Source organism: Chiloscyllium punctatum, chromosome 13 (assembly GCF_047496795.1).
Source record: "Chiloscyllium punctatum isolate Juve2018m chromosome 13, sChiPun1.3, whole genome shotgun sequence".
Classification (NCBI taxonomy): domain Eukaryota; kingdom Metazoa; phylum Chordata; class Chondrichthyes; order Orectolobiformes; family Hemiscylliidae; genus Chiloscyllium; species Chiloscyllium punctatum.
This window is the reverse complement of record NC_092751.1, coordinates 27842901-27914989: the sequence shown is the minus strand read 5'-3', so window position 1 is coordinate 27914989 and position 72089 is coordinate 27842901. Positions and strand designations below refer to the sequence as shown.

Genomic DNA, 72089 nt, shown 5'->3' with positions numbered 1-72089 from the left:
AATTGTCATCGAGCAGAGGATGCTTTTCATACATTAATTTCTGGATTATGCGCCCACCACGATCCCTCTGGGACGCTCTTTTAGCGCTGACCACTGTAGTTTCCCGCAGTCTTCAGGTTTTTGTAGCATGTGCCTTCGAGGATGACGTCAAAAGATCTTCACTGTTATTGTGTGATACACTGTGGCACAGATGTGTCCCAGCTGTGTCAATATAACCATCGGTAACTTCCCCAATTCTGCTGTTTTAATTGCAATTTCAATCAGAATCACAAAACGTGTCACACTGCAGACTGAGGCCATGCAGCCCACCTTCGCTCTGCTGGCTCCACGCAATGAGGAAATGACTGTGTTTTGATTGATTGATTGTCACATGGACCTAAGTACAGTGGAAAGCGTTGTTTGCGATTGGTAAAGGCGGATCATTGTTAACAAGGACATGCAGATCACAGCGTGAGAAAAGCAACATTTGACCAGACTCCGGAATTCAGGTTACTACGTAAAGGACGGGCGCTCAGCAAAATCCACATTGGCAAGATCAGCGTTATTTCAAGTTCGGCAATTCATTCCTCAGAGCAGCAATGGCCGAGAAGAAGCGGTTCTTGAACTTGCTTGTGTATGTTTTCAAGCTTTGGAATCTTTATCTGAACTCGATTGCATCGAAATCATATCTTCTCAGTCGAAAATGAAATAGTGTACAAAATTCCAAGGCTTATCTGCAATGTGAACCCGAGAGCTCTCGCACGTATGTCACCTGTATGAGGCAATATCACACCCGAGACAAACGAGCCAGAACGGCGCCAGACGTGGTAACCAGAAATCAGGTGAGTTTTTGGTTAACTAAGGCTATTTCTGCTGTTTCGGAGTGAAAGAAGCACAAAGTTCTAATAGCAGCTCCTGTCCATTCTGACTCGCTTCTCCCAGGAGGCTGTGCTAGCTGCTTTCCCGGAACAGGGCGGTCTTCATTGATAACTGGACGAACTCCTCTTCCATTGTCATTGCAGTGTTGGTGGAGAGCAGCTTGAATGCGTTCTTCAGCTTGCTATCAAACAAGAGTTTGTGGAGCGGGGTAGGGGTCTGGCGGGAGTGGGAAGTATGGGAATTCTGGAAAGGTGTAGAAAAGGGAGATCATGCATGCACAAGAAATCATCTTCTTTTGGGAACCATTGTCCAAATATTGCCATCTGAGACAGTTAGAAAATGCAGAACTGCGAGGAAAGAGTGAATCTCTCCCCATTATTCGGGAACAGTGTCTGTGCTTCTCGAAGTCACAGGGAGGCTTCTGCTGTCTGAATCAGCATGGGATGTTAATGCAGCGAGCCCCGTCGCTCACGCAGCTGACGTGTATATATTTTTCCCGTTGTCTCCAGTTCACATCAAAGATTTCACAGCTCACATCGTCCTAGAGTGACAGGGAAGAGAAGGAAGCGATTCAGACCGTCATCTTAACACAACCTGGGGATAAATTGGATGTGGGAGAGCGAACAGTTCCAGCATTTATAATCTTGGTCCGTGTGGCAGCAGAAGCAGGAACCAGGAACTGTTTACCTTTCTTCTTAAAACAGGTAATTAAATTTTGAAGAGCATAGATATGTCTTCCTGGTGTTCATGAAATGGTCAAGACCAGAATACGTTTCCCTGAGTATGGTCTGACTTCTGGGTTATGGGCCCAGGGCACTCCCACTGTGATATTCTGTTCACAAGATCTGACCACATGGAAAGAAATGACACAGTGACAAGATCTATTGAATCGGATTCTGTGAAAACACAGAAGCCGATGGAAGGAAGAGCGCCATGAGAGCGAGAATATAACATCATATGTGAGGAAGTTGTTTTCCAGACTCGAGGAGAGTGCACAGTGCTGTTTCTAGGGGTCAATATCTGGATAAGTAGACTGAATCAGCAACGGCTGTTATTGTACTGCATCTTTTGTACAATGTTGCAAAAGTACGGGCCTTTTGTATCGAGGGGACAACTTCAAAATCCTCAATGATGCAAAACACACAAATGACGTGAACAACAAAGCAACGGCAGAAACTCGTGTTACGTCATGGGGTAAACGCCCCAGCTCAACCTTTGCTCAAGTTCGCTCTCTGTCAAATTCCTGAGCCAGAGATTCGAACAATGAATGATCTATGTTAAGAAACACTGCTCGAATCTCACAACTTCAATATTTAATACGCCCCTAGATGTATGTCTGACAACAGTAATTGCTCCCTCACTGTGTTACTTCAGCACACGTAGAGAAGAAACAAACATAAGAACAACAGTCATGAATGTGACGGAGATTTGACCCGATGCACACCTCTTCCCACCCTACTACTTCCACAACTCTTCCCAACCTACCTCTTGCAAAAATGCCATCCCGTATTCACAATTCCTCCACCTCCGCCGGACCTGTTCCCTGGAGGACCAGTTCCACCACAAAACACACTAGATGGCCTCCTTCTTTCGAGACCGCAATTTCACTTCCCACGTGGTTAAATTTGCCCTCCAACACATCTCGTCTGCATCCCGCACCTCCGCCCTCAGACACCACCCCTCCAACCATAACAAGGACAGAACGCCCCTGGTGCTCATCTTCCACCCTACAAACCTTCGCATAAACCAAATCATCCGCTGTCATTTCTGCCACCTCCAAACTGACCCCAACATCAGGGATATATTTCCCTCCCCACCCCATTCCGCCTTCCACAAAGACCATTCCCTCTGTGACTACCTGGTCAGGTCCACGCCCCCCTACAACCCACCCTCCAATCCTGGCACTTTCCCTGCCACCGCAGGAACTGGACACCTGCGCCCACACCTCCTCCCTCACCTCTCTCCAAGGCCCTAAAGGAGCCTTCCACATCCATCAAAGTTTTACTTGCACATCCACTAATATCATTTATTATATCCGTTGCTCCCGATATAGTCTCCTGTACATTGGGGTGACTGGGTGCCTCCGAGCAGAGCGCTTTAGGGAACATCTCCGAGACACCCAATCAACCACATCGCCCTGTGGTCCAACATTTCAACTCCTCCTCCCACTCTGCTGAGGACATGGAGGTCCTGGGCCTCCTTCACCACCGCTCCCTCACCACCAGACGCCTGGAGGAAGAACGCCTCATCTTCCGCTTCAGAATACTTCAACCCCAGGGCATCAATGTGGACTTCAACAGTTTCCTCTTTTCCCCGTCTCCCACCTCACCCTAGTTCTAAACTTCCTGCTCAGTAACTGTCACCATGACTTGTCCTACCTGCTTAGCTCCTTTTCCACCTATCCACTCCACCATCTCCTCCGTGACCTTTCACCTTAATCCCCTCCCCCAATCATGCATTGTACTCTATGCTACTTTCTACACACCCCCACCCTCCTCTAGCGTATCTCTCCACGCTTCAGGTTCACTGCGTTTATTCCTGATGAAGGATTGTGCCTGAAACCTCGATTTCGAACCTGCCTGAACTGCTGTGCTCTTCCAGCACCACTAATCCAGAATCTGGTTTCCAGCATCTGCAGTCATTGTTTTACCGCCTTGCAGTTAGTCCCCACACTGTGTCGCACAGAAGGGTCCTCCGGTGAAATGAACAGCCGTGAATTACATGTGGTTCAGTCTGTCGGCGACAGCATTTCGACACAGATACAGTTCCCTATTATTATAACAAGCAGCACTGATGATGAAAATCCTCCGAGAGAAGCAAGCAATACAGATTTGCCGTGGACTCGATGGGCTCAACGGCTTCTGTCGGCACGTGAATGACGTCACACGTCTCTGCCGTCCCTCTGTCTGTCTCTGTGACAGAGTGGCTGAGGGAGAAATAATGGCTCGTTTTTAATCCTCCCTTCCGCTTTGGACTGCCTGCAGCCCCGCAGCTCCTGGCTGTGGGGATGGTTCTCAGTGAGTGAGGGTTTCATTCGGAGTCGCTTCATCTGGGACACTTGGGACTCAGATGTTAACTGATGCCCGATTGCAGCAACGATGCCGACGCCTGTGAAACAAAAGCCTTTCTGCTGGATTGTTCTGCGAAGGTAGATTCTGAACATCAAATGGGCAGCACAAAAATGCACTTATTTGAATTTTACTGAGGGAAGAGCGTCCACAGCCCATTTCTCTCTTTCCCACCAGCTCAGCACCTTTCTCTCTCTCTCAAATAAATGATTTTTGGAGGAAGTTCGCAATCAAAGTTGCTAAGTTCCAGCGGCGCCCTTGCACCTGGCTGTGCCCGTGAGAGGAAGCTTCAGAGCATATCCGGACTTACATCCCCATATAATGCCTGCAAGTGGAGGGAAATGGCTGAATACTCTGCCAATAGAGACAGCTCAGTCCCCGAGGATGGAAAAAACAGCACCGTCCCGCGTGGGGACAGTCTGCAGATCAGACACCGTCCACTTTATCATTCAGATCATACCAGAGTGAGAGCGCTCGAGAAGGCCAATCAGTCACTCGTACCTGTGCCAACTCGGAAGTTGCAAAAGATTGGTGAAAGTGGAAAGTGGATTTGTTCACGTTTCAAGTGTTTCCGTGAAGCAGGAAGCAGAAGAAGATACACAGTGAAGCGATTGAGGTCTGACGACAGGAGCAGCAACTAAGTTGCACAGCGCAGAGGAGAGCTTTGAAGTATTGAATTCAGGTTGATGGGATGATCATGCTTTCACTCGGCCACGCTGCTACAGAAGAAACTATGTCAGTGTCTCTCAACATTGTGATATCACAGGCAAAATCGCCGTTATACTGCAGGAAATTCCTTTTTCCAATGTGAGGGCAGTCCATATGTAAAGGTGTAGCTTATATATCGAATAAATTCACATTTCTAATTCCACTGCACCTCAGTGTGTTGTACTGTCTCTTTTCCACTTTACCTGTCATTGTGCCTGCACTGAAGTTGATTTTCTCCTTTTGCACGTCTTTTGCAATCTGGGTGAGGTGGGGCAGTTGGACTGACCCATCTTCTGACAGAACTTTCCACTTCACTTCAGCGCGGCCTAACTTCGCTATCTGACACCTTTCCCGTTGTTTAGATGTTAAGCGCTCGTCTCAGATCCAGCCTGCCCTCACCCAAAATAAATGGAAAACTCAGTCACACTGTGGTCACTGCAATCGAGGGATGTATTCACTCTAAGGTCATTGATAATTCCAAGGATACAGTTATGACTGCAGATGCTGGAGATGGTAGTGTGATATTGGAAAAGCACAGCAGATCAGGTAGCATCCGAGGAGCAGGAGAATTCAGGTTTCAGGCCTAAGCCCTTCATCAGGAATAAAGGTTTTGAGTCGGTGCTGAGAGATAAATGGAAATGGTGTGGGATTGAGGGGAAATAGCTGGAAAGTAATAGATGGATGAATAGGAGGGACAAGAAAATAGGTCAGAAATGGCAGTGATGGAATGGGTCGAGAGGACGGTGGCGAGTTGAAGGCTTGTGCTTGGGGGAGGGGAGAAGAGGTAACTCTTCAAATTCACATTTATCCCGTGTGGTGTTAGGGTCCCAAGCTGGAATGTGTGGCGTTCCCTCCTCCAGGCGTTGTGTGGTAACGGTTTGGCAGTGAAGGAGGTCCAGGAACTGTATGTCTTTGATGGGGTAGGAGGGGGAGTTGAAGTGTTCAGCCACGGGACGGTGAAGTTTGTGGGTGCGGGTGTCCCAGAGATGTTCTCTGAAATGACCTGCAAGAAGATGTCCTGTCTCCCTGATGTAGAGGAGACCACACTAGGCGCAACGGATTCAGTAGATGACATTGGTAGCTGTACAGGTGAATTTCTAATGGATGTCGAATGATCTATTTGGGCCTTGGCTGAGGTGAGGGGAGTGGTGTGGGTGCTTGTTTCACCCTTCCTTTGGTGGCAGTGAAAGGTGCCAGGAGAGGGTAGTGGGCTGGTGTGGGGATGTGTGGACCTGAAGAGGGGGTCATGGAGGGAATGGTCTTTCGAGAATGTTGGCAGTGCTGGGCAGCGAAATATATCTCTGGTGATGGAGTCTGATTGAAGGTGGCATCAGTGGCAAAATATGATGCGTTTATGCGGAGTTTGATGGGGTGTAAGTTGAGCACCAGGTGGTTCTGTCCTTGTTGCGTTGAGAGGCGTGGCTTCAAGGGTGGTGTTGTGTGAAATGGAGGTGATGAACTCGAGGGTACTGTGAACCACGTGGTAAAGCAATTTTTGATCGTGGAAGAAGGAGACCTACTGGCTCTTTCTGAGGTGTAATTGGTCATCCTGGGAACAGATGCGCTGGAGGTGGAGGAATTGGGAATAAAGAATGGCGTTCTTACACGAGATAGGGTTGGAGGAGATGTAGTCTAGATACCTCTGGGAGTCGGTGGGCTTGTAGTACATGTCTGTAATTAGTCAGTCGCCAGAGTCGGTGATGGAGAGATCCAGGAAGGTGAGGGAAGTTGCCAAGATGATCCGGATAAATTTGAGGTCAGAGTGGAAGGTGTTGGTAAAGTTGGTGAGCTATTCAACCTCCTCGTTGGAGCACCAAGTGCCCCCAAACATTCATCAATCTAGCTGAGGAACAGGTGGAGGATGGTGCCTGTGCAACTGCGAAAGATGGACAGTTCCGCGTATCTGACACGCAGACAGACATAGCTAGGTCTTATGCGCGTGCCGATGGCTACCAGATTCGATGGAGGAAGTGGGAGAATTGGTAAGAGAAGTTGTTGATTGTGAGGACCAGTTCAGCCAGGTGGATGAGAATGTCGGTGGAAAGGTACTGGTTGGGATGGTGTGAGATTAAGAAAAGGAAGGCTTCCAGAATTCTGTCATGACATTTGGATTTGTATAGGGACTGGATGTCCATGGTGAAGATGACGCGTTGGGGGCCAGGGAAACGAAATTCTTGGAGGAGGTGAAGTGCATAGGGGTGTCACGAATGTAAGTGGGCATTTCCTGAACTAGGGAGAGAGGATTGTGGAGAGGTAGGAAGAGATGATTCGGATGGGACAGGCTCAGGATGAGACAATAGGTCGACTGGGGCAGTCAGGTTTGTGAATCTTAGGAAGAAGGTCGAATCGGGGAGTGCGCGGTTCACGGACAATGAGGTTGAAGGTTGTGGATGGGAGATGCCCAGAGGTGATGAGATTGTGGATAGTCTGGGAGATGATGGTTTGGTGAGGGGAGGAGAGTTTGTGATCGTGGTCTGTAGGAGGAGGTGCCTGCGAGTTGGCACCTGGCTTCAGCTTTGTTCCTCTGCTCGACTCACAAGCCTAATTCCTGATGAATGGCTTATACCTAAATCGTCCATTCTCCTGCACCTCAGATGTTGCCTAACCTGCTGTCCTTTTCCAGTACAACACTCTCCACTCATTCATTTTTACTGTCTCATTTCACACTACCAGGACCATGCTGTCTGTTTGATTCGAATGAGCACTGTTCTCATGAACTGCGACAAAATCTGCCAATCTGAAACAAAAACAGAAATTGCTGTAAAATCACAGGTGTGCTGGCAGCATCTGTGCAGATGAATCACAGTTTACGTTTCACATCCATTGGGTCCGTCTCTCCACAGATGCTGCCAGACGTCCTGAAATATTCCAGCAACGTCTGTTTTTGTTTGATTTTCAACATCAGCAATTTTTTAATTTTTGTTTTCTTATTTTCTGCCAATATGATTTGGCTGAAGATTACCTTAAATGTTTTAAATATGACTGTGATGGAACGGCCAGATTCCACCTGCCGGCTCCTTTTATTTGGTTCAAGTGACCAATGCCTTTCCACTTGGTCACCGCGCCATACAGCTGCACTGCATATAAATTGACAAGACTGTGGCATTATCTCGGATTGGTAATCAGGAGCGAGATTGATTGCAATTTTTGAAAACTTAAGATAAACTGATAAAATAGTGGATATTAAACGGGAAACTGAAAGTGAAAGAGAGAACAGTGCATGATAATTTTTTCACAAAACTGAAATGTCATGGCTCAAGATTCAGAAAGTGCTTTCATCCACAAATATACAACAATATGTAATGTAATGTTTGGGACAACCAATGCAAGCAGATTGCAAAATCTTCGTTTTCAAGTCTTGCTGCAACTGTGTTGGTTATAATGAACGCACACATGGGACTCAGTGCTGTTATGATCTCCTAAAATGGAAAAGGAAATCCTTGCCTTCGAGGATATGTGGGGAATGTTCTCTGATTCATCCCAGTAATGGCAGGACTGTCCTCTGGAAGCGTATGAGTAGAATCTTTCAATGTTCCAGGGAGTTTCGAATGAGTGGTGAAGGGAATGTCTCCATTCACAAATTAATCATTCAGTAGAATTCATACAGGGACCCATGAAATGATGAACAAATTGAACAAGAACATGGACATACGATACGCAATAGCTACGAATATTACTATGTGAAAACTGTTGATTTCAGATCCACGGTGGCCTTTGGTGTTGGCATTTACTGTCCAGAACCAGTCTGCACTGGATTGACGGGAGACTCACTATGAAGGATTTGAACTTCAGTCGCCTTTTAGAAATAGCTGAGACTGACTCCGGAAACGGGGATTTCGATATGTTGGCATTACAAACCTTTCAGACATTTCGTGGAAGAATAAAGGAAGTGATAGATAATTTTCGTCTCCATGGAGACGATGTTCATAAACTGGATAGATAGTAATTTACCTTATTGGAGTTTATAAATAGAGGTGTCATATTTAAAAAGCAAAAATGTCATAGTGTAACGGTAACATCGTTTGATCACACTCAGTGGGAACATTGTGTGTAATCCTTGTCCTCATTCTCCACCAAAAACATGTGAAGAAGTTAGAAAGAGCACAGACGCTGTTTCCTGGATAGAAAGATATTAGAAAGCCAAGTGACGTTGTTTACTGAGACATAAAAATATCAGAAAGGATACAAACGGGATGATAGAAAGAATGAAGGGGTTTATTCACGAGATTTGGAAATGCTGGAGCAGAAACACGCAAGTTTGATGTAAACAAATGAGAGTTTCAAATAACGCGAGGTTTGAATGAGTAAATTGGGGAAATTCCCTCTTTCCATTCAATCAATAACTTTCGTTAGAGCTTGAAAACCATTAGTGAATGATTAAGAAAAGTTTGGATGAGAGTTTCTTCCACTCAATAGAGTTATTTAAATCGTGAACGACTTTCCAAAAATAAAACGTAGAAGCTGATTTCACAGTGTTTTAAAAGATACACGAACAAACGTACAAGGAGAGAATTTACCATTGAGTGAAAGTCAGGGTGGTTGCGTAACAATTTCGAATTTGTTGACTTCAGACACAAAGACATTTCATGAACCCGGACAACTGAATAAGACTCAGTGTAACAAGTTCATGGATTGGTAAGTTGTGGCGTATTATTCAAGGTGAAACTCTGTAAATGGAGCTGATGTCGTAAAATAACGGCAGACGGAAGTGATATCCTAATGAGTAGAAATTGAATCGTCACTTGGAGACGCCACACCTACTTTAAAGACTTGACCACATTCACATGATGTTATTTATATTTCGTACATTCTTAACTCCACCCAAGAAATCCACCAAGAAGACTCTGTCCTTTTGTATTGTTAACCCTTGGTACTTCTCTGCAGCATGCCACTGAAGATAAAATATGCTCAGACCAAAGTTCAGTTCAATACAATATTCAAACGGTCTTATGTGATTTTTTTTTATTATTGCAATAACCTTTGTGAGTTTACAACAAACTGTGTAACATGAAACCAGTTCAACATCTATTATCCCGGAATTTAACGCAGTGCACATGGGAAACGTTATCCATCTGCTGAAAAATCAGCTTTGGCTCTCTCTCCACACATGTCTCTTCACGTTTTAGATACTTCCAGTATGTTTGTTGATCAATGAGTCATTATCCAGAAAAGGTTGTTTCCCAATCCACAAACACGGGTATTTTCCCATAAACTTAGCTTTGCTCAATATCACCTTCTGTCCGCAATCCTCAACACGACGACAAATTGAAACTGCTCCATGTGAGGCTCAAAATTGAAACTTCGGCACAGCACACCCCGCTATACTGGAACAGAGATACCGTGTACTGGTCACCTTCAGCACAGGAGCAACACATTAATGCTTACCTCCACATTCCTGGTTTTACCTGAACGTTTGGGAAACCGAGTTTCTCTGATTCCATGGCTAGTAACGGGGATTATATGATCATCTTCACCAGTGGTTCTGTCCTCGAGTGAGGAAAGTGGTGTGGTACGCATTGTAAAGATGTTGATTGATGAAATGTACAATTCCATCCTTTGCCTTCACTAACTCATGAGCTTTTTATTTTGTTTTGCATCTGTAGAAATCTTAAAATCTTCATCTTGAACGGTCTCAATGACAGATTTCCATTGTGTCTCTGGCATCAATTTTCAAAGTGTTAACGCCCTCTGAATTCTTCCATCGCATTCCGCTGTTTGGGAAGTGTTCCTGTTGTGTGAAATGCACTTTCCCTTGTGTCACGCGCTGCTCCCAGCATGTGCTCTGGCACTGCACTCATTTTCCTTCTAACACTTGCTCACTGTGTTGCTGTGATCATACAGTGACTTGGTATCACACGGCCCAGGAAAATGATACAGATCAAGTTTTTTGCATGGTTGAGTTCAGTTGTCAGTTTAGCCTTATTTTGGATTTTGAAATTGTCTGTTCTGTACACAAGTGCGTGTCAAAAACATCTGAGCGGAAACTAGGTCTTCCGAATAATGACATTGAGCACTGTGCATTCTCCTCCAGTCTGGAAAACAATTCCTGACAGGCAGTTAAATAGACAATAGACAGCAGGTGCAGGAGTAGGCCATTCTGCCCTTCGAGCCAGCACCACCATTCATTATGATCATGGCTGAACATCCTCAATCTGTACTCCTTCCCTGCCTTATCCCCATAACCCTTGATTCCACTATCCTTAAGAGCTCTATCCAACTCTTTATTGAAAGAACACCTCCTGCTGTCTCGGGTTCTTCATTCCGTTGACTTCAAATCTTCACAGAATTCAACAGACCTTGTTACATATTCATTTCCTCATTTTTGTTCAGATCACTGTGTGCATAGTGTGACAGTGGGAGTGCACTTGCCCCACAACCGAGGGGTCAGACCATCATCTTGGAACCGTACTGTGTTATTTCTCATTTCACCAACACCAGGGAGAAATATCTGCTGCTCTGCATAATTTATGCAATTCAATTATTGATAAGGTCATAGCCTACCCCGTTTATATTACGAGGTGGCCGAGAGGTTAAGGCGATGGACTGCTAATCCATTGTGCTCTGCACGCGTGGGTTTGAATCCCACTCTCGTCGCTGTCATCAATGGTGCTGCTTTTAGATGATTGAAACTGGGACTCCAATTGTCAGTTTACATGCGTTGACGCGATTACAAAATCTCAAAGAATAGTTTGTGCCTTTTAAATAATCTGCATTGAAATGGATGTTGCTTTGGGATAATGAAAAGAAACGCGATTTTCTTTTTCAAGTCAGTGCTGTGAACGTTTTTTCGTATGAAAGACATCCAGGAAAATCAAAAAAACGAGAGCTGCGAAGTGCATGTTTATGCAAAGGGATTCTTAATGAATATATTGTCAGATGAAATATGAAGGACCTTGAGTAGAAGTAATTCATCCTGGTGAGAAGAGCACAGCGAGACAGCACAAAATAATAGAGATTTTTCAAAAGGAGCAGGGCGTGGGTTTAGGGGCACTGAGAACTGGCTGCATATGCACAGTGGAGAATTGCCAATGTGGGTGCTGTGCATGGGCACGGAAAGACTGACACATTGGTCTCGCCCTCGCCCCTTGTTCTCGCCATTGATGAATGCTGGAAATAAGGCACAGATAAACACAAGATGTGGGAAACAAGCTCTCTCTCGTTATGCACACATTGGATGCATCACATTGAACCTTGAACAACTGGAGAAATCAGCATGTTACCTGTAGGGAGTGAAACTAAACTGTGGATCAGTAACCGCAGATTCATGCAACATAAACATGAAAAATGATGTAAAATGTAGGGTGTAGGTTTGCTTGCTGAGCTGTAGCTTTGATATTCAGACGTTTCATTACTTGGCTAGGTAACATCAACATCAGTGGCGACCTCCAAGTGAAGTGAAGCTGTCGTCTCCTGCTTTCCATTTATATCTTGGTTCCTGGGGTTTGTGGTGATGTCATTTCCTGTTTGTCTTCTGAGGGGTTGACAGATGGCATGTAGATCTATGTATTTATTTATGGCATTGTGGTTGGAGTGCAAGGCCTCTAGGAATTCTATGGGGTGTCTTTGCGTAGCCTGTCCCAGGATAGATGTGTTGTCCCAGTCGAAATGCTGGTATTTTTAATCCGTGTGTCGGGCAACGAGGGAGAAAAGGCCGTGTCTTTTTGTGGCTAGCTGGTGTTCGTATATCCTGGTGGCTAACTTTCTTCTTGTTGTCTTACGGAGTGTTTGTGGCAGTGCTTGCATGGAATTTTGTAGATGACGTTGTTTTTGTCCATGGGTTGTACTGGGTCTTTTAAGTTTGTTAGTTTTTGTTTGAGAGTCTTGGTCGGTTTGTGTGCTACTGAGATTCCGAGGGGTCTTCGTAGTCTGGCTGTCATTTCTGAAACTTCTTTGATGTATGGTAAGGTGGTTAGGGTTTCTGGCTGTGTTTGGTCTGCTTGTCGTGGTTTGTTCTTGAGGAATCTGCGAACTGTATTTTTTGAGTATCTGTTCTTCTCGAATACGTTGTATAGGTGGTTCACCTGTGTTTTCAGAAGTTTGTCTGTGTTGCAGTGTGTGGTGGCTCGTTGGAATAGTGTTCTTATACAGCTTCGTTTGTGTGTGCTGGGATGGTTGCTGGTGTAGTTAAGTATTTGCTCAGTGTTTGTCGGTTTTCTGTATATGCAGGTTTGTAGTTCCCCGTTGTCCTTTCTTTCTACTGTGACGTTCAGGAATGCGAGTTTGTTGTTGGTTTCTTCCTCCTTGGTGAACTTTATGCCTGTGAGGGTGTTGTTGATGATGTAAAATGTCTTTACTATCCTGTTTCGTTTTGTGATGACAAAGGTGTCATCTATGTAGCGGACCCAGAATTTTGGTTTGATTGTTGGTAGGGCTGTTTGTTCTAGTCTTTGCATTACCGCTTCTGCTATGAATCCTGATAGCGGATATTCCATGGGTGTGCCGTTGGTTTGTTTGTAGACTATGTTGTTGAAGGTGAAGTGGGTGGTGAGGCACAATCCAAGAACTTCATGATATTTCCGATGGTAATGTGATTGATGGTTGTTGGTGCGTCTGTGATGGTCTCTTCTAAAAGTGTGGTAAGTGTTTCCTTTGCCAGGTCGATGTTGATGAAGGTGAACAGTGCTGTTATGTCGAATGAGAGCATTGCTTCCTCTTCCTCCACTTTGGTGTTTTTGATGATTTTTAGGAATTCCTGGGTGGAGTGGATGGAGTGCTGTGAATCTTCTATGAGGTATTTCAGACTTGCGTGTAGTTCTTTGGCCAGTCTGTATGTTAGTATTCCGGGTAATGAGAATATGGGTCTGAGCGGGGCTCCTAGTTTGTGGATTTGTGGTCCTCTGGTTCGACTTGGGCAACACCTTGATCCTGGGACAGTCTAAGCAAAGACATGCCAGAGAATTCCAAAAGGCATGGCACTCCAACCACAATGCCATAAACAAACACATAGATCGAAATGCCATCTATCAACCCCGCTGAAAACGAACAGGAAATGACATCACCACAAACCCCAGGAACCCCTTCCAGGAGAAAGATATAAATAGAAAGCAAGAGACAACAGCTTCACTTGGAGGTCGCCACTGATGATGTTACCTAGCCAGGTAATGAAACGTCTGGATATCAAACCTACAGCTCAGCGAGCAAACCAACACCCTAAACCTCAACCTGAGCTACAAACCTTCACAAACCTTGCGATTTAAATTGTCTTTATACGGATATCATGAATAGACTTTTCGTTATCAGACCCGTCTGGTTGAAAGAAGAAGACACCACATTTCAAGATGGATGACAACGTTACCAATGTTGTTTTGAAATTGAGAACTATTTGATCATTTTACGCAGTGAACAAGTTCATTTTAAATAATGCAAACCACATTTTCTCACCTGGAATAAAAGTGTGATTTCAATATAAACATTGTCCTTGCATAGTCGCAGTTACTCAACATGAAAAATAGGATGTAATTTTTATGAAGCATACATCAATTAGCACCATTATCTTACTTCGGATTGACTGCAGTATGCACATGCTAAATAAGGTTTAAGGAAGAATGACTTTTGGAAATAATGATTCGGTGGTGACTAAAAATAATATTAGGTTCTCATGATGCGGATATTCCACCACTGGCTCCAGTGGTAGAAATGTTCAGTGGGCAGTATTTCTATGATGGTATAGAAGTATGTGAGGTGCCAGGGATTGGAGTTCCCACTTCATCTGGAGCAGCGTCTTTTGACGTGGACCAGGGAGCATTGTGACATCAGTCTGGGAGTTCCAACCACACATGGAGCAGCTTCTATTGACATCGAGCAGTAGGGAGCATTGAGACATCCGAATGCAAGATCTAACCTCATTTCGAGCAGCTTCAGTTGGCATGGAGCAGGAAGCTTTGCGAGATCCATCTGGGAGCTCCACTCTCACCTGGATCAGCTTTTAATGACATGTAGCAGCAGGGAGCATTGGGACATAAGAGTGGTAGATCCAACCTCAGCTGGACTGGTTATATTGATATGGAGGAGGGAACATTGGGACATCAGACTGGGAGCTCCACTCTCACCTGGATCAGCTTTTAATGACATGTAGCAGCAGGGAGCATTGGGACATCAGAGTGGTATGTCTAACCTGAACTGCACCACTTCTACTGACATGGAGCAGGGAGCATTGGGATATCAGACTGGGAGCTCCAACTTCAAGTAGAGCCGCTTCTATTGACATGGAGCAGCAAGGAGCATTGGAACCTCAGGTTGGGAGCTCCAACATCACCTGGAACAACTTGTATTTACATGGAAGAGGAGGGAGGATTGGGACATTAGGCTTTGGGAAAAGATATTCAACTATTTTAATCTAAAGTAAAATATGTTTCAACACCTCAGATGTTAATTGATATATGAAGAATCTTTCCCGGAAAAATAATTAATTCTTTAGATAGTAAAGACAAGTCCTGAAAATATTCAACTCAGGAAAACGCATTGGTACAGAGAGAAATGGGAGTGATGCTTCATGTCTTTGTCTTTTCTTTTCTGGCCGACTCTGCACTGGATTACATCACCGGAAGGACGTTTTCACCTATTTCCTGCAAATTCGGGCAGGTCATTAACGTTATCTAAAGATGAAAATTAATGGGAATATGCGATGTTATGATTACGCTGGAGTTTACCTCAAATTATGGTGAAAACGCAGCAAAGTCAGTTGCAATTTCCAAGATCAGCAGTGACCCCATTGATTGGCTGGTCAGATTGTGAATGGTCGTTTTTTTTTGAGGATAATTTGAAGTGAATCAATGATGGTGATTATCTTGGTTCTTTGTTCACCTTGTGACTGTTCCTGCTATTGCTCATGTCCTTGTTAACACCACAGCTCTGCAGCGTGTAAAATCTCAGCTGTGCATCTGGCCAGTGGTACAACCATTCGAAAAGCTGGCTACGGATCAGGCGGTTGTAACTTCAACTTTTACTTTGCACAAGCGCATTGTGGAGATTCATCACACATCCAACCTACTCATTTTTGTTATGCTGAGGTGGGTAATATTTGAAATTTTCATCTCCACGAAGGAAAATTCTTTCACTGTCTTCGACCAGTTAAAAATTACCAAGAGCTGTCAGAGTAAAAATCACACAGCACCAGATTGTATTGAACAGATGTATTTGGAAGCACCAGTGTTCCATGCACTGCTTCTTCATCAGGTGTTTGTCAACTGTTGTAATCTAACATGGCTTTGTGTGATTATTAAATTTATCCACCCCAGTCCAACACCAACACCTCCAAGTCATGTGTACCGTCGACACCACGTTTGGATAAAGTCCAGATGATCTTCCAAAAGATCGCGCATGTTGACACACACACCAAGTTTCTGCAAAAAAACACCCACCTGATGAAGGAGCGGCTCTCCTAAAGCTAGTGCTTCCAGATAAACCTGTTGGACTCTGCCCTGATGGTGTGTAATTTTTAACTTTGTCACCTCAACTCAAACACTGGCACTTCCATATCATAGACAACATCAGTCATGTCCCACCGTTGTCAGTGAAGGCAATCCTGGAATAGCCCAATACATTGCACATATGTACATTTCGTTTTCAGAAACCAAGACACTCAATCGCTGCAGCTCCTATGTATTAAAAGACAGAAAAGAAATGGCTGAGACTCAGTTTTGACAATATTTTGAAAGTCTTTGGGAAGTGGAACCAGAGGAGAATGAAGGATTAACTGTCTGACTGTGAAGAGAGAGGGAAGGTACTTTTCCCTTCTTTGATGAGCTGGGGTATTGACTGATCTAAGGCATGAAACAGATTCCTGGTAGAGCTGTGCTCTCTCCATCAGGAACAAGAAGTCCTGATTTCCTGAACGGTAATGAAACCCAGGCCACTCAGTTAAAGCGCTGAATGCTAACCACTAGACCACCAGGGATGAGGGCAGAAGCAGTTGCACCTTTTCTTCATAACACAGTTTTTGGAATTATGTCACTGCAGATATGTTTCCCCTAAAAAATGAGTGAATTACCGAGTTTTTAGAGCACGGAAATGGGTCCCTTCGTCTCATTTCCCAGCACTTGGTCTGTAAAACTGTAAGCTCTGACGTTTCACCTGAATGCTAATTTCTCTGGAACGTTTTAATCTCGTAAAACATAATAAATGGGATTAAAGTTTGAGATGGGAACTGAACCCCATTTTTACCCATAGACTGAAGCACGCAGACACATTTCCACAAGTGTGTCACAGGCTTCGGTAGAAAACAAGGAGAAAGTAAGATTTCACCGACTTGTCTAATGTTGCCCCATTTCAGAGTTCAACACCAATGTCTGGTTACAGCAAAGAAAGGAAGCATTCAGCCCCTCCCGTCCCAGTGTTCCATGCACATTGTTTTCCCATTACTCTGTAGTTTATAGTAACTCACCTCGTTCTTGCTGCCAAACTTGATCACTGCTCACGCCCACTATTTCCTGTCCAGCCGAACGGTTTGCCTCAAGTTCTTGGAATAAAAAACAGGAATGGCCTATTTCAAGCACTTTTCTAGTTTACAAGGACATTGATATCACCACTGAGCAAGCCCATTGCCAGCTCAGAGAGAAGGTCTCATCCTTTAGAAACTGAAATACAAAGATGATTGGACAGCCTCAGTATTGTAAACCAAACAACAAGACCGGAATAGGGCCGAGGAGATCACGCACAGAAGGATGGGAGAATAGAATGGCGAATCTCATGGTGTCCAGGGTGATGTTAACAGAAATCTTCCCTGGTCGTATAGTGATGAGGATTCAGTGATTTCACTGTCATGGCTTGTTAAAGGTTAACGTTTACAGTAATCAATATGAAATACTACTTAATATTTCGAAGTAGAATGATGTGCAGCAGACAGAATCGTTTCCCTTCATGAACGAATAAGAGAGTTCAGAAGAGCCAGGAGGAGATATGAGAGCCAGGAGGAGAAATTAGAGATTGCTAGCGGATAGGATCAGGGTTAACCCTAAGGCTTTCCATAGGTATGTCAGCAATAAAAGAATGCCGAGAGTTAAATTAGGGCCAATCAAGAATAATAGTGGTAACTTGTGTGTAGAGTCAGAGGAGACATGGGAAACACTAAATAAATATTTGTCGACAGTGTTCACTATAGAAAATAAAAATGTTTGCGAGAAAGATACAGAGATACTTGCATCTAGACTCGAAGAGATTGAGGTTCGCAAGGAAGAGGTATTAGAAATACTGCAGAGTGTGAAAATAAACAAGTCCTCTGGGCCGGATGGTATCTATCCTAGGATCCTCTGGGAAGCAAGGGAAGAGATTGCCGAGCCTGTGCCATTGATCTAGAAATCATCATTGTCTACAGGAATAGTGCCTGAGGACTGGAGGAGAGCAAATGTGGTTCCCTTGTCAAGAAGGGTAGTGGAGACAACCCTGGTAATTAAGGACCAGTGAGTCTCACTTCAGTTGTTGGTAAAGCGTTGGAAAAGGTTATAAGAGATAGGATTTATAATCATCTAGAAAAGAAAAATCTGATCAGGGACAGTCAGCACGGCTTTGCAAATGGTAGGTCGTGCCTAACGAATCTTATGAGTTTTTTGACAAAGTGACCAAGCAGCTGGATGAGAGTAAGCAGGTTGATGTGCTGTACATGGATTTCAGCAAGGTATTCGATAAGGTTCCCCACAGTAGGCTATTATACAAAATGCGGAGGAATGGAATTGTGGGAGACATAGCAGGTTGGATCAGTAATGGCTTGCTGAAAGAAAACAGAGTGTTGTTGTTGATGCAATATGTTCATCTTGGTGTCCAGTTACTAGCGGCATTCTGCAAGGGTCGATGTGGGGTCCAGGGCTATTCTTCATTTTTATAAATGACCTGGATGAGGGCTTAGAAGGGTGGGTTAGTAAATTTGCGGACAACATTACGGTCGGTGGAGTTGTGGACAGTGACGACGGATGTAGTAGGTTGCAGAGAGACATAGATAGGCTGCAGAGCTGGGCTGAGTGGTGGCAAATGGAGTTTAATGTGGACAAGTGTGAGGTGATATACTTTGGACGGAGTAATCGGAATGCAAAGTACTGGGCTAATGGTAAGATTCTTGGTAGTGCAGATGAGCAGAGAGATCTTGGTGTCCATGTACACAGATCCCTGAAAGTTGCCACCCAGATTGACAGGTTTGTTCAGAAGGAAAACAGTGTTTTGGCCTTTATTAATAGAGGGATTGAGTTCTGGAATCAGAAGGTTATGCTGCAGCTGTACAAAGATCCGGTACGGCCACATTTGAAGTATTGTCAACAGTTCTGGTCACCGCATTATAAGAAGGATGTTGATGCTTTGGAAAGGCTGCAGAGGGAATTTTCTAGCATGTTGCCTGATATGGAAGTAACGTATTACGAGGAAAGACTGAGGGCCTTGAGGCTGTCCTCGTTTGAGAGAAGACTGAAAGGTGACTTAATAGAGACATACAAGATAATCAGAGGTTTAGATAGGGTGGACAGGGAAAGTCTTTTTCCCAAGTTTGGGGACGGCAAACACGAGATTCACAACATTAAAGTGAGGGGGAAAAGGTATAAGACAGATGTCAGAGGTAGTTTCTTTACTCAGAGAGCAGTTAGGGCATGGAATGCTTTGCCTGTAACGGTGGTAGATTCGCCAAGATTAAGTGCATTTAAGTCGTCATTGGAGAGGCATATGGACGTATATGGAATAGTGTAGATGGGATGGGCTTCAGATTAGTATGACAGGGCTGCGCAACATCGAGGGCCGAAGGGCCTGTACTGCGCACTAATGTTCTATATGCTGCAGATCCACATCAGCAATGTCATCTGCAATTGCCTGACGTTCAATCAGTTTAAAACAAGAACCGAGGGGTCGTCAGGAAAACGGAAGGGGAATAGTGGTTTGTGAGAGTTAACTACATGCCTCGTGGAGCCAGGTTCAATGTAGATACTGACTATCGGCTTTCCTGTTTATCTTGGTATACTGATCACTACGGATCAATTACCCAATATTGTCTGCCCTTTGTGTGTTGTTCTTTGTACATTTCACCTCGGCTCAGTGCTCCGGGGGACCACGCCTTTTTTAAATTTGGCACATTTTTCTCAGGTCGGTTTTGCAGCTTCATATTAAGGCCAACAATTTTAGGAACTCATAGTCACCATTCAGACCACCAAGTCTGTTCCGCTATTGAATGGTTTCATATCTGGTCTGACAACCTTGAACTGCACTTTCTTGCCTTTCGCCATAACGCTTGATGTCTTTGCTGTTTGAAGATCTGCCGATCACAGCCTCATTACACCTAATGACACTTCCTCAACAGTCTTCTACAAGAAAGTTCACTGATCCAGAACTGTCTGAGAGAATAAATGCTTCTTCGTCTCTATTTTAATTGTGGGATCCGCATTCTAATACAAAGTTAAAAATCGCACAACACCAGGTCATAGTCCAACAGGTTTAATGGAAGCAATAACATTTGGAGAGGTGTTCCTTCATCAGGTGGCTGTGGAGTACACAGCAGTAAGGTACAGAATTTATAGCGAAAGGTTACAGTGTAATGTCACTGAAATTATACATTGGAAAAATACCTTGATTGCTTGTTAAGTCTTCCATCTGTTAGAATGACTATGTAAGGTTCATTTCTTTCTCATGTAAATCGAAAAACTTTCTTTTAACAGTTACATTCTCAGGTGGGCTTTACCAATTAGTGTCAGTACAGGTAATATGTTGAAGGTGTTAGTCCCGGTATGCTGCGTCTATGCCATAATGTTTAGACTGACGCTAATATTAAAAAAAACAACAAGCTGCAGGCAAGAAAGATTTAAGACATGGTACATTGGTGAAGCTGAGCAGAGGCTACGACAGCGGAATGGGCGCTGCACATCAATCAACAGACAGGTGTGCCCCTTCCCAGTTGGAGAACACTTCAGTGATCCAGGACATTCGACCTCGGATCTTCGGGTGACAATCCTCCAAGGCGGTCTTCGGAACAGGCAGCAGCTAAAAGTGCCCCCGCAGAGACTGATAGCTGAATTCGGTACCCATGGTCATTGGGTTCATGTCACAGTACAGGTGATCCCATTGCCCTATCTACAAACAGAGACCCTCCTACACACGAGTGCGCACGCGCGTGTGCACGCACATCACACACACACACACACACACACACACACACACACATACGTCTGTGGGGTGAATTTGTACTTGCAGAGTTACATTGTACTTTGCTCAAAAACTGCATGAATCCATGTAAGTCTCTGGTAACTCATTTTTATAAATTAGAATCATTCTAAACATTATGAAACAGACAGCAGCACATGGGGGCAGACACCAGTTGTTAAACTTCACCTGAGAATGAAAATTTAAAATAAAAAAGTTTTGCACTTTACATATGAAAGAAGTGAAGCTCACATGGTCATTCTAACAGATCGGAGACATAGCAAACAATCAAGGTATTTTTCAATGTACAATTTCAGTTACGACACTATCCGAGTGAATCTCTCTTGCAACGTTCCCAGTGCGATCTCATCCCTGGACAATTCTAGCACTGAGCCGAATGAACATATTTCTATTCTGTAATAGCATCGGGGGTAGCTCTGCAGCACTTATTGCCTTCCGGTTTGGAGTCACGTGGACGCTAGACCAGATAAGGACGGTAGTTTCCTTCCCTCAAGGACGTCAGTGAAACACATGGGTTTTTCAACAACGTATTCTTAATTCTTGGCATTTATTGCATTTACATACTATCATCATCGTGGTGTGGTGAGAATCCAACCCTTCTGCCCAGAATATTACCTGGCTTTGCTGTGTTAACAATCCAGCGATAATACCACTAGGCTATCGCAGAAAGCCCTCATGGGGGATCTTTTCCAATAGAGTCTCTTTTCCCCAATTATTCCTTATGCTCTTTTATTGAGCCTCACACTCCAATAATCTCTTGTCCATGTCAGTAAAAGCTGCTAAAAGAGAATTGATCTCATAGCCAAGGTATCCAAACGGATCGAATGATTTGAAGGTGCCAATGAAGAGATTGGGGCAACAGTGAGAGCAACGGCACAGACTGGATGGTATCAACGTGAAAGTGTATGTTAGATTGTGCAATGCCTCAGTCAAATGGGATGAGGGATGGAAAAGAGAGTTTGGGAGAGTGCGAGGGAGAGACATCTTCGAGAACTTTTGGGTTTAAATCCTGATACATGAAACGCAGAAATATCAGAGAGCAAAATTCGATGGAAAACAGATCATCACCTCGGAGAATATTGTCTTGTAAAAACGATTAATTTCTGACCGTGTTACACCAAAAGTAAAACTTTGAGAGAACTGACCGCCATGCTGTGGATTCGAGCTGAGGTCGCTGCAATCACAATGCAGAATGCGAACTACTAAACGGTTATAGCATTCCACAGACTACACTTATAAACTGCAACCAGTATGGTAGCAGAGGAAATGTCAGGAAGAATGTACAATATCAGGACTTAGCGACAGGCATGTGGGAACGCAGAATGAACCGAATCTTTAACTTTAGCGTCCCCAGAGACTGTGGAGATTCCATGAATGAGAGTACAGGAGAATGGGATTAACGAAACTCTCCAACTCTTGGCAGAGTGCAGAATATTGTTGAAACGTATGCTTCGATAGCATTATATTTGAATATCGGCTACTTCATCACTTTGCCCAAACAAGGGAGGACCAAATGCTGCATGCAATCACACATCATTCCAGTTCCAGACCCGGAATCAGAGAAACTGTGTGAAGCATGCACGAAGATCCAATTGGAAACTGGGATGGAATGACAGGAGAGAGGCGCATGTATTTCCAAGGTTGGGACAGCTTCTGGTCAAAAGCGGGGCGGAAGGTAATACTTGCCCCCATTTATAATATTATGACCATAAACAGTACATGTTGCTGAGACAGCCGATTGGCGCATCTAAAGTGTGTGGAGAGTTTAACTTTGGGATGGCAAGGTTTGAAATTTCATTTTCGTATTTGGATCATTGGTTTTGACATTGGCATCTGCTTTTGTTCGCATCAGCTCAGAATCAGCTTCTTGTTCCCAATAAATACTGCAACCTGGAGAAGGTGGTGTTGTGGTTATATAATAAACTAGGCATCCTTGGGGACTCACACACGGAACTGGTAATGTTAAAGTTCGATTAATAAAACCTGGAATGAAAGCCTGATCTCAGGAACAGAGAACATGCCTTTAATTTCCTGCAATCCCATTCATACATGTCGCTTATACAGGGTATGCTACCATCTTTACCCAATCCTGCCTACTTATGTCTCCAGGACCTGAACAAAATAGCTGACCCTTAATCCGAGAATGAAAACCGTGTGGGAAAGCAGGCCATTCAGCCCTTGCAGTCGACACTGTCACTCTGAAGCACATCCTCTCAGACCCACACTCCATACCTATTCCATTCCCCTTCATTTCCCATGACTGATCCCAGTAACCTTCACACCTACAGACTGTGGGAGGAAACTCACACAAGCAAAGAGAGAATGTGCAAACTGCACACAGTCACACGAGACTGGGATCGAATCCATGTCTCTCGAGCAGTGAGGCAGCAGCGAATCAGGATGAACAACAAATGCTGTCCTGACCAGCGACATCCACACCCTGTGGGTGTATCAGGAAGAATAAAAACACATTCACAACATGGACAACGGGACTTACGTCTGCGTTGACATGATTTCAACCAATCGTTCATCCTGGGTAGATACAAAGACACCGATATCACAGAGAAACCAGGGCAATGCGGGATTCAATTACCTGCTGAAGTGGAAACTCATCTACTCAGTCAAACTGGGGACAGAATATTCAACAGTCCCGTGTATGGGAAGGGCTCAATGAGCAGAAGAACCTCCAGATTTACCAGCAAGATTACATATTCCAGAAGGAGATCAATTAAACTGTCAACGCTGCTGTTAATCCCAACCAGCTGCCAGTTTCATAGCGTCAAAGTCATAGACTCACACAGCATGAAAACAGGCCTTTCACTCCGACAAGCTCATACTGAACATAATGCCAAACTGAACGAGTCGCATCTGATGGCTCTTGTAACTGCTGAGGGTTAATAATGCCCTTGTGATATTATTACTGCATTGTTAATATGAATGTCCAGATATAATTCTGTGGACACGGATTCAAACCCTGGCACGGCAGATGCTGGAATTTTATTTCAACAAATACCTAGAGTCTAATAATGATGTTGAATCAGTAGATCTGATTCACTCATGCCTGATAGGGAAGGAAACTGCCTTACCTATCTGGTCTGGCTGGTATGTGATTCCAGATCCATAATATCGTGGTTGATTCTGAACTTCCCTCTGGGCAATAGATTATGGTATTGGCATGAATGAATAGCTTTTGTTAATCCCACTGATACTTTCCAATTCATTTATCGATCCAAATATCCTGTAAATATTGTAAATGTACTTTCATTCATCACTGCCTCAGGAGGTGAATTGCACACATAAACCATCCTCTGTTAAAAAAAAGCCTCTCATGTCTTATTTTAAATCCCTCTTTTCACTTTAAACATTTGCCCTCTCATCTTGAAGTGCCCCTCGTCTTGAAGTGCCCCTCCTTGGAGAAAAGACAGTTACAGTTAACTCGAGCCGAACTCTCAATAATTTATAAATTTCTATCAGGTCGCCTTTCAAAGTCCAGTGCTCGAGTGAAAATATTCTCAGTCTGTCCAGCCTTTCGTTATAACACAAAACTTCCCCACTCGCCATACGCTGGTATACCTCTTCTAAACCTACTCCAGCTGAATAATTTCCTTGCTATTCCTGGGAGACAAGAACTGGACACAGTTTTCCAGAAGACGCATCACCCAATGTCCTATTCAACTTCAACATAACGTACCAACTCCTACGCTCAAAGGACAGAGCAACGAAGGCAAGATGACATTTTTTTAACTATTCTGTCTATATATGAAGCAAATTAAAAAGAATTATGTACTTGCATTCCTGGCCTCCGTGTTCCACAACACGATGCAATGGCGGTCATTAATTGTATAAGCACTACTAATATTTGATGTAGCAAAATGCAATACCTTCCATTTATCCTGATTGAACTTCATGAGACATTTTTCAGCCCAAATACGCAATGGATTAAGATCCTTCTGGAACCTTAGATCACCTTCTTTACAGTCTCCAATTCTGCTGTCCTCTGCAAGTTTATGAACCATGGCTTCCATGAGTTCTATTGTTTTCTCATACAGGTCAACGATTTTTACTTATTTGTCGTGGCATTCATTTAGCAGTTTGCAAATCAGGTAACAATTAGTTATGTCTTAAACCATGAGGAAGAAAGGCATAGACTGCAGGGAGATTGGAAACAATTGGCAAGAAAATGTGCTGAAGGGAATTCAATCCAGTGAAGTGGGTGAGAATGAATTTGAGGACTCACAATGAGAAAAGTGTGAATACTGAGTGGTTTAAAGTAATAAAAGAGAAATTAGAGTAGACATTCACGAATGTTTGAAGGTGATTGGACAAGGGATCAAGTGGTCTCGATGTTCTTGACCGCAGGTGGGAATATAAAAGCCGGGAAACGATGCTGGAACTTTAGCAACGGCCTATTCAAGATCAATAGACAGGGGAATCAGATGGACGGAAGTGTGTACTGCAGGTGCTGGAAATCAGAATCAAGATTAGAGTGGTGCTGAAGAAGCACAGCAGGTCAGGCAGCATCTGAGTTTCAGAAAAAAATAACGTTTCGGGCAAACGCCCTTCATCAGGAATAAAGCTGGGAGCCTCGTGGGTGGAGCGATAAACGGGAGGACTGGGTCTGGGAAGAATTTAGCTGAGAGTGCAAGAGGTGGATAGAGATGGGTTAAAGGAGATAGGTCGGAGAAGAGGGTGGAGTGGATAGGTGGAAAGGAAAATAGACAAGTGGGACAGGTCAGTAGGATGGTGCCGTTCGAAATTTGGAACTCGGATAAGATGGCCGTGGGGAGATGAGAAAACTGGTGAAGACCACGTTGATGCCCTGGGGTTGAGGGTCCCGAAGTGGAATATCTGGCGTCTGGTGGTGAGGGAATGGCGGTGGAGGAGACCCAGGAACTGCATGTCCTTGGGAGAGTCGGGGACGTGGTAATTGATGTGTTTGGTCAGGGGGCGTTGGAGTTGAATTTTGCGGGTTCCCTGGAAATGTTCTCTGAAGCGCTCTCCGAGAATGTGTCTGTTGGCCCCAATGTAGAGGAGACCGCATGGCGAGCAACAGATGCAATAAATGACATGTGTGGAAGTGCACACGGATATTTGATGGATGTGGAAGGCTCAGTGGAGCCTTGGAAGAGGGAAGCCCTTGTGAGAGGGAAGATGTGGGTGCAGGTTTTGCATTTCCTGTGGTGGCAGGGTAAGGTGCCGTGAGGGGAGGGTGGGTTTTTGGAGGGTGTGGACTTGACTAGGTAGTCGTGGAGGAAAGAGTCTTTGTGAAAAGTGGATAGGGGTGTTGAGGGAAATATAAATTTCCCTGTCACTGCAGGAATTGCAAAACCTGCACCCACATCTACCTCCTCACCTCTGTCCAAGGGTCTAATGGAGGCTTCCATATCCATCAAAGTTTCTACTGCACTTCCACACATGCCATTTCTTGTATACAGTCCTCCCGATGCGGTCTCCTCTAAGTTGGAGACAGGCGATGTGTTCTCACACAACACTTCAGAGAATATCTCCAGGATACCCGCAAGAATCAACCCCAGTGCCCCATGGCCAAACATTTCAACTCCTCCTCCCACTCCGCCGAGGACATGAAGGTCCCTGGCCTCCTGTATCGCCACTGCCTCACGACCCGATGCCTGGAGGAAGAAAGCCTCATCATCTGCCTCGGGACGCTTCAACACCATGGTATCAATTTGGACTTCACCCGTTTCCTCATTTCCCCTCCCCCTACCTTACCCCAGTTCCCACCTTCCGGCTCAACTCCATCCGCCTGACTTGCCCCACCTGTGCATCTTCATTCCCACCTATCCACTCCACCTACTTCTCTGACATTTCATATTCACCGCCCACCCGCATCCACTTACAGCACTCTCAGCTACCTTGTTCCCAGCCCCACCCCCTTCCCATTTCTCTCTCCATCCCATGTGCTCCCAGTCTCATTCGTGATGAAGGTTTTTGACTGAAACGTCCATTTTTCCTGCTCCTCAAATGGTGCCGGACCTGCTGTGCTTCTCCAACACCACTCCAATCTTGAGGGGAGTCAGTTGATTGAGTGGATTTTGAGATATTCTCTATTGCTGACCACAGGCTGTGGCTGATTGCAGAACTTTAGCAACCAACAGGTCAGGGAACAGCTAAAGGACTGAGCACAAGTCTGGTCACGGCATCAATCAACATTTTTCTTAAAATTGTAAGATAAAAGATGGAAGGCTGAAGTATGCAACTTTGCCCATCAAGGCCGTTTCACTGATGAGTTTCTCACTGATTCCTTTCCCAGTCAGGGTGCTATGGGCCTTGGAGGGGAACTTGAAAACGGTGGCGTTTTGTTGCATCTTCCAACCTTGTCCTTATAGTCAGTACAGCTGTTGAGCTTTGAAGGTTGTCAAAAATGCCCGAATGACTTACTCCAGTGCATCTTATAGATGGTGAACTTTGCTGCAATTGTGCCTTAGCGTTGAAGGGAATGAATATTGCAGGTGTTGAAGAGGGTACACTCAAGTGACTGCATTGTCGTGGACGGTGTCCAGTTCCTTCAGTGTTATTGAAGTTACACCCATCTAGGCAAATGGAGAGAGTTATATTCCACGTCTCATTTGTGCCTTGCAAACGATGTAGGATTCACAGAACAATGAGTTGAGTTTATAATCAAAAAATGTCTCAAGAACATGTTATTGTTGTCAAAGTGTTTATGTAGCCAGTTTCTATAAGTTTTATCCCCCGAAATAATAGCTCTGTGGACGATTACACGGGGTAATTTGTTTACAGTAAAGTTATTGAATGTCAATGAGATATGATTAAATTCTCATTTGTCAGAGTGATCATTACTCTATTTCGTCCTTGTGTGGACCAATCTGATTCCAGTCACTGTCTGATTTCAAGATCCAATTGCCGTCTGTGCTTGAAATTTCAACCGTTTCTTCGCATTAATGTCTCCTCCTGCCTTAATAACATGTAAGGACGCTAAAGGGGACAGCAGAGATTAATGAACATGTTGTCAACACTGGAGAAAATGGAGCTTCGTGGAATGATTAGTTAGGCTGGGATTTTTCTCCTTGAAACAAAGGAGGGGGAGGGGAGCTCTATAATCACATAGTAACATTTATAAACGTTCAAGATTCATGGGATCTTGACAGGGTAGATACGGGCAGGTGGTTCACCCTCTGGTATGAGGAGAGCACCAGAGGACATGAACTCAGAATTAGATATTGCCTATTCAGTTCAGAAATGAGGAGTAATTTCTTTACTCAGGATCCAGTGAATCGGTGGAACCCCTTGCCGAAATTGTTGTTGAGGCTGAGTTGTTGTGTATTTTCAAACTGTGCCAGACAGATGTTTAACCAGAAAGATGATGAAGCTTTGTCGTGGCAATGCTGGAGAATGGAGTTGAGGATTATCAGATCAGCCATGAGTTCGTTGAATGGTGGAGCAGACTCAATGGGCTGAATGGCCCACTTCCATTCCTACATCATTTGGTCCAACGCCCTATTTGATTGATACCTTGAGAATTCTGAGGGGATGGAATGAAGTAATAGAAAAGGTTTCTCAAACTGATCAGACAGATCAGGAACTAAGCTCATAATTTCATGACCAGGAAATGTGCCGTGAACTGGATACAACAAATGGCACTGGGCACGCCGAGGATGGGTATGTGCAGATAATAGACAATAGACAATAGACAATAGATGCAGGAGTAGGCCATTCAGCCCTTCGAGCCTGCACCGCCATTCAATATGATCATGGCTGATCATTCCCAATCAGTATCCTGTTCCAGCCTTATCTCCATAACCCTTGACTCCACTATCTTTAAGAGCTCTATCCAATTCTTTCTTAAATGAATCCAGAGACTGGGCCTCCACTGCCCTCTGGGGCAGAGCATTCCACACAGCCACCACTCTCTGGGTGAAGTAGTTTCTCCTCATCTCTGTCCTAAATGGTCTACCCCTTATTTTTAAGTTGTGTCCTCTGGTTCGGCACTCCCCCATCAGCGGATGTTGTGATTGCTAAAGAAAATTGTTGCCAACTTGGTGATCACGCTGGATGATTGATCGCGGTATGATTCACACAGCAAAAGGTTGTGAAATAATGAAAAATTCGTTTCATTGGAAAAGTTTTCTGCGGTTCCAATTCAATTGACTGTTAAGAATACTGATCAGAACTTTGTGTGGAGTGTTACATTAAAATTCACAATCCCACTGGATAAACTATTGCACCTGATCTCTCCTTATTTGTACCCCTTTCACTCGATGTAAATTCACAGAACGTCAAGATGGAATGAAAGGAGAAAAGAAACGTTTGCACTCCTTTTCATTGTCCCAATGTAACTTACAACAGAATCAAATTGCTTTATTTCGACTTTGATGAGGTATCGATTTATCACAAATCTCCGGTGCAATGAAGGGCAAGAGCAAGATTCTCCACGTTAAATGTTGCATTCAATTTTGCTCCGAATTTATTTCAGCTTAAAGAAAATACTGATGAGAAAAACAGAAGGTTGAACTACAAAACAAGATGGCAGTTTTGATGCTCAGTTACTTTGGCAGATTTCAATGGGTATCAAATGAACCCAACATCATGGCGATCGTCCTCCCATCTTTAAGGCATGGAATTAAAGCAGGAAATCGATCTCCAAGAGACGGGTCACTTCCTATTCATTATGGAATAGCTGTCCGAGACAATAGACAAAATCTGCTCAGTTCCATTTATAATGCTTCATTTGGAATATTAATAGAAATCTTTCAAAACTATGAGTTTTTTTTTGCTGAATCTTACTCAGCTGCAGACATTTCCGATATTCCTTTGCACCTGAAGTCGTCCAAATTAGATATTGTTTCCTCGCACCTTCTAGCCCCTACACCCTCCTTTACATTTTTACCTGGCCACAGGCTATCTCTCACCTGATGAAACTCACTGCTTCTGTGTCTCTAAATGTGCCTTTCCAAATATTTTGGAAACGGATTGTCTGAGTGACAGAAATTCTGCTCCCATTATGTCTTTGTCCTACATCGATGGTTTTGAAATCTTGACTTTCAGAAATTTATGAACTTGAAAGAGTGAATATACTCTGGAAAACTTCCATTCGGTTTTCCTTGATTTAGTTTCAAATTTTCCAAAGCACAAATAAATAAAATTCCATCCCAACTAAATACCGTCAGCATCGTCTCCAATGTCTAAGCAGTCCAGTAAATGTTGGCAGTGTCCTCTCTGATAGAATCACAGACTCCCCCTACAATGCAGAAAGTACAGTTCAGCCAATCGAGTCCATAGGGAAACTCTGAACAGCATCTCAAACAGACCTAGCTCCCGTCTCTATCCCAGCAGCCCTCTGGCTTGTGATTTCAAATAAACCTGCTGGAATAAAACCTGACATCGTGTGACTGCTGACCTTATCACCGCGTTACCCATGGCTAATTCACTTAACTTACTGAATTCACTCCCTGGACACATCAGCGCAATGTAACATGGCCAATCCACCTAACCTATAGACTTAAGAGCAGTGTGAACCACTGAGCAAATGTACCATCACATTGACCACGATCTGTATCATGTGTAACGGCTTTACACACTGGGAACTCCGCCTAGTGAAAGCAAGCTGCGACCACCAACCCGAATTCAATGCATCCAAACGCGGTTCTACGCTGTACAACCTCAGTAGTTCTGCTGGAAATGTCTCTGTGCTCAGATCTGAATAGGTTTATTCTGTTTTCTCCCTCAGATTCCTGCTTTAAATAAACATATCAGTCAGGAACAACTCTATGTAATGGTTTTCATTGCAACACAAACACAATGTGCAGTTTGCTGAAGTTACGTGTTTGCACTTTCACTGACACTCCATCTCCCCAGGAGCTGCAGCCCTTCCCCAGCTGATTCAGACTGCACTGTCCTTCCTGTGACATGTCCCATCGAGAATGGAAGGCCAGCCATGAATAACCTCCACTGGGGAACAGAGCGACAGGTTTAAAACTTGACGATGCCCCCAGGGGAGAAATGAGCCCTGTGACGGGCGGGGACACTAACCACGATACTGTGGAGGACAACAACATCAAAGGAGGCCCTTCGGCCTGTTGTGGCCTCACTTGTCAAACACAACTGCTTAACGACCTGAATCACGTTATCCATCGTTTAGCCCATAATCTTACATGTTTTGGCATCGCAAATTAACATCTCAATTTTTTTTAAGGTTAGAATGATTTCCGCCTCTCTGACCCTTTCCGCAAATCTACTCAAACCTTTCTGCCTTTTCCCGAAATCTCTTGGCCCCAGTGTTCGATCCCTTCATCAATAACAAAAGCTTCTTTCCGTCTATCCTATCCATATCCCTCAGTATTTAGTACATCTCAGTCATGTCTTCTCCAAACTCCTCTGCTCGGCGACAAACAACGCCAGTCTGTCCAATCTCTCCTCACAACTGAAACTCTTCAGCCCAGACAATATCCCAGTGAATCTCTACTGCAACGTTCCCAGTGCGATCACATCCATGCAGTACTCTGAATTGCAGAACTGCACACAGTAATCTAGCTAGGGCCGAATGAACTTTTTTTTTCTATTCTGTTACAGTATGAGGGCGTCGCTGGCTCAGCAGTATTGATTGGTATCCCTAATTGTACAGCGGGCAGTTGAGCCTCAACCATATTGTAGTGAGTCTGGAGTCACATGGAGGCCCGAGCAAGTCAGAATGACAGTTTCATTCCTTAAATGACGTCAGATGGTTTTGTTTTTTTTTTCAACAATTGAACATGGATATATAGGAGTTATAAGATTCGTAATTCCAGATATTTATTGAATCCCAATTCTGCCACCGAGCATTGTCGGAGTCAAACCCAGGTCCCAGGTGTCTGAATTAACAGTTCAGTGTTCAGTGGAAATAGCGCTTGGCCATTGAAAAAAGCAGTGAAACTGATCTTATCCAATGAAGTCACTTTTCCCCGATACTGTTCTGTGCCATTTTTCTGACCTTGACCTCCCCAATAATATTTGGTCCATATCAGTAAAAGCTGCGACATGAGCATTGATCTCACAACAGTGGTAACCATTTGGATCAAATGGTCTGCAGATCCCGATGGTCGGGTTGGGGCACGTTCACCCAGCAACAGTGACTGCAGCCACACAGACTGATCGGTATCAATCTGAGAGTCAGTGTTAGATTCTGCAATACCTTAGTGAAATAGGAAATGACTCCGCAAACACATGAGGAAAGAGCAGCGCTCCGAAAGCTAGTGCTTCCATTAAACCTGTAAGACAATAACCTGGTATTGGGTCATTTTTAACTTTGTACTCTATAGTCCAACACCAGCATCTCCAAATTAATGAAATGGGGGTATGGGATGGAAAGTTCGGTTAGTGATCGTAGGAGTGAAGAAATCTCTGAGAACGGGTGGATTTGAATTCTGACATATGAAACACAGAGATGTGAGCGAGCAGAGCTTGAAGGAAAAAAAATCACCTTGGAGAAAATCAAAACTTTAAAACAACTGTTTTATGTGTGCTTCACAGAAGACTGGGAGACATAGAGGAATTATTGCCGTGACTCGGATTCGAACCGAGGTTGCTGCGCCCACAACGCAGAGTACTAACCACTATACGATCACGGCAACCCACAGACGGACACACTAAACGCATGCAATAAGTACAGTGTCATAAGAAATGTTAGGCAGTGCACCAAATGCACAATATCAGTGCTCAGCGAACAGTTGCAGATATGTGGGAACTCAGAATGGGCTGGCGGTTTAACATCGGTTCCCCCAGTGGCTGTGGTGATTTCATCATTAATGTGTTGAAGGCTGAGATCAATAGATTTCTACAAAACATCAAAGATTCCGGGGACACCCGCACCAATCAACCACACCGCCCCGTGGCCCAACATTTCAACACCCCCTCCCACTCTGCCGAGGACATGGAGGTCCTAGGCCTCCTTTACCGCCGCTCCCTCACCACCAGACACCTGGAGGAAGAACGCCTCATCTTCCGCCTTGGTACACTTCCACCCCAGGGCATCAATGTGGACTTCAACATTTTCCTCATTTCCCCTTCCCCCACCTCACCCTAGTTCTAAACTTCCTGCTCAGCACTGTCCCCATGACTGGTCCGGACTTGTCCTCCCTGCCTATCTTCTATTGCACCTATCCATTCCACCCTCCCCCCAGACCAATCACCTTCATCCCCTCCCCCACTTAACTATTCTACTCTATGCTACTTTCTCCCCACCCCTACCCTCCTCTCACTTATCTCTCCACCCTTCAGGCTCTCTGCCTGAATTCTTGATGAAAAGCTTTTGCCCGAAACGTCGATTTTACTGCTCCTCGGATGCTGCCTGAACTGCTGTACTCTTCCAGCACCACTAATCCAGAATCTGTTTTCCAGCATCTGCAGTCATTGTTTTTACCAAATTTTTGTTGAAATGTATACTTCAATAGCAATGCAGTTTAACATCGTTTACTTCACGAGTTTCCCCACACAAGGCAGTAACCACTGCTGCCACATAGTCCCATTTCCCAGCCCCAGAATCAGAGGAACTGAGTGGCGCAGTCGCAAATAACCAACTTGATATCAAGATGGGAATGAGGTTGCAGAGATACTCGATTGCTCAAGTGACGCAACCGGAGAAAGCACGGTGTTTCTATGACGGTTTAGAGGCGTAAGCAATTTCAAGGTTCGGAGTGCTTCTGTGCAAAGGCGGGGCAGAATGGAAAATTTGTTCCCGTTTATAATAACAGCAATCTACATTGCATCTTGCTAAGACAGCTGAGTGACATAACTGGAGCGTGGGCAGCTGGTTTGAAGTTTAATTTTGCTTCATTATCACCCAGTTCCCTGGAATGAATTGCTTTCACCAGTTCTATTTCCAATTGTTTGATATCTCCCTGTAGTCTGCGGCTTTCTTCCTCATGGTTAATTGCATGACTAACTGTTGTATGATCTGCACACTGCTAAATCACGGCCACTACAAGTAAATAGGAATCATTGATCTATATGAGAAAACAGTGGAACACACAGCAGGCATGCTTCGCAGGTTTGCAGGCGACGCCAGAATTGTAGACAGTGAGAAAGATTATCTAAGTTTCAAAAGGATCTTAATCCAATGAGTCGTTGTACTGAAAAATGTAACATGGAGTTCAATATGGATAAATGGAAGATATTGCATTTGGTACAACAAAAAGAATATGGCTTTGCGTATGTTGGAGAGCATGGAAGCTCGGTGTGCAGGTACATAATTCCTTGTAATTTGCATTACCAACAGACAAGATGGTTCAAAGGCATTCAACATACTTCCGTTCATTGTTCAGACCTTTGTGTATAGTAGTTGGGACGTTATGTTGAAGTTTTGCAGGACATTGATGAGGCGTCTTCTGAAATATTATGTCGAGTTCTGGTCGCCCATTTGTAGAAATGATATTATTCAGCTATTGTAGGTTCACAAAAGTTATACACGCTTGTTGCCTGTGGAAGGTTTGAGTAATAATGAAAGGCTGGATAGGCTGATACTATTTTCAGATTCGAGATCGGGGTGCTGGAAAACCACATCAGGTAAGGCAGCATCCCAGGAGCAGGAAAATATTTGTTTTTCGCGCAATTGTCCTTCACCAGGCTCTTCCCCGAAACGTCGATTCTCCTGCTCCTCAAATGCTGCCTGATCTGCTGTGCTTTCCCAGCACAACATTCTCGACTCTGATCTCTCATCTGCAGTTCTCACTTTCTCCTAGTTGAGAGTGTTTTCACTCTTGGTTAGGGGTTTGAACGGCGACCTGACAGAAGTTTATGAATTATTGAGAGACAAGTTTAGAGTTAATGATGGCGTCCTTTTCGCAGGAGGGGAAAGTCAAGACGAGAGGGCATATGTTTAAGATGAAAAGAGAGATTTTTTTTAAAAAAAGGCATGTGCGGCATTTTTTGAGGGACGGTGTTTTACATGTGTAATTAACTTGCTGAGGAAGTGATTGATGAGGGAATGTTTGCAGCATTTAATGAACAATTGATTCCAAACATGAATGGGAAAGTGGGATTTTAAAAATAAATGTATTCATGCCGAGTACGTCAGTTATTTCCCAGAGCGCATTTAAGAGTCAACCACGGTATTATCCATCTGGAGTCTCCTGTGGGACAGAGCAGATGAATACGGCAGGTTGCTTCCCGAACTGGCATGAGTGAATCAGATGGGTTTTTACACACATCTTTTTCAGGTCATCACGAGACTCTTCAATTCCAGGTGCTTATTGAATTCAAACTCCACTATCTGCCATGCCAGGACCTGAACGCTTTGTCCCCAAAATATTATCTGGGCGTTGGATAAACAACACAGTAATAAAACTACAAGGGCATTATCACCACTCAGCGGGTACAGGAGGAGGCAGACGGGAATGGGTTACTTTGGCAGTATGTTCAGCATGGATCGGTTGCACTGACAGGCCTGTTTTCATGTTGTATGACTCTGACTGACGCTATGGAGCAGGCAGCTGGTTGGGATTAACAGCCGCATTGTCATCATAATCGAACACCTGATGGGATATGTAATCCTGCTGGAGTCTCCGGAGGTTGGTTTGCTCAGTCATCCCTTCCCACACACGGAACTGTTAAAGGGGCTCTCCCCAGTGTTACTGATTAAATGAGATTCCATTTCTATGGTTAATTAACTCCCTTCCAGCAGTTCCCACATTGCCCTGCTTTCTCTGTGGTATCAGTGTGCCTTGTTTCTACACAGGGTGAACGATCCTTTTAAATTGTGTCCACACAGATACAAATCCTGCTTTCCATGTTGTGAATGTGTTTTCATTCTTCCTCATTCACCCACGGGGTGTGAGTATCACTGGTGATGACAACATTTATTCTTTGCCCCTCGTTCGTTGCTGTCTGGCTACACCACAAACCCGGATGTGATCCCAGCCTTGGGTGTCTGTCTGTGGGCAATCTTCACATTCTCTTTGTGTTTGCGTTTTTATTTCTCCCTCTGACCAAAGATGTGCCAGTTACAGGGATCAACAATGGGAAATGCAGGCTTATGGGACAGGGAATACCGTGGGGTCTGGTGGAATGCGCTTCGGCTGTACCGTGTGGACTGGAAGGGCCGATTAGACTGCTTCGCCACACGGTGGAGATTCTTGAATTAAGGGTCAGCTCATGTTTTTCTGGTCCTGGAGTCTCTCGGAGGCAGGACTGGGTGAAGATGGTTGAATCCCCTGCATCGGGGACATGAATGAATGGGATTGCAGGAAATTAAAGTCATGATCTCTGTTCCTGAGGTCAGGCTTGTATTTCATGTTTTATTTGTCGAACGTAAACATCAAAATTTCCGGTGTCCCAACCCCCAACGATGACTAGTTTAAAATATCACCTTCTCCAGGTTGAAGTCTTGACTGTGTGGAAGAAACTGAGCTGATGCGAGGAGATGTAGCTGCCACCGCCAGTGTCGGAAACACAGATCCAAACAGCAAAATCATCTTTGCAGCAAAACCATTGCAAAGTTAAGGGTTCAACACGCTCCACTTGTGCCACTCAGCTGTTTTAGGAAGATGCACCGGAAATCGCTATGATAGTATAAACGGGGACAACCATTCCCTTGAGCAGGAGCACACTCAACCGAGGAATTTCTTGCGCCCCTATACCATCACAGAAGGACAGGACGCTCACCTATTGCATCACTGGAACCAGAGAGTAACTCCACGCGCACATTCCCATCCACATTTCCGGTTGGATCTGGGCGGCTGTGCTGATGTTAAGCTAAAATGCTATTGAAGCATACATTTCAACAATATCCAGTACTGTCCCCCGAGTCTTTGATGTTTTGTCGAAATCGATCGATCTCATTGTCATTCAAGGGATCTCCACAGTCTCTGAGGACATCGAACTGAAAGATTCAGCTCATTGTCAGTTCCCACATATCTGTCCCTGTTCACTGAGTACTGATATTGTACATTTGCTGTTCTTCCGAACATGTCCTCTGCTAGTATACCTATTGCTGCTTGCAAGTATCCCGTTCAATGGTTGCTGTGATCGTGGTTGTCGGTATTTTGCATTGTGACCACAGCAACCTCGATTTGAAACCAAATCACGGCACTAATTGTTCTCTCCGTTGTCCTCTTTGTGACACATGCCAAGAAATTAATTGTTTTACCTTCAAATTCCGCTCTCTTACATCTCTGCGTTTCATATATCAGGGTTCAAACACGCCCGTTGTCAGAGATTCCTCTCCTTCCCACGATCATTAAACCTCCTTTCCGTCCCTTCTCCCATTTCTCTGAGGCAATGCACAATCTATCACTCTCTTTCACATTCATACTGTTCTGTCTGTGCTGCTGCTGCGGTCACTGTTGTTGGATGAACGTGCCCCAATCCCACCATCGTGACCTTCAAACAAGTCAATCCATTTGGATCCACGGTTGTGAAATTAATCCCCACGTAGCAGCTTGTACTGACAATGGCCAGAGACAATTGTAGCGTCAGGCTCATGGAAAATACCCAAGGCAGTTTTGGTGAAAAGACATTTTATTGTTCAAGATCAGCTTTGTGGCTTTCTGTGTTGGTCTTGTGGTAATTTCATAGGACTGATAATCCAGATACCGAGGTAATAGTCTGGGTACTCGGGCTTGAATCCCACAATGCCATGATCGTCAAATTTGGATTCAATAAATATCTGCATTGAAGAATCTAATGACTACTATATATCCAATTACAATGGTTGATAAAGAAAATCTGTTTCATTGATGTTATTTCGGGATGGAATTTGCTATCCTTACTTGGTCTGGGCTGCATGTGACTTCAGACTCATAGCAATATGGTTGAGTCCCAAATGCCCTTTGGGCAATTTGGAATGGGTAATAAACTCTGCCCAGCCAGAATCGCCCTCATACTAATCCAGAAATTTTAAAAAAAACAAATGCTCATTAGCCTCAAGCAAGAGCGTTGTGTGCAGTCTTGCAAGTCACATTATAGCAGGGATGTGATCACACTGAGAACATTACAGGAGATATTTACCGGGATATTGTTTGGGCCGAAGAGTTTCAGTTGTGAAGAAAGACAGGACAGAGTGGAGTGTTTGTCGCAGTGTAAAGGAAATGTAGACAAGACATGATTGAGTTAGGGTACGGACAAGGTTGAGTGAACGAGTTTGCCATTGATGCAGGGATCGATCAGCAGGGGCCAGAGATTTAAGGAGAAAGACAGAAAGGTTTGAGAAGATGTGCGAAAAATCTTTATCAGCCAGCGGGGGGTTGGAATTTGGAATACACTGTCTGCATTGTTCAGAGCGGCAGAAACCCTTATAGCCTGAACAAATATTCAGATGTGAACTTTTGATGCCAAGACAAATAAGGCTGTGGGGTAAGCATTCTGAAATAGGATTCAGTTCATTAGGCATTGTTTTTGACAAGTGTGGCCACAATTGGTGGAAGGGCCTCCTTTGACACTCTTGTCCTCGGTAGTATAATGGTTAATATCCCTGCTTGTCACAGGGCTCAATTCTCCACTGGGCATGATGTAACTATTTTAAAATTGTCGCTCCATTTCCAAGTGCGGGTATTGATATCTGTCCTTCCATTCTCGATGAGGCATGTCACAGGAAGGACAGTGCTGCCTGAATCAGTGGGGCAAAGGGCTGCAGCTCTCAGGGAGGCAGAGTGTCAGTGAAAGTGCAAACACGTGATCTCTGCAAACTGCTCCTTTTTACTGTGTTGGAATGAAAAGCATTTGACAGACTTATTCCGGATTGAAGTGTTTATTGGCAGCAGGAAGGTGAGGAAGGAACAGCGTAAAAGCATTCAAATATGAGTGCAGAAACATTTCCCGCAGCACGAATCAGATTGTAAAGCACAGAGTAGTGTTTCGATACATTGAATTTGGGTTGATTTGCTTTGATGAGGCTGAGTTACCAGGATATAAAGCCATTAAAAATGATACAGGTTTTGATCACGATGATGGAACATTGGTTCAGTAATTCGCATTGCTGTTCGGTCTGAGGGTTATATTCATTGGCCAAGTTAAATTGCCCTCTCGTGACCAGGGATTGAATTAAGTAAATTAAGTGAATTAGCCATGGATAACGCGGGGACAATGCCAGAAGTCACAGGATGACAGGTTATAGCCCAACAGCTTTTTTTATATATCATAATGGGGAGGTTTGCCCCTTCTTCTGGTGAAATATAAAGAAATGGGGAGGGGAGCTAGGTCTGGGTGAGATGCTCTTCAGTGTGTCGACACCGGCTTGATTGACTGAAATGCTCTCTCTGCACTGTAGGATTCTGTGATTATCTCGGAGAGGGTTATGAAGGTGTTTACTGGGGTGTAAAGCCATTAGAGACGATGCTGAGACGGGGTGTACTGAGGATGAGATTTTATTCACTTGTTGTCTTCGAAAATTTAGAACAGTTATCCCTGAACCAAGAAAGACTTAATTGGGGGGTGGGGGGTGGGGGGTTCATGTTATGAGATATTTGGACAGAGTAAATAGGAGGAAAATTCCATATTTCAATTGAGTAAACGTCTAGACGTCAGACATTCAAAACCTTTGATAAAACCTTTGAAGGACAAAGAAATGATGAGAGCAGAATCGCTGTTACTCCGAGAATCTGTTTTTCAAAATATTTGGAAAGGCACTTTTGGTGACATACAAGGAAAAAAATTCACAAGGAGGGAGACAGCGTGTGGCTAGGTAAAGGTGTAGGGGTGTGGTGTAGTCGGTCGGAAGTTGCGGGGAAACAATGTCTAAGTGGGTTGACTTTAAATGTAAAGAATTTCGTGAACGTGTGCAGCTGAATATGAATCGATTCCAAAACCTCTGGATTTCGAAAGATTTGGCATAATATTCTACCTGAAGCATTGTGAATGGAACTGAGTGGATTTTTCTTCTTGTGAAGGGAAGATATGAATAGGAAGTGACCAGTTGCTTGGAGAGCGACTTCCTCCTTTAATCACATGTGTTAAGGATGTGAGGACAAATACCATGATGTTTGGTCCATTTAATACTCTGTGAAATCTGCCAAAGCAACGAGCAACAAAACTGGTGGATTTTCTTTTGCACTTTAACCCTCTGATTTTCTAAGCAGTATTTTCCTAAAGCTGAAATAAAGTCTGAGCAAATTTGAATACAACATTAATGGTTCCAATGAGATAAATCTAATTCACTTGTGATTATTACAATGAACATTGTGAGGTTGCAGCAAAATTAAAATGAAACGAACAAAACAGTGATTCTTGCGATTTAATCCAATTCAGGTTCAACCATATGAGAAAGGCCATTGAGCCTGAATGTGACTGAAGAAATTATGAGTCAAATGTAGATGTGATTATGAGGGAAAATTCTTGTTCTCTGTTTCATTCCGACACAGTTCTGACTCAGACTGTATCACTGACAGCTATTCATTCTGACGAGCATGGCGATTTGTTGGCATTTGCTGTTATTATAATTCTGGTGCAAGCAGAATCACAATGGTGTGGATTTGATTCCGCTCTGCAAATTTCGCATCCTTCACTTTCACCACATATAACCTGATGAGGTGACATGTCACCACTCTATAAAATGTGCTGAGAAGACTGAATGATTGTGGTGGTGGGTTATTACACCACTGTGCTCCGCATTCACGAGTTCGAGTCACACTCTGGTTGCTAACTTCACAAACCGCTCCAGCAGTTTTTATTGGCACCTCACACGTCTGGTATGGAATGGATAGAGAATCTGGTTCTTGCCCTTCACTGCACGGGAGATTCACGAATAATCGGCACGACGTTAAAATCGAAATGAAGAGTGAGAGCAGTCATTCTATTCAATTGCAGATTAATTCAGTGTAATGAGAAAGAACACATTTTTCTTTCCGCCCCACATTCCATCTAGTCTTTCTATGAATTTGTATCGAAAGAATGAGAAACAAATAACAATAGATCGGGAGCACAAGTTTATCCAGTGGGGGGGTGGGGGGAGTGGGGGGGGGGGGGGGCGGCGCATGAGTATCTTAACCTAACACTTCACACAATGATCTGATCAGTAATTCAAACAGTGACTCGGAATTGGAACCACAGAAAACTTCTGCAAAGAAACCAACTTTTCATTCTTTCACAAATTTCTGCTGTGTGTGAATCATACAGCGATCCATCATCCAGCGTGATCACTGACTTGCCAATTGTATATGGTCTACCAATTTTCTTCAGCTTTCACAACTTATGTATGCAACCACCTGTGCTGTGCCCAGTGTCATTTGTTATCCCCAGGTCACAGTACATTTCATCTTCCTGAGATTATGAGCCTTGTTCCTGATCTGTCTGATCTGTTTAATAATCCTTTTCTATCACTTCATCCCATCCCCCCACAATTCTGAACTTACTAATAAAATATGGCGTTTGACAAAATGTTAAACAAATGGAAGTTTGCCATTGAGCCCATGGAGTCTGCCGCACCATTCAACGAACTCATGTTTGATCTGATAATCTTTAACTCCTTTCTGCCCACTTACCTCGTCAAATTTTCAACATCTTTTGTTTAACTATCTGGCACAGTTTGAAAACACCCAACAACACTGATGGCACAGATTGTTTGGCCGCTGAGCAAAGAGATGACTCCACATTTCTGAATTAAATGGGCAATATCTAATTCTGAGATTATGTCCTCTGGTGCTCTCCTCACAGCATGGGGCAAACCATCTGCCCGTATCTACCCTGTCAAGATTCCACGAATATTGAACGTTTATGATTCGTGTTATATGATTGTAGAGCACCCCTCCACCTCCTTTGTTTCGAGGAGAATAATCCCAGCCTAACCAATCATTCCACGAAGGTCTATTTTATACAGAGTTGGCAACATCCTCGTAAATCTCTGCTGTCCCCTGCAGCGTCCTTACATATTCTAAAGACAGGTGGAGAAATTTCGGTCATGAAATGGGTTGGAATTTCGGCCGCAGACCAAATACAGCAATGATAACTCTGACAAATCAGAATCTAATCATATTCTTTTGTGATTTGATGGCTTCATTGTAGCTGAATTCCTCCGTGTAATCGTCCTGACAGCTAGTGTTTAGGAGAAATGGAACCTGATCGCGCATAAAAGAAGTTGACGACAAAAATATGTCCGTCGGTCGACTTTGTTTGATTATTAACTCAACCCTTGTCTCCGTGAAGCCTACATCGTCCACAACGCACAAATTAGATGTTGAACAGAACTCTCTCCATTTGCCTAGGTGGGTGCCGCTGAAATACCACTGAAGGATCTGGAAACCCTCCACGACAATACAGTCACTTACTGTACATTGTTCAATGCCTGAATATTTATTCACTTCACTGCTGAGGCACAATTGCAGCAGAGTGCACCACCTAGAATATTCACTGAAGTAAGTTATCCAGGCTTTGTTGACAGAATCTTCAAAGCTCAAAGACTGTACCGATTATAATGACAAGGTTGAAGATGCACTGAAACGTCACCATTTATGAATTACCCTCCAAGGCACATACTAGCATGACTTGGAGAGGAAGCAGTGGTAAATTCATTGAGTGGTGAAGCGGTCTTGATGGGCAAAGAGTTATACTCGAGCCCTCCACATTTTATTTTACAATTTTGAAAAATGTTGATTATCGCATTGACCAGACTTGTGCTCATTCCATCAGTTGTTTCCAAAATTGGCGTTTGCTAAAAATCGAATATCATTCTCAGACTGTGGTCAACAAAGAGCCTCTCGTACAACTGATCTCCCTGCCCAACAATCTTCAGAATATCTACTACAAAATCTCTTTGGTCCTGTACACCACTCAGAATCCTCAATGCTATTGTTTCAACTCTCCAAATTCATTACCACTTACTGGTTTGGATTCAATTCCATTCGCCGTTTTTCCTTTCCACCTGATTGATACATCCCTGCGATCCCTGATATTATTCATCACAGTCGCCAAGACGACCAATTGTTGCATCGTCTGTCAACATCTAAACGTGACTCCTACAACTATGTTTGAATTATTGATCTACATCAGGAAACAGTGGTACTCCACTGGAAACAGGCATCCAAGCATTGTTGATTGCTGGATGGGATGAACACCTGCAATAACAGCAGAATCGGACCCTTGCTATCATTTGTAAACCTGATTGCAACTCTGCAGGTTGGTCTCCTGACTGATTCCTTCTCACATAGGGGAGTGGTGAATGACCTGCCCACATTGTGACTGAGGAAGTGAGTTTACATTTCAGCGGGCAATTAAATCCCTTCCTACAGACCCTGTCCCCATGGACCTGACTTCATGGAGGCGTGGGTATTCTTGTGTCTACTTAGTTTGGATAATCAGCTGAATTTGAGACCACGCTGAGACGATTCCCAATTTTCCCGGTCATCCATGTATCTTTTTTTATCCTTCCTTATTCTCCCCGGGAGTGTGACCATCATTGTCTGAACAGCATTTGTTGTTCAACCTTAACTCTCCTTGAACTGAGTCAGAGGGAATGTATGGGTGAACCGTACTATTGTGGGTCTGGAGTTATATGTTGGCAGGTCTCTTTAAGGACGGCAGATTTCCCTTTTGAAGGAACATGAATGAATGGGTTTTCAGCAAATTAAAACTTTTTGTCACTCTTCCTCTCAGCGGGTTTATATTCCAGATTTTATTCATCGAATCTAATTACCAGCAGCTGCAATGCTCCAGTCTGCAAGGGTTGATCGCCCAAATATCGCCATTATATTTACAGATGACACCAAGATTGGTGGAGTAGCAGAAAGCGTAGTGGACTGTCAAAGAATGAAGGAGAATATAGATAGGGCAGTTGAGCGGAGAAGAGGCAGATGGAGTTGAATTCAGGCAAATGTGAGTTGATGCATTTTGGGAAGTCTAATTCCTGGACAGATGCATGTGTAGGAAGAGTGCAGAGGGATGCTTTGGAATTGGGTGAAAGGTTTAGACAATGGATTTGGATCAGCTCAGGCTTCGACATCCAAAGGGCGTGTTCCTGGGCTGTAAATTTTCTCTGTTCTTTGTTCTTCTTTGTTCACTACTCTGTCAACTTCATGCTACATTGCTGCATCTCAGAGAATGATATTGTCAATTCTAATTTTCACAGAGGGAATGAGAATATGACATGTGGCTGTGTCGGAATTAAAGTGATGTACGCTGGTCTGGAGTGTTTATTGGGAGCAAGCGGCTGATGTGGAGATGATGTGATCAAAAACAGCTCTTAATGTCGAAGTAACAAAACAGCGCATTGTTAAAGGAAAATTTCAGAGAATGCTTTCAATTAATCGATCTCTCGCTGAAGGCTCCAGCACGCTTCAGCTGATCCAATCTGTATTGCGGGTTAATGCTGGTGTTGTATCCTAATACAACAATTATGTTTTTCGTTCCCGCCTTTGACCAGGAGCACTCCCAGCTTTGGCATTTCTTTCGCCTCGGTGCCGTCATAGAAGAACCAGGTGCTCATCTTCAAGCCAATCAATCCATTTCGATACTATGGTTGTGAGATCAATTCTCATGTAACAGCTTTTACCACATGGACCAGAGATTATTCGAACATCAGGCTATGGAAAAGGACACAGGGCAGCACTGAGGAAAAGAAAATTTATTCGAAAATATTTCTGTCTGTGGACTTCTACATCATTTATTCCACTTGCTCATTTATCTCTGTCTTGTCGATTGTGTGCAGTTATGCAATTCGCATTATAGAACGGATATGATAGCACTGGAAATGATGCAGGAGAGATTTAACAGGATACTGTCTGGGTAGAAGAGTTTCAGTTGTGAAGAGAAATTGGACAGACTGGAGGCGTTTTTCTTAGAGTCGAAGAGATTGAGAGGAAACATGATTGAAATGCAAAAAATAATCAGGAATATGGATGGCATAGACTGAAATCAATGTTTTTCTTTGATGGTGAGATCGATCACGGGGGGAGGGGCAGGGTGGCATAGATTTAAGTATAGAGGAGGAAAGGTTTGAGTGAATGTTCAGACAAATGTCTTGAAACAGCCGTGGGTTGAAATCTGGAACTCATTGCATGCAAAGGTTGCAGAGGCAGAAATCCTCAAAACTTTCAGATGTTTTCCGATGTCAATTTGTGATGCCAAGACATACAAGGCTATAGGCCAAGTAATTTTAAAAAGTGTTCCGATAGTTAAGCGAATGTTAATTTCCAGTATTAACACATAGGCTTATTTTTGCATAGAATTCCTGGGTAGTACCACCGCCTGTCACTGCGTGAGGTCGGGTTCAATTTGCTTCCAGGACAGGCGCTTGCATATTGGGAGGTCTCAGTGGGTAGAACTGCGCCATTCAGCGTCAGAAATCCGCCTTTGATTCAAGTCTTGTGTGACTGACTGTGTGGAATTTGCACACTCCTGCTCTCTCTCTCTCTCTCCCGTGTGAGTTTTCTCTGGCTGCTCCGATTCCTTCCCACAATGCAAATGTGTGCAATTCAGGTAAATGGCAAACAAAATCTGAAGGCACTGTAAGTGCTGTAAATAAGAGACAAAATTCAGAATTGCAGGTCGGGGAAAACAGAATGACCATTTCGGGTCAACAGACCCTTCAAAGGACCTGATTTTAATTCTCAATGTTAATTATGATTTCTCTCCACTGATGCTGCCTGACTCGCTGAGCTTTTGGAGTAATTTCTATTTTTGTAGGTGCACCATAAATGCTGGTTTAGAAAGATAGAGTGGAGAGTGTGAATCTCTTCCATGGCACAGTGCAGACTCAACTGGCCAAATGGTTTCTTTATGCACTGTGTCTAATTCCACTTACTCTGAATCTATAAGTTTTTGTCCTTTTTTTAGTCTTTGGTTTTCACATCTCTCCTGTCATGTGAATTGCAGAGCAGGACAATCGACGGTTCGGACATAAGCCACCAATAAAACTTTACCACCTGACGCCTGGAAGATGAACGACTCATATTCTGCCTTGGTACCCTGCAACCACACGGGATAAATGTGGATTTCAGCGGCTTCGTCATTTCCCCTCCCCCACATTATCACAGTCTGAAACATCCAACTCAGCACCACCCTTCGGACCTATTCATCTCTACCCCTCTGACTTATCACCTTCTCCCCTCCTCCATCCACCATTTGCTTTCCAAGCTACCTTGCACCCAACCCCAACTCCCTCCCAATTATCTCTCAGTCCCACCCTCAAGCCTCATTCCTGATGAAAGATTTAAACGTCGATTCTCCCGCTCCATGGATGCTGCCTGACCTGCTGTACTTTTCCAGCACGACACTATTGCTATGGCGAAGATAGACAAGCTCAGTTCAGGCTCTTTATCTGGGAGCGGAGAAAGCTAAGTGAGGAAGTGATTAAGGTGCACATTAAGGGGATCGGTACGTGTGATAGGAATGAACTTCTTATGGGAAGAGTTAACATCCAGGGTTTTCTGTTAAACGCAAGGGAGACAGGATGTTCAGATGAGATATAGGAAGAAAGTTTTCACTCTGAGAGTATTGTATAATTGTAAATCACTGTTTGAACGTGTGGTAAAGCTATGAGTCATCAAAACATTTCAGGAGTATTTAGCCGAATACTTGAGAAGCGAGAGCACTCTTGGATAAGGACCAGTTAGGGAAAGTGGGGTGAAGATGTCTGATGAAAGATCGCAACACTGCACAGAAAATACAGAGCATGAAAGCATTGGGAAGGATAAAGGCATGGTAACGACTGGCAATCTGTTACAAGGGGTCTCCGGAATGCTACATTCGTCAAAAGGTCACTGTGGCAGGATGGGATAAGAACAGTGGAATGCTCCTACACCAATTAGCAGAGTCAGACTGAGGCTGAACGGTTACTATGGCAGGCTGAGATAATAACAATTAATAAAGTCAGCCTTGCCTACTAAATATTATCATGGCAGTTTGGGAAACGTCGTGACAGTACATACTTAGGACATGAATTTAAATAATTAATTGATAATAGAGTCAGCCTGCTTGAGACACTTGTAGCAGGATATGGCATTAAATATCTAATTAGTAGTTCGTAGAGTCAGCTTGGGACAGGAAAACATTGTGATAGATGGGGTAGCTAAATATCTAATCATGACAGGTTAGTCTGGGATGGAGGTTCATTGTAGCACAGGTGGCAGTAGAATACTTAATAGTTACAGTAGAATAAATTAGGAAAAACAATAGTGGCAGAAGTAGAACGATAATGGGAATTAGCACCATTGGTTTATTGTATAGCTGGAGTGAGATAATTCTGACTAACACAGTTGGCATTCTGATAAGCTAACAAGACATGATTAAAGAAAAAGGTATAAAGTGATGGAGTTTAATTCAGATGCATGTGAGGTGCTGAATTTTGGGAAAGCAAATCTCAGCAGGACTTATACACTTATTGGACAGTCCCTAGGGAGTGTTGCTGAACAAAGAGACCTTGGAGTGGAGGTTCATAGCTCCTTGAAAGTGGAGTCGGAGGTAGATAAGATAGTGAAGAAGGCATTTGGTATGCTTTCCTTTTTAGGTCAGAGTGTTGAGTACATGTGTTGGGAGGGCATGTTGCGGCTGTACAGGACATTGCTTAGGCCACTGTTGCAATATCGCGTGCAATTCTGGTGTCCTTCCGATCGGAAAGATGCTGTGAAACTTGTAAGGGTTCAGAAAAGATTCACAAGGATGTTGTCAGGGTTGGAGGATTTGAGCTATAGGGAGAGGCTGAACAGGCTGGGGCTGTTTTCCCTGGAGCTTCGGAAGCTGAGGGGTGACATCATAGAGATTTACAAAATTATGAGGTGCATGGAAAGGATAAATAGACAAAATATTTTCCCTGAAGTTCGGGCAGACCAGAACTAGAGGGCATAGGTTTAGTGTGAGAGGGTTAAGATATGAAAGAGACCTAAGGGGTAAACTTTTCACACAGAGGGTGGTACGTGAATGGAATGAGCTGCCAGAGGATGTGGTGTTTTACAGCTGCACATCTCAATGACTCTATGACTCTATGCCATGGACCCTGAGGTTCGTGCGAGTCAAAATTTTGTTTTCTGAATGTCACTGTTTTTGTTTGCCAATAAAAGATCTCCTTGAAAAACTCCCCATCTCCTGGTGATTGTCGAGATCTCGATGACAACCGCAACTTTGGGTGCAGTAAAATTGTGGCGAGTGCAGCTCTGTGGCGCAATGGAAACCGTGTTAGATTTCTACAAATTTGGGAACTTTGCAATTCAATGTTTGTGGGTTTGAACTGCACTTGCATTGGAGTTAAATTCAGTTTTCAGCTGAATCATTGAGTGTTGTGCTGATTCATCGCCAATTCCTATCGTCTGGAGTTCTCATCCCTGCTACTGACCAGAGGAAATTCATTACCTTCTTGGTTGTGAGTTTTTACAGAATCATATCGTTTGAATAATGATCAGATTAGAATCAGATGCTCATCGGCAAAACCTGCAAATTTCGTGCAGAAACCCACTGTGCAACGTGTTCTTGGATGTCCGAATGGTGAAGATTATTGACGGATGCAATATGTATCATGTTACTTGTATGAACAGAAATTTTCGATTGCTTAAATGTCTTTATTGCATTGTATGACAGGTTGTTGTGGATGAGCTGGGCAAAGACATTGACATGTTTGGTCAGCCATGATCATATCAAATGGCGGATAGACAGTGAGAGAATTAATCCCACCTGTTGGTCTCATTTTTCTCACAAACCAGTTAGTCAACGAACTGAACTAACCGACTTCCATTCAATGCAGAGCTAAACCAAACAGATCAGTGCATTTGAATTATATAATATTTCATGTAGAATGAGCTGCTGCACCTTCCAACTCCATTAGCTCTTCTTACACTTAACATTTTCAATTGCAGGTGTTATGCAATTTCTTTCCTATGAATGTTAACCACTTCCAGAGTGTTTTCCTTTTGCACCCCCATCCAGGCAGCCCAGAATCACTGTCGCTGTTTAATTCACTCCTTGTGTGCCTGCACGCGCTTTTCGAATATTCTGGAATCAGCTCCTAAAATGTTTTTATTTCTGAAAATTCATCTCTGAATGCAATAACTCTCAGAATATAAAATGCCTGACCAAAATTATTTCCCGTGCCCTGCTGGGTTTGAAGTTCTAACGTCTAGTTTCCACTCACTGAAACGAGGAAACTTCCCTCATATTTACTCTTAAGATCTTCACATCAGCTGGATAACCTCTATTCGAACACAACTAAGTCTCTCCTGATTTCTCCCGCATTATTCTTTATCTATGCCATCATCTCATCAAACCACCTCTTTTCTTTTCTGGTGGCTTTATCTCCCAGTAAACCTCATTTCCTTCATTTCGAACAACATGGTATCATGGGCGTGTCATTCCTAACGTCTTTGTATTTCAGTAAACGGTGCCCGTGTCATTATTCATGTCTTTATATCCCTGCAAATTTCAACCTGAGAAAGGATGCTGGGTCGAATTCAATGCATGAAAACTCACCACTAAGCTGTGCAATCTTATTACCGAATCAGGAAAGGTGGAAGCAATTTCAATTACAGCTGCAACAGAATCGGGTCAAATCCTAGTCACCTACTTGACTGTCGTTCTTATAGTTATTTCTTCTCTACGTGTGCTGAAGTTACACAGTGAGGGATCAATTGCTATTGCCAAACATTCATAAGGGGGCGTATGAAATGCTGAAGTTGTGAGACCAGAGCAGGTTTTTATTGACATAGACCATTCACTGTTCGAACATCAGTCTTAGGAATTAGACAGAGAGCGATTTTGAGCAAAATTTGAGCGGGGACATTTACTCCATAACGTAATACCAAATTATGTGGTTACTTTGTTGTTTACCTCATTTGTGTGTTTTGCCTCATTGAGGATTTTGATGTTATCCTCTCTGTACAAAAGTTTCGTGCTTTTGCACCATTATACAAAAGATGCAGTAAAATAACACCCAACGCTGTTTCAGTCTACTTGTACAGATATTGACCCCTGAAAACAGCACGATGCACTCGCCTCGAGTCTGGAAAATAATTTGTTACATTCCCATTCTTGTGGCTCTTTTCATTCCATCGGCTTCTGTTCTTCACAGAACCCGATTCAGCAGATCTTGTCACTAAGTCATTACTTTGTATGTGTTCAGATCATGTGAGCGGAATATCACAGTCCATAACCCAGAAGTCAGACCATACTCAGGGAACCGTACTCTGCTCTAGATCATTTCATGAACACCAGGAAGAAATATCTGTGATCTTCAACATTTACTCACCTGTTTTTCAGAAGCAAGATAAACAATTCCAGGTTTCTGCTTTTGTTGTCACACCGACAAGGTTGTAATTGCTGGAACCAGTTGAGACTGTCCGCTCTTCCATATCAATTTTCTCCCCAGGAAGTGTTAAGATGATGGTCTGAATGGGATTCTTCAAAAAAGAAGAATATTTTTATCGATTGATTTCTGGTTAAGGGCCGACCAGGCTTCCGCTGGGCCTCTATGCTAGCGCTGATCACAGCAGTTTCCCGCAGTCTTCAGCGTTTTTGTAGCAAGTACCTTCGAGGATGACATCAAAAGATATTTGCTGTTACTGTATGATACTCCACCAATAGAGACAGCTCTATCAATGGAGGCAGCTCAGTCTGCTGGGATGGGATAATTTCTGCAGTGTGTCCTGCGGATCAGATACAATGCACTTTATCATTTAGATCATACAGAGTGAGAGTGCTCGAAAAGGCAAAGCGAGATTTCCCCGCAGGAGTTTATTGTAGGTGGAACAATACCAGTGGCACTACCCTAACCCAGTAAAGAACAGTCTCAGAAGTCCATTTGGCAAGTTTACTTTTCAGACTCTGGTCACCATGCTCCACGAGCCCTGCAGCCTGTGGGCAATAAGCACAATGAAGTTGGTGGTGGATCCCAAAATGAAAGTATAATTCTTCATTAATATGTCCAATAAAATGGGGGTGGGGGGCTGGGCATTGTCAGAAGGTAGACAATATCAAATACCAGAGCAGGTTATAATCTCCTTGAGTAAAATATTTACAACAGTTTTAGCAGTAGTGTTGGAAGTGGGGTAAGCTTCAACCCATCAAGGAAAAGAAAATCAACAATGACCAAAACATAATTATAATGCTGACACCTTTGCAACTAAATGAAGTCTTTAAACATCTTTTGCAGTTGGCATTAGGTGGTCAGAGGTCGACTCACACTTTTCAGAGAACATAGAACATAGAATGTACAGCACAAAACAGGCCCTTTCATCCACGATGTTCTGCTGAGATTTAATCCTAATGTAAAATATAATAACAACCTACACACCCCTCAATTCACTGCTATACATGTGCAAGTCTAGAAGTTGCTTAAATGTCCCCAATAACTCTGCTTCCACCACTACCACTGGTAACGTATTCCATGCATTCACAGCTCTCTGTGTTAAAACAAAAAAACTACTTCTGACATCTCCTTTATACCTTCCTCCTAATATCTTCAAACTATGAGTTTTCATACCAGTCAATCTTGTCCTGCAGAAAATACTCTAGCTATTGACTCTATCTATTCCTCTCATTATTTTGTACACCTCTATCAGGTCTCCTCTCTTCCTCCTTCTCTCCAGAGAGATTTCCGAGCCTATTCAACATTTCTTTCATAAGCCAAGCCCCCCAGTTCAAGCAGAATCCAGGTAAACCTTCTTTGCAGCCTCTCCCAAGCCTCTGTATCTTTCCTACAGTAGGGCCACCAGAACTGGGCACAATATTTCAAGTATTGCTTCACCAGGGACTTGTAGAGCTGCAGCAAAACCTCACAGCTCTTAAACTCTATCCCCCCGTTGATGAAAGCCAAAACTCCATATGCTTTCTTAACAACCTTATCCACTTGTATTGCAACTTTGAGGGATCTATGTACTTGCACATCCAAATCCCTCTGTTCCTCCACACTGCCTTAAATCCTGTCTTTAATCCTATATTCAGCATTCGAGCTCCACCTTCCAACATGCATCATTTCGCATTTATCCAGGTTGAACTCAATCTGCCATTTCTCAGCCCAGCTCTGCATTCTGTCTATGTCGCGCTGCAGCCTACAGTAGCCATTTATACTATCGCTGACACCTCCAAACTTTATGTCATCTGCAAATTTACTAACCCTCCCCTCAACCTACTCATCCAAGTCATTTATAAAAATTACAAAAAGCAGAGGCCCAAGTACAGAACCCTGGGAGACCCCACTCAACACTGTCGTCTCGGCAAAATACTTTCTATCTACAGCCACTCTCTGCCTTCTATCAGCCAGTCAATTCTGTGTATATCTGTTTAATGCCTGGAAACAGAGTGTTGATGGAGGGTTGTCTGTTTATGTCTGATTAATGGTCAGTGATAGGGGGTGGTGTAGGGTTGTGTGTGTTTTTCTGTATATATCTGCTTAATGACAGGAGACAGACTGGTGGTGGTCGAATGCTGTGTGTGTGTACTTATGTGCATATCTGCTCAATGGAAGGATAACAGGGCAGTGGTGGAGGGTTGTGTGTGTGTGTTTCTGTGTATATCTGTTTAATGGCACGAGATAGGGTTGTCCCGGAGGGGTGTGCCTGTGATTCTGTGTATGTCTATTTAAGGGTTGGAGACAGGGTGGTGGTGTGTGTGTTTCTGTGTATATCTGTTCAGTGGCAGGAGACAAGGTGGTCATGAAGGGTTGTGTGTGTGTTCCTGCATATATCTGCTCAATGGCAGGAGGCACGTTGTTCATGGAATGTTGTGCTTGCATGTGTGTTTCTGCGTTTATCTATTTAATTGCAGGAGATAGGGTGGTGGTGGAGGATTGTGTTTGCATGTGCGTTTTTGTGTATATCTGTTTAAGGGCAGTAGGCAGGGTGTTCGTAGAAGTTTGTGTGTGTATATTTCCGTGTATAACTGTTTGATGAGAGCAGACATGGTGATCAAGGAGGTTTGACTGAGTGTGCGTGTGTGTTTCTGTGCAAATGTGCTTAATGGCACGAGACAATTTGGTTTGTATATGTTATCGTGTATATCTGTCCAATGGCAGGAGATGGGGTGTTCATGGTGTTTTGTGCATGTGGGTGTTTCTGCGTATATCCTTTATAATGGCAGGAGACAGGGTGGTGGTGGAAGATATGTGTCTGTGTTTCCATGTCGAAGTCCTTATTGGTCGGAGACACGTTGGTGGTGGAGGTTTGTGTGTGTGTGCTTCTGTGCATATCTGTAAAATAGCAGGAGACAGGGTGGTGGTGGTGGAGGGGTGTGTGTGTGTTTCTGTGTATATCTGTTTAATACCAGGAGACAGAGGGTTGTTGGAGGGTTGTCTGTTTGTTTGTTTTTTTTCTGTGTCTGTCTGTTTAATGCTGGTGTTAGGGTGGTGGTGCAGGGATGTGTATGTTTTTCTGTAAGTATGTGCTTAATGTCGGGAGACAGACTGGTGGTGGTGGAGGGTTGTGTGTGTCTGTTTCTTTGTATATCTGATTAATTGCAGGAAACAGTGTGGCGGTGGAGCGTTCTGTATGTATGTGTGTTTCTGTGTATATCTGTTTAAGGGCAGGAAACAGGGTGATGGGAGAGGGATGTGTGCGTGTTTCTGTGTCTATCTGTTTTATGGGCTGGAGAGAGTGTGGTCGTGGAGGGTTGTGCGTGTGTGTTTCTGTGTATATCTGATGAACGGCAGGAAACGGGGTGGTGGTCAAGAGATGTGTATGTGTGTGTGTTTGTGTATATACCTGCTTAAAGGTAGGAGACAGGTGGTAGTGGAGAGTTTCGTGTCTGTATTCCTGTATCTATGTGCTTACTGGCAGGAGACAGGGTGGTGGTGGACGGTTGTATATGCATGTGCGTTTTTGCGTATATCCGTTTAAGGTCAGTAAGCAGGGTGTTCATAGAACATAGAATATAGATCATTATGGTGCAGTACAGGCCCTTCGGCCCTCAATGTTGCGCCGACCTGTCATTCCAATCTGAAGCCTATCTAACCGACACTATTCCATGTACGTCCATATGCTTGTCCAATGACGACTTAAATTTACTTAAAGTTGGCGAATCTACTACCATTGCAGGCAAAGCATTCCATACCCTTACTACTCTCTGAGTAAAGAAACTACCTCTGACATCTGTCCTATATCTGTCACCTCTCAATTTAAAGCGATGCCCCTCGTTCTCGCCGTCAACATACTTGGAAAAACCTCTCCCTGTCCACCCTATCTAATTCTCTGATTATCTTATATGTCTCTATTGAGTCACGTCTCAAACTTCTCTCCAATGAAAACAGCCTCAAGTCCCTCAGACTTTCCTCAGACGACCTTCTCTCCATACCAGGCAAGATCCTAGTAAATCTCTTCTGCACTCTTTCCAAAGCATACTTCGTATACTTCTGATATTGCGGTGACCAGAACTGTACACAATACTCCAAGTGCGGCCGCACCAGAGTTTTGTACAGATGTAGCATAACCTCATGGTTTCAGAACTCGATCCCTATATTAATGCCTTCCTAACAGCACAGTCAACCTGGGTGGCAACTTTCAAGGATCTGTGTACCTGGACACCGAGATCTCTCTGCTCATCTACACTACCAAGAATCTTATCATAAGCCCAGTACTTTGAATTGCTGTTCCTCCGACTGAAGTGCATCACCTCTCACTTGTCCACATTAAACTCCATTTGCCACCTCTCAGCCCAGCTCTGCAACTTATCTATGTCTCTCTGTAACCTACAACATCTTTCGTCACTATCCACAACTCCACCGACCTGAGTGTTGTCTGCAAATTTACTAACCCACCCTTCTACTCCCTCGTCCAGGTCGTTTATAAAAATGATGAACAGCAGTGGACCCAACACCAACCCTTGCGGCACACCACTAGTAACCGAACTCCAGATGAACATTTCCCATCAACCACCACCCTCTGTCTTCTTTCAGCCAGCCAATTACTGATCCAACCTGCTATATCTCCTACAATCCCATTCCTCCGCATTTTGAACGATAGCCTACTGTGGAGAACCTTATCAAATGCGTTGCTGATATCCATATTCACCACATCATCCAGTTTACTCTCATCTACCTGTTTGGTCACTTTCTCAAAGAACACAATACGGTTTGTGAGGCACGACATAACCTTCACAAAACCGTGCTGACTCTCCATTATCAAGTTATTATTTTCTAGATGATTGTAAATCCTATCTGTTATAACCTTTTCCAACACTTTACCAATAACTGAAGTAAGGCTCACTGGTGTATAATTATCAGGGTTGTCTCTACTCCCCTGCTTGAACAGGGGAACCACATTTGCAATCCTCCAGTCTTCTAGCACTATTCCTGTAGACAATGACGATTTAAAGATCAATGCCAAAGGCTCGGCAACCTCCTCCCTTGCTTCCCAGAGGATCCCAGGCTAAATCCCATCCAGCCCAGTGGACTTATCTATTTTCACACTCTGCAGGATTTCTAATACCTCTTCATTGTGAACCTCAATCCCACCCAGTCTAGTAGCCTGTATCTCAGTATTCTCCTCGACAACATTGTCGATTTCTCGAGTGAATACTGTCGAAAAATATTCATTTAGTGCTTTCTCTATCTCCTCCGACTCTTCACACAACTTCCCATTAATATCCTTGATTGCCCCTAATTTTACTCTTGTCATTCTTTTATTCCTTAAATACCTATAGAAAGCTTTATGGTTTACCCTGATCCTATCAGCCAACAACTTCTCATGTCTCCTCCTGACTCTTCTGAGCTCTCTCTTAGGTCTTTCCTGGCTACCTTGTAACCCTCAAGTGCCCTAACTGAACATTCACATCTCATCCGACCGTCAGCCACCCTCTTCCTCTTGACCAGAGATTCTACTTCCTTCGTAAACCACGGCTCCTTGCGCTCTACAGCTTCTTCCCTGCCTGACAGGAACATATTTATCTAGGACTCTCAGGAGCGTTTCCTTGAATAAGCTCCACATTTCTAATGTGCCCATTCCCTGCAGGTTCCTTCCCCATCGTATACTTCCTAAATCTTGCCTAATCGCATCGTAACTGCCGTTCCCTCAGCTGTAAATTTCGTGGAAGTTGCGTGTTTGTGCATTTCCATGTATAACTGTTTGATGACAGGAGACAGGGTGGTCGAGGAGATTTGAGTGAGTGAGCGTGTGTTTCCATGTATATGTGCTTACTGGCACGAGACAGTTTGATGTGTGTGTTTTTTGTGTATATCTGTCCAATGGCAGGAGGCAGGGTGTTCATGGAGTTTTGTGTGTGCTTGTGTGTGTGTGCGTGTGTGTGTATGTTTGTGAGTTTCTGCATACATCTTTTCCATGGCAGGAAACAGGGTGGTGGTTGAGGGATGTGTGTGTGTTTGTGTGTATATCTGCTTAAAGACAGGAGAGAGGATGGTGGTGGAAGGTTGTGCATTGGGTTCAGTGTCTACCTGTTTAATGTCAGGAGGCAGGATGGTCATATTGGGTTGAGTGCATGTGTGTCAATGTGTATATATATTTAAGGGCTAGAGACAGGGTGGGAGTGGAGTGTGCTGTGTGTGTGTTTCTGTGTATAACTGTTTAATGGCAGGTGGCATGTTGGTGTGGAGGGTTGTGTGTGTGCTTCTGCGTATATATGCTAAATGGAAGGTGACATGATTGTGTGTGAGTGTTTCTCTGTATAAGTGCTCAATGGCAGGAGACAGGATTGTCATGGAGGGTTGTGTGTGTTTCTGCGTATCTCTATTCAATGTCAGGAGACAGTGGTGTTGAAGGGTAGAGTGTCTGTGTTTCTGTGTCTGTGTGCTTAGTGTCAGTTGACAGGGTGGTGGAGGATTGTGTATGTTTCTGTGTATACCTGTTTAAAGTCAGTAGACAGGGTGTTCGTAGAAGGTTGTATGTGTGTTTCTGTGTATATCTGTTGAATGGCAGATGACAGGGTGGTGGTCGAGTTTGGTGTGTGTGTGTTTCTGTGTATATATTTTTAATTGCAGGAGACGTGGTGGTGCTTGAGGGTTGTGCGTGCGTTTCTGTGTATATCTGCTTAATGGCAGGCAACAAGATGTTGGTTGGGGGTTTTGTGTGTGTTTGTGTGTGGGTGTTTCTGTGTGTATCTGTTTAATGGCATAAAACAATGTGGTGGTTAACAGTTGTGTGTTTGTGCATTTATACGTATATCTGTTGAATCGCAGGGGACAGGGTTGTGGTGAAGGGTTGTGTGTGTGTGTTTCTGTGCATGTCTGTTTAATGGCAAGAGACAGGGTGATGGTGTCGAGATTAGTTTGTGTTTCTGTTTATATCGGTTTAATCGCCAGAGAGAGTGTGATGTTGGAGGGTTGTGTCTGTGTGTGTTTATGTGTATGTCTGATTAACGGCAGCAAACGGGGTGGTGGTGGAGGGTTCTGTATATGTGTGTGTTTCTGTGGATATCTGTTTCAGGGCAGGAGACATGATGGTGGTCAAGGGTTGTGTGTGTGTACTTTTATATATATCTGCTCAATGGCAGCAGAACAGGGTGGTGGTGGACGGACGTGTGTGTGTTTGTGTGTCTATCTGTTTAATGTCAGCAGACAGGGTGGCGGTCGAGGATTGTGTGTGTGTGTTTTTCTATGTATATCTGTGTAGTGGCAGGAGAAATGGTTGTGGTTCAATTGTAGAGTGCGTGTTTGAATGTATATCCACTTAGTGGCAGGAAATAAGGTTGTGGTGGAGGACTGTGTGTGTGTTTCTGCATGTATCTATTTAATGGCTGCTGACAGGGAGGTAGTGGGGGGTTTGTGTGTTTCTATATATATATTGAATTGCAGGAGACAGGCTGGCAATGAGGGTTGTGTGTGTGCTTCTGTGTATATCTGATTTAGGGCAGGAGACAGGGTGATGGTTGAGGGTTGTGTGTGTGTATTTCTGTGTATATCTGCTCAATGGCACGAGAACAGTGTGGTGGTGGAGGGTTGTGTGTGTGCGTGTGTGTGTGTTTCTGTGTATATCAGTTTAATGCCAGGAGACAGAGTGTTGGTGTAGGGTTGTCTGTGCGTTTTTTTGTGCCAGTCTCTTTAATGGTAGTTGATAAGGTAGTGGTGCAGGGTTTTGTTAGTTTTTCTGTATATATCTGCTTAATGACAGGAGACAGACTGGTGTTCGTGGAGGGTTGTGTGCATGTGTTTTTCGGTGTATATCTGTTTAATGCCAGGAGACAGGGTGGTGCTGAAGATATGCGTGTATGTTTCTGTGTACATCTGTTTAGTTGCAGGAGACAGGGTGTTGGAGGAGGATTGTGTGTGTGTGTTTCTGTGTATATATGTTTAATTTCAGGAGACAGGGTGGTGGTGGAGGGATTTGTATATGTGTTACTGTATATATCTGTTTATGGGTAGGAGATGGGGTGTCATGGAGGTTTGTGTGCGTGTGTGTGTTTCTGTGTATATCTGTTTAAGGACTGGTGACAGGGTGGTGGTGGAGGGTTGTGTGTGTATTTCTGTATATCTCTGCTTAATAATAGGAGAACAAGTTGGTGTTGGAGGATTGTGTGTGTGTGTTTCTGTGTATATTTATTTAAGGGCAGGAGACAGGGTGGTGATGGAGGATTGTGTGTGTGTTTCTGTGCATATCTGATTAATGGCAGGAAACAGGGTGGTGATGGAGGATTGTGTGTGTATTTCTGTACATATCTGTTTAATTACAGGAGACAGGTGGAGGGTTACGCGTGTGTTTCTGTGTATACCTGCTCATTGACAGGAGACAAATTGGGTGTCAAGGATTGTGTGTGCGTGTGTGTGTGTGTTCCTGTGCATGTCTGTTTAATTGCAGGAGACAGCGTGGTGGTGAAGGATTGTGTGTGTGTTTCTGTGTATGTCTATTTAATGGCAAGAGACAGGGGGATGGTGTCGAGATGTGTGTGTTTCTTTTTATACCTGTTTAATTGCCGGTGAGTGTGTGATGGTAGACCATTGTGTGTGTGAGTGTGTGTGCGTGTGTTTCTGTGTAGATCTGTGTAATGGCAGGAGACAGTGTGGTCGTGAATGATTGTGTGTGTGTGTGTTTCTGTTATATTTGTTTAATGGCAGGAGACAGGAAGGTGTTTCAGAGATTTGTGTGTGTTTCTGTGTATATCTGCTTATTGTTCGGAGGCAAAGTGTTGGTGCAGGGTAGTGTGTGTATGTGCTTCTGTGTATATCTGCTTGATAGCGTGAGACAACGTGGCGGTGGAGGCTTGTGTTTTGTGTTTTAGTGTATATCTGATTAGTGGCAAGAAACAGGGTTTTGGTGGAGGGTTGTGTGTGTTTCTGTGTATATCTGCTTATTGGCAAGAAGACAGGGGAGTAGTGGAAGGTTGTGTGCTGGTGTTTCTGTCAATAACAGTTTAATAACAGGAGACAGGTATTGGTGCAGGTTGGTGTGCATGTTTTTCTGCATTTTACGTGAACCGAACAATTTGCTGCAGAGACATTCACACATGGACACGAGCCACATTGATAATAGCTGAGTTGGAAACGTTTTGGAACTGAGTTCGAAGAGTGTCTTTTTTTTAACGTTTTCAAGATGTCAAATACGCTAAACAGCAACGCGCTATTGGAAACAGAAAGGTGAACGGTACAATGGCTTCAACTTTCAGTGCTGAATGCCACTGAGCCGCAGGAGGTGCGACTGCGGCTTGTTTCTGTAGTGTAGCGGTCATTACGTTCGCCTTAAGCGAGAAACATCCCCAGTTCGAAAGTGGGCAAAAACTTGCTGTGTTCGACAACTGCAGCCTTTGACATAGAAAAGAGCCGACCTTACTTGCTTGTTTTCCCATTTGCAAACCTGCGTTCGAATTTGCTTGAAGAAATCAACTCTCGAAGTGAACTGCAATACAATTCCATTTAAATACAGTGCAAAGAATTGTAAATGATCATAAGCCTTCTGTTTGAGAGTGGAGTTTACCCCCGTCTGATGCCCGGTTCAAAGATAGGGAAGAAGCCGATGCGCTGGTGTCACAATGCACCACGGATTCCTGAACTAATCTGTCTGTCAAATGTATCCCAAAGTCGTCTCTGAAAGACCTCATTTGGAAGGTGTCTGTCGTTATTCAACGTGCGAGAATTGGCACCAGAGATCCTGAATCATGTTTTGGAGCAGTTCGCAGGTTGGTGGCTCATTCAATCAGCAACAGCAATGAAAGAAATTACACTCTCAGAGGAACCTCTGGACCTGTGCTTTCATAGCGTCGCTCGTATTAAGGTGCGCCCCGAGATCTAAGCCACGTTGGAACTGAAACGGAGGAATCGACAGAGAGACTACAGAATGACATCGCATCCATTTGGTTTTCTTGAAATCACTGACGAGCAGGAAAATGTAAACGGGAGGGCGACTGGGGAAGTGTGGCAGTTGCAGCTCTGGTGAAACTCCTTCTTTGTGATTCACTCAGCAACCAGACACGTGAAGGTGAATCAGGCGTGAGAGCTCTTCACATCGTGAACAAAAAGCAATCAAGGGCAGTTAGCACCTCTTCCGGAGTGGGGGTGGGGTGAGGTAATTACCTTTTGACTTCTGTTACTATGTTGAGAAACTGCCTTTTAGATTGAGGTGAAAAGAAACTGCATTTCTAAAAAGCACCATGGAATTTGTTAAACTCTATTGAGACGCTTCTCATCGATTCCCACACAGGTTTCCGACTCAGTTGGTATCCATAAGGCTCATGTCCAGGTGTGAACATCTCTGCAGCAAATTTCACGGTGAAGGTAAAAGGCAAGGAAAGTGGCATCTCGAACCGGCCCCGAGGTCAGACCTTCCTCACGATGCAATCTGTCGTTCTCGGATTGGAATGCGACCTCCGGTTTTAGGGTGGAACTTTCTTTGGGACCTTATTCTGCAAGACAGACACAGTGACTGAAACTATGCTGCACGGTATGATTTGGGACACGGCCTGCTCAGCTTTGTGCATTTTCCCTGTAGTCCGGTGTGTTTCATGTTCCGTGTAAACGTGAAAGTTGTCCTGTTTCGAGCAATAGGTGAAATCATTTAGCAAAGCAAGAATCCGAATTGCAGTAATGTCCAGCAGCTGATGGTAATTTGACCCAATCATAACCGATCATATATTCTCACGGACTCACAGATACATTTGTAGCTGAATCCAGTCTGAGAAGATAGACTCAGCTTAACAGTGATTTTTGTCTGGATGGATGGGCTGTCACTATCTGCTGAGAAATTGATATTGTAGACGGGCACTTCCGAGCTGCTGTGCGAGTCGGTGAGGGATCATAGAACCCTTTTCACGTGAGTTTGCATCTGTTGTTATGCAGGAGCACAATTGGAAGTGCAAGAAAATGGCGAGGTGGCCGTGTTGGTAGTGTGGCCGAGCGGTCTAAGGCGCTGGATTAAGGCTCCAGTCTCGACAGAGGCGTGGGTTCGAATCCGACCGCTGCCATTTCTTCTGAACAGCTCCATCGGCAACAGCTTGTTAAAATGCTGTTTCGATCACTGCTGCATTTCTGTTTAAAACAGAAGAAAAATGGTTTTGCTTCCCGGGGGATTGACTGCGGTGTGGGAAAGTGCCGAATTTTCCAAAGTGCCTGTTCTGTCGTGATCGTGTTCGCCTCCCGCGGGGAAAATCGCCAGCAGCTCTACTGTTGCTTTCAGTTCCAGGCAAGTTGAGCTTTTACTGGAACCGAATGGAGACTGTTATTTCATCGCTGTTGCGAATCAGAGTCCTACGGTGACTCGACTCGCCGTCATTCGGTTTTCTGGCCAATGAGAAAATCGTTCCAATCTATTTCGATGTCATATGTTATTGAATTTCTCCCACTTTCTTCATTTCCGTCCTGGAGACATCGGAAGGGAAAGGTAATCTAATCGAGACTGCGATTGGTGAAATTCACTTTTTATGGCCCATTCTTGTCATGTTCTTTCTTTGTCGCTTTGCAGCATTGTCTGGGAAGTGGTGGTGCACTCAGGCTCCAGTATGTTTGAAAGATTAGTTTGGAATTGCCCCGTTGTCAGTTGGGTGATTACTTTATGGCTCATGCCCCCGGACTGTCTCACATTTAGCATTCGTGCTCGCTGTGTCTGAAAATGCATTTGGTTTTCCAGTTTTGTTTGTGTTCCGTGTTAAATGCTTTCTGTTTTGCGATTCGCTCAATACATTACGACTTAACAGGGTTTCTGAGGTAACTTCCAGCTGCAAAAATCCTCAACTGAGAATCTGGGAAACTTTCACGGAGTATGGTCAGTCGGAGCAAAAGTAAGGATGTCGTTCGTTTCTGCAGTGTTTCACAATACTACCTTTCCCGTGAGCAGTCGAACAGACTAAATGATTTTGCCACAGACTGCGACGGTAAGCTCCGCAAAAACGTAATTCTTTAAAGCAGGTGTGAGCAACACAACGTTATTGGGGTACACCACGTGGAAACAGATACTTCGGTGTATCACGTCCATGCTCAGCACATAGCCAAATTTAAACAAGTCCCCATTAAACAACGAGCTCATGGAAACAGAAAGGTGACAGGGAGAATGGCTTCAGGTTTCAGTGCTGGATGCCACTGAGCGCCAGCAGGGCCGTCAGAGGCCAGTTTCTGTAGTGTAGTGGTCATCACGTTCGCCGCACGCGCGAAAGGTCCCCAGTTCGAAACTGGGCAGAAGCAGCTTTATTCTTCAACTGCAGTCTTTTACATGGACAAGAACGGAGCTGACTTGCTTGCTTTCCCATCTGCAAACCTGCCTTCGAGTTTGCTTAAACAAATCTGCTCTCGTCGTGAAATGCAATGCAGTTCCATTTACTGACAGTGCAAAGCATTGTAAAGTTTTTCTCCTACCTGGTTCTGATCATATGCCATTCTGTTTGAGAGTGTAGTTACCCCCTTCTGATCCTTCCACGAAAAGCATTACCGCATTTGCATTCCTTGCGCAGGCAGCCCGGTTCAAAGATAGGGAAGAAGCCGATGCGCTGGTGTCACAATGCACCACGGATTCCTGAACTAATCTGTCTGTCAAATGTATCCCAAAGTCGTCTCTGAAAGACCTCATTTGGAAGGTGTCTGTCGTTATTCAACGTGCGAGAATAGGCACCAGAGATCCTGAATCATGTTTTGGAGCAGTTCGCAGGTTGGTGGCTCATTCAATCAGCAACAGCAATGAAAGAAATTACACTCTCAGAGGAACCTCTGGACCTGTGCTTTCATAGCGTCGCTCGTATTAAGGTGCGCCCCGAGATCTAAGCCACGTTGGAACTGAAACGGAGGAATCGACAGAGAGACTACAGAATGACATCGCATCCATTTGGTTTTCTTGAAATCACTGACGAGCAGGAAAATGTAAACGGGAGGGCGACTGGGGAAGTGTGGCAGTTGCAGCTCTGGTGAAACTCCTTCTTTGTGATTCACTCAGCAACCAGACACGTGAAGGTGAATCAGGCGTGAGAGCTCTTCACATCGTGAACAAAAAGCAATCAAGGGCAGTTAGCACCTCTTCCGGAGTGGGGGTGGGGTGAGGTAATTACCTTTTGACTTCTGTTGCTATGTTGAGAAACTGCCTTTTAGACTGAGGTGAAAAGAAACTGCATTTCTAAAGCGCACCATGGAATTTGTTAAACTCTATTGAGACGCTTCTCATCGATTCCCACACAGGTTTCCGACTCAGTTGGTATCCATGAGGCTCATGTCCAGGTGTGAACATCTCTGCAGCAAATTTCACGGTGAAGGTAAAAGGCAAGGAAAGTGGCATCTCGAACCGGCCCCGAGGTCAGACCTTCCTCACGATGCAATCTGTCGTTCTCGGATTGGAATGCGACCTCCGGTTTTAAGGTGGAACTTTCTTTGGGAACCTTATTCTGCAAGACAGACACAGTGACTGAAACTATGCTGCACGGTATGATTTGGGACACGGCCTGCTCAGCTTTGTGCATTTTCCCTGTAGTCCGGTGTGTTTCATGTTCCGTGTAAACGTGAAAGTTGTCCTGTTTCGAGCAATGGGTGAAATCATTTAGCAAAGCAAGAATCCGAATTGCAGTAATGTCCAGCAGCTGATGGTAATTTGACCCAATCATAACCGATCATATATTCTCACGCACTCACAGATACATTTGTAGCTGAATCCAGTCTGAGACGATAGACTCAGCTTACCAGTGATTTTTGTCTGTATTGATGGGCTGTCATTATCTGCTGAGAAATTGATATTGTAGACGGGCACATCCGAGCTGCTGTGCGAGTCGGAGAGGGATCATAGAACCCTTTTCACGTGAGTTTGCATCTGTTGTTATGCAGGAGCACAATTGGAAGTGCAAGAAAATGGCGAGATGGGCGTGTTGGTAGTGTGGCCGAGCGGTCTAAGGCGCTGGATTAAGGCTCCAGTCTCGACAGAGGCGTGGGTTCGAATCCCACCGCTGCCATTTCTTCTGAACAGCTCCATCGGCAACAGCGTGTTAAAATGCTGTTTCGATCACTGCTGCATTTCTGTTTAAAACAGAAGAAAAATGGTTTTGCTTCCCGGGGGGTTGACTGCGGTGTGGGAAAGTGCCAAATTTTCCAAAGTGCCTGTTCTGTCGTGATCGTGTTCGCCTCCCGCGGGGAAAATCGCCAGCAGCTCTACTGTTGCTTTCAGTTCCAGGCAAGTTGAGCTTTTACTGGAACCGAATGGAGACTGTTATTTCATCGCTGTTGCGAAACAGAGTCCTACGGTGACTCGACTCGCCGTCATTCGGTTTTCTGGCCAATGAGAAAATCGTTCCAATCTATTTCGATGTCATATGTTATTGAATTTCTCCCACTTTCTTCATTTCCGTCCTGGAGACATCGGAAGGGAAAGGTAATCTAATCGAGACTGCGATTGGTGAAATTCACTTTTTATGGCCCATTCTTGTCATGTTCTTTCTTTGTCGCTTTGCAGCATTGTCTGGGAAGTGGTGGTGCACTCAGGCTCCAGTATGTTTGAAAGATTAGTTTGGAATTGCCCCGTTGTCAGTTGGGTGATTACTTTATGGCTCATGCCCCCGGACTGTCTCACATTTAGCATTCGTGCTCGCTGTGTCTGAATCTGCATTTGGTTTTCCAGTTTTGTTTGTGTTCCGTGTTAAATGCTTTCTGTTTTGCGATTCGCTCAATACATTACGAATTAACAGGGTTTCTGAGGTAACTTCCAGCTGCAAAAATCCTCAACTGAGAATCTGGGAAACTTTCACGGAGTATGGTCAGTCGGAGCAAAAGTAAGGATGTCGTTCGTTTCTGCAGTGTTTCACAATACTACCTTTCCCGTGAGCAGTCGAACAGACTAAATGATTTTGCCACAGACTGCGACGGTAAGCTCCGCAAAAACGTAATTCTTTAAAGCAGGTGTGAGCAACACAACGTTATTGGGGTACACCACGTGGAAACAGATACTTCGGTGTATCACGTCCATGCTCAGCACATAGCCAAATTTAAACAAGTCCCCATTAAACAACGAGCTCATGGAAACAGAAAGGTGACAGGGAGAATGGCTTCAGGTTTCAGTGCTGGATGCCACTGAGCGCCAGCAGGGCCGTCAGAGGCCAGTTTCTGTAGTGTAGTGGTCATCACGTTCGCCGCACGCGCGAAAGGTCCCCAGTTCGAAACTGGGCAGAAGCAGCTTTATTCTTCAACTGCAGTCTTTTACATGGACAAGAACGGAGCTGACTTGCTTGCTTTCCCATCTGCAAACCTGCCTTCGAGTTTGCTTAAACAAATCTGCTCTCGTCGTGAAATGCAATGCAGTTCCATTTACTGACAGTGCAAAGCATTGTAAAGTTTTTCTCCTACCTGGTTCTGATCATATGCCATTCTGTTTGAGAGTGTAGTTACCCCCTTCTGATCCTTCCACGAAAAGCATTACCGCATTTGCATTCCTTGCGCAGGCAGCCCGGTTCAAAGATAGGGAAGAAGCCGATGCGCTGGTGTCACAATGCACCACGGATTCCTGAACTAATCTGTCTGTCAAATGTATCCCAAAGTCGTCTCTGAAAGACCTCATTTGGAAGGTGTCTGTCGTTATTCAACGTGCGAGAATAGGCACCAGAGATCCTGAATCATGTTTTGGAGCAGTTCGCAGGTTGGTGGCTCATTCAATCAGCAACAGCAATGAAAGAAATTACACTCTCAGAGGAACCTCTGGACCTGTGCTTTCATAGCGTCGCTCGTATTAAGGTGCGCCCCGAGATCTAAGCCACGTTGGAACTGAAACGGAGGAATCGACAGAGAGACTACAGAATGACATCGCATCCATTTGGTTTTCTTGAAATCACTGACGAGCAGGAAAATGTAAACGGGAGGGCGACTGGGGAAGTGTGGCAGTTGCAGCTCTGGTGAAACTCCTTCTTTGTGATTCACTCAGCAACCAGACACGTGAAGGTGAATCAGGCGTGAGAGCTCTTCACATCGTGAACAAAAAGCAATCAAGGGCAGTTAGCACCTCTTCCGGAGTGGGGGTGGGGTGAGGTAATTACCTTTTGACTTCTGTTGCTATGTTGAGAAACTGCCTTTTAGACTGAGGTGAAAAGAAACTGCATTTCTAAAGCGCACCATGGAATTTGTTAAACTCTATTGAGACGCTTCTCATCGATTCCCACACAGGTTTCCGACTCAGTTGGTATCCATGAGGCTCATGTCCAGGTGTGAACATCTCTGCAGCAAATTTCACGGTGAAGGTAAAAGGCAAGGAAAGTGGCATCTCGAACCGGCCCCGAGGTCAGACCTTCCTCACGATGCAATCTGTCGTTCTCGGATTGGAATGCGACCTCCGGTTTTAAGGTGGAACTTTCTTTGGGAACCTTATTCTGCAAGACAGACACAGTGACTGAAACTATGCTGCACGGTATGATTTGGGACACGGCCTGCTCAGCTTTGTGCATTTTCCCTGTAGTCCGGTGTGTTTCATGTTCCGTGTAAACGTGAAAGTTGTCCTGTTTCGAGCAATGGGTGAAATCATTTAGCAAAGCAAGAATCCGAATTGCAGTAATGTCCAGCAGCTGATGGTAATTTGACCCAATCATAACCGATCATATATTCTCACGCACTCACAGATACATTTGTAGCTGAATCCAGTCTGAGACGATAGACTCAGCTTACCAGTGATTTTTGTCTGTATTGATGGGCTGTCATTATCTGCTGAGAAATTGATATTGTAGACGGGCACATCCGAGCTGCTGTGCGAGTCGGAGAGGGATCATAGAACCCTTTTCACGTGAGTTTGCATCTGTTGTTATGCAGGAGCACAATTGGAAGTGCAAGAAAATGGCGAGGTGGGCGTGTTGGTAGTGTGGCCGAGCGGTCTAAGGCGCTGGATTAAGGCTCCAGTCTCGACAGAGGCGTGGGTTCGAATCCCACCGCTGCCATTTCTTCTGAACAGCTCCATCGGCAACAGCGTGTTAAAATGCTGTTTCGATCACTGCTGCATTTCTGTTTAAAACAGAAGAAAAATGGTTTTGCTTCCCGGGGGGTTGACTGCGGTGTGGGAAAGTGCCAAATTTTCCAAAGTGCCTGTTCTGTCGTGATCGTGTTCGCCTCCCGCGGGGAAAATCGCCAGCAGCTCTACTGTTGCTTTCAGTTCCAGGCAAGTTGAGCTTTTACTGGAACCGAATGGAGACTGTTATTTCATCGCTGTTGCGAAACAGAGTCCTACGGTGACTCGACTCGCCGTCATTCGGTTTTCTGGCCAATGAGAAAATCGTTCCAATCTATTTCGATGTCATATGTTATTGAATTTCTCCCACTTTCTTCATTTCCGTCCTGGAGACATCGGAAGGGAAAGGTAATCTAATCGAGACTGCGATTGGTGAAATTCACTTTTTATGGCCCATTCTTGTCATGTTCTTTCTTTGTCGCTTTGCAGCATTGTCTGGGAAGTGGTGGTGCACTCAGGCTCCAGTATGTTTGAAAGATTAGTTTGGAATTGCCCCGTTGTCAGTTGGGTGATTACTTTATGGCTCATGCCCCCGGACTGTCTCACATTTAGCATTCGTGCTCGCTGTGTCTGAATCTGCATTTGGTTTTCCAGTTTTGTTTGTGTTCCGTGTTAAATGCTTTCTGTTTTGCGATTCGCTCAATACATTACGAATTAACAGGGTTTCTGAGGTAACTTCCAGCTGCAAAAATCCTCAACTGAGAATCTGGGAAACTTTCACGGAGTATGGTCAGTCGGAGCAAAAGTAAGGATGTCGTTCGTTTCTGCAGTGTTTCACAATACTACCTTTCCCGTGAGCAGTCGAACAGACTAAATGATTTTGCCACAGACTGCGACGGTAAGCTCCGCAAAAACGTAATTCTTTAAAGCAGGTGTGAGCAACACAACGTTATTGGGGTACACCACGTGGAAACAGATACTTCGGTGTATCACGTCCATGCTCAGCACATAGCCAAATTTAAACAAGTCCCCATTAAACAACGAGCTCATGGAAACAGAAAGGTGACAGGGAGAATGGCTTCAGGTTTCAGTGCTGGATGCCACTGAGCGCCAGCAGGGCCGTCAGAGGCCAGTTTCTGTAGTGTAGTGGTCATCACGTTCGCCGCACGCGCGAAAGGTCCCCAGTTCGAAACTGGGCAGAAGCAGCTTTATTCTTCAACTGCAGTCTTTTACATGGACAAGAACGGAGCTGACTTGCTTGCTTTCCCATCTGCAAACCTGCCTTCGAGTTTGCTTAAACAAATCTGCTCTCGTCGTGAAATGCAATGCAGTTCCATTTACTGACAGTGCAAAGCATTGTAAAGTTTTTCTCCTACCTGGTTCTGATCATATGCCATTCTGTTTGAGAGTGTAGTTACCCCCTTCTGATCCTTCCACGAAAAGCATTACCGCATTTGCATTCCTTGCGCAGGCAGCCCGGTTCAAAGATAGGGAAGAAGCCGATGCGCTGGTGTCACAATGCACCACGGATTCCTGAACTAATCTGTCTGTCAAATGTATCCCAAAGTCGTCTCTGAAAGACCTCATTTGGAAGGTGTCTGTCGTTATTCAACGTGCGAGAATTGGCACCAGAGATCCTGAATCATGTTTTGGAGCAGTTCGCAGGTTGGTGGCTCATTCAATCAGCAACAGCAATGAAAGAAATTACACTCTCAGAGGAACCTCTGGACCTGTGCTTTCATAGCGTCGCTCGTATTAAGGTGCGCCCCGAGATCTAAGCCACGTTGGAACTGAAACGGAGGAATCGACAGAGAGACTACAGAATGACATCGCATCCATTTGGTTTTCTTGAAATCACTGACGAGCAGGAAAATGTAAACGGGAGGGCGACTGGGGAAGTGTGGCAGTTGCAGCTCTGGTGAAACTCCTTCTTTGTGATTCACTCAGCAACCAGACACGTGAAGGTGAATCAGGCGTGAGAGCTCTTCACATCGTGAACAAAAAGCAATCAAGGGCAGTTAGCACCTCTTCCGGAGTGGGGGTGGGGTGAGGTAATTACCTTTTGACTTCTGTTGCTATGTTGAGAAACTGCCTTTTAGACTGAGGTGAAAAGAAACTGCATTTCTAAAGCGCACCATGGAATTTGTTAAACTCTATTGAGACGCTTCTCATCGATTCCCACACAGGTTTCCGACTCAGTTGGTATCCATGAGGCTCATGTCCAGGTGTGAACATCTCTGCAGCAAATTTCACGGTGAAGGTAAAAGGCAAGGAAAGTGGCATCTCGAACCGGCCCCGAGGTCAGACCTTCCTCACGATGCAATCTGTCGTTCTCGGATTGGAATGCGACCTCCGGTTTTAAGGTGGAACTTTCTTTGGGAACCTTATTCTGCAAGACAGACACAGTGACTGAAACTATGCTGCACGGTATGATTTGGGACACGGCCTGCTCAGCTTTGTGCATTTTCCCTGTAGTCCGGTGTGTTTCATGTTCCGTGTAAACGTGAAAGTTGTCCTGTTTCGAGCAATGGGTGAAATCATTTAGCAAAGCAAGAATCCGAATTGCAGTAATGTCCAGCAGCTGATGGTAATTTGACCCAATCATAACCGATCATATATTCTCACGCACTCACAGATACATTTGTAGCTGAATCCAGTCTGAGACGATAGACTCAGCTTACCAGTGATTTTTGTCTGTATTGATGGGCTGTCATTATCTGCTGAGAAATTGATATTGTAGACGGGCACATCCGAGCTGCTGTGCGAGTCGGAGAGGGATCATAGAACCCTTTTCACGTGAGTTTGCATCTGTTGTTATGCAGGAGCACAATTGGAAGTGCAAGAAAATGGCGAGGTGGGCGTGTTGGTAGTGTGGCCGAGCGGTCTAAGGCGCAGGATTAAGGCTCCGGTCTCGACCGGGGCGTGGGTTCGAGTCCCACCGCTGCCATTTCTTCTGAACAGCTCCATCGGCAACAGCTTGTTAAAATGCTGTTTCGATCACTGCTGCATTTCTGTTTAAAACAGAAGAAAAATGGTTTTGCTTCCCGGGGGATTGACTGCGGTGTGGGAAAGTGCCAAATTTTCCAAAGTGCCTGTTCTGTCGTGATCGTGTTCGCCTCCCGCGGGGAAAATCGCCAGCAGCTCTACTGTTGCTTTCAGTTCCAGGCAAGTTGAGCTTTTACTGGAACCGAATGGAGACTGTTATTTCATCGCTGTTGCGAAACAGAGTCCTACGGTGACTCGACTCGCCGTCATTCGGTTTTCTGGCCAATGAGAAAATCGTTCCAATCTATTTCGATGTCATATGTTCTTGAATTTCTCCCACTTTCTTCATTTCCGTCCTGGAGACATCGGAAGGGAAAGGTAATCTAATCGAGACTGCGATTGGTGAAATTCACTTTTTATGGCCCATTCTTGTCATGTTCTTTCTTTGTCGCTTTGCAGCATTGTCTGGGAAGTGGTGGTGCACTCAGGCTCCAGTATGCTTGAAAGATTAGTTTGGAATTGCCCCGTTGTCAGTTGGGTGATTACTTTATGGCTCATGCCCCCGGACTGTCTCACATTTAGCATTCGTGCTCGCTGTGTCTGAAAATGCATTTGGTTTTCCAGTTTTGTTTGTGTTCCGTGTTAAATGCTTTCTGTTTTGCGATTCGCTCAATACATTACGAATTAACAGGGTTTCTGAGGTAACTTCCAGCTGCAAAAATCCTCAACTGAGAATCTGGGAAACTTTCACGGAGTATGGTCAGTCGGAGCAAAAGTAAGGATGTCGTTCGTTTCTGCAGTGTTTCACAATACTACCTTTCCCGTGAGCAGTCGAACAGACTAAATGATTTTGCCACAGACTGCGACGGTAAGCTCCGCAAAAACGTAATTCTTTAAAGCAGGTGTGAGCAACACAACGTTATTGGGGTACACCACGTGGAAACAGATACTTCGGTGTATCACGTCCATGCTCAGCACATAGCCAAATTTAAACAAGTCCCCATTAAACAACGAGCTCATGGAAACAGAAAGGTGACAGGGAGAATGGCTTCAGGTTTCAGTGCTGGATGCCACTGAGCGCCAGCAGGGCCGTCAGAGGCCAGTTTCTGTAGTGTAGTGGTCATCACGTTCGCCTCACACGCGAAAGGTCCCCAGTTCGAAAGTGGGCAGAAACAGCTTTGTTCTTCAACTGCAGTCTTTTACATGGACAAGAACGGAGCTGACTTGCTTGCTTTCCCATCTGCAAACCTGCCTTCGAGTTTGCTTAAACAAATCTGCTCTCGTCGTGAAATGCAATGCAGTTCCATTTACTGACAGTGCAAAGCATTGTAAAGTTTTTCTCCTACCTGGTTCTGATCATATGCCATTCTGTTTGAGAGTGTAGTTACCCCCTTCTGATCCTTCCACGAAAAGCATTACCGCATTTGCATTCCTTGCGCAGGCAGCCCGGTTCAAAGATAGGGAAGAAGCCGATGCGCTGGTGTCACAATGCACCACGGATTCCTGAACTAATCTGTCTGTCAAATGTATCCCAAAGTCGTCTCTGAAAGACCTCATTTGGAAGGTGTCTGTCGTTATTCAACGTGCGAGAATTGGCACCAGAGATCCTGAATCATGTTTTGGAGCAGTTCGCAGGTTGGTGGCTCATTCAATCAGCAACAGCAATGAAAGAAATTACACTCTCAGAGGAACCTCTGGACCAGTGCTTTCATAGCGTCGCTCGTATTAAGGTGCGCCCCGAGATCTAAGCCACGTTGGAACTGAAACGGAGGAATCGACAGAGAGACTACAGAATGACATCGCATCCATTTGGTTTTCTTGAAATCACTGACGAGCAGGAAAATGTAAACGGGAGGGCGACTGGGGAAGTGTGGCAGTTGCAGCTCTGGTGAAACTCCTTCTTTGTGATTCACTCAGCAACCAGACACGTGAAGGTGAATCAGGCGTGAGAGCTCTTCACATCGTGAACAAAAAGCAATCAAGGGCAGTTAGCACCTCTTCCGGAGTGGGGGTGGGGTGAGGTAATTACCTTTTGACTTCTGTTGCTATGTTGAGAAACTGCCTTTTAGACTGAGGTGAAAAGAAACTGCATTTCTAAAGCGCACCATGGAATTTGTTAAACTCTATTGAGACGCTTCTCATCGATTCCCACACAGGTTTCCGACTCAGTTGGTATCCATGAGGCTCATGTCCAGGTGTGAACATCTCTGCAGCAAATTTCACGGTGAAGGTAAAAGGC

The 72089-nt window shown here is 44.3% G+C and overlaps 4 non-coding genes across 4 annotated transcripts; all 4 read left to right on the top strand.

Annotated features, from left to right (window-relative positions):
• The first annotated feature begins 11146 nt into the window (after window positions 1–11146).
• trnas-gcu (transfer RNA serine (anticodon GCU)) lies at window positions 11147–11228 on the top strand. The gene has a single exon. It is a non-coding gene; the product is annotated as a tRNA-Ser (tRNA).
• A 52592-nt stretch (window positions 11229–63820) lies between these two features.
• Window positions 63821–63902, top strand: trnal-aag (transfer RNA leucine (anticodon AAG)). The gene has a single exon. It is a non-coding gene; the product is annotated as a tRNA-Leu (tRNA).
• Window positions 63903–66775: 2873 nt separating this feature from the next.
• Window positions 66776–66857, top strand: trnal-aag (transfer RNA leucine (anticodon AAG)). The gene has a single exon. It is a non-coding gene; the product is annotated as a tRNA-Leu (tRNA).
• A 4095-nt stretch (window positions 66858–70952) lies between these two features.
• On the top strand, window positions 70953–71025 carry trnav-cac (transfer RNA valine (anticodon CAC)). Its single transcript has one exon. It is a non-coding gene; the product is annotated as a tRNA-Val (tRNA).
• Window positions 71026–72089: the final 1064 nt, after the last annotated feature.